Source organism: Triplophysa rosa, linkage group LG12 (genome assembly GCF_024868665.1).
Source record: "Triplophysa rosa linkage group LG12, Trosa_1v2, whole genome shotgun sequence".
NCBI classification, from domain to species: domain Eukaryota; kingdom Metazoa; phylum Chordata; class Actinopteri; order Cypriniformes; family Nemacheilidae; genus Triplophysa; species Triplophysa rosa.
Window position 1 is genome coordinate 17167212 of NC_079901.1, and position 65903 is coordinate 17233114.

At 38.8% G+C, this 65903-nt stretch overlaps 4 protein-coding genes across 5 annotated transcripts; 1 reads left to right on the forward strand and 3 right to left on the reverse strand.

Annotated features, from left to right (window-relative positions):
- Window positions 1–6110: 6110 nt before the first annotated feature.
- Window positions 6111–7570, reverse strand: lg12h15orf61 (linkage group 12 C15orf61 homolog). Its single transcript, XM_057347908.1, has 2 exons — window positions 6811–7570; window positions 6111–6701 (listed from the first exon to the last, which is right to left on the reverse strand). Exons 1-2 carry the CDS (start codon window positions 7175–7177, stop codon window positions 6574–6576), a joined length of 495 nt encoding a protein of 164 aa, XP_057203891.1. The 5' UTR covers window positions 7178–7570; the 3' UTR covers window positions 6111–6573.
- Window positions 7571–7714: 144 nt separating this feature from the next.
- On the reverse strand, window positions 7715–33707 carry iqch (IQ motif containing H). The gene is made up of 21 exons (XM_057347898.1): window positions 33440–33707; window positions 33148–33270; window positions 32947–33050; window positions 32762–32831; window positions 32562–32681; window positions 28712–28829; window positions 28432–28539; window positions 27747–27934; window positions 25671–26198; window positions 24605–24671; window positions 23776–23859; window positions 23501–23679; window positions 21866–22138; window positions 21191–21385; window positions 16506–16626; window positions 16106–16392; window positions 11771–11935; window positions 10127–10252; window positions 9974–10035; window positions 9450–9558; window positions 7715–8268 (listed from the first exon to the last, which is right to left on the reverse strand). The coding sequence occupies exons 1-21, from the start codon at window positions 33488–33490 to the stop codon at window positions 8116–8118; spliced, it is 3231 nt and encodes a 1076-aa protein (XP_057203881.1). The 5' UTR covers window positions 33491–33707; the 3' UTR covers window positions 7715–8115.
- Window positions 33708–33760: 53 nt separating this feature from the next.
- On the forward strand, window positions 33761–37280 carry aagab (alpha and gamma adaptin binding protein). Of its 2 annotated transcripts, none has more exons than XM_057347906.1 (10): window positions 33761–33964; window positions 34941–35131; window positions 35210–35306; window positions 35546–35635; window positions 35735–35818; window positions 35903–35982; window positions 36097–36181; window positions 36367–36471; window positions 36550–36599; window positions 36750–37279. In XM_057347906.1, exons 1-10 carry the CDS (start codon window positions 33871–33873, stop codon window positions 36825–36827), a joined length of 954 nt encoding a protein of 317 aa, XP_057203889.1. In that variant the 5' UTR covers window positions 33761–33870; the 3' UTR covers window positions 36828–37279. The 2 variants fall into 2 exon arrangements, with proteins under 2 accessions (XP_057203889.1, XP_057203890.1); XM_057347907.1 differs by having other exon boundaries at window positions 33901–33964; window positions 35214–35306; window positions 36750–37280.
- Window positions 37281–37401: 121 nt separating this feature from the next.
- smad3b (SMAD family member 3b) lies at window positions 37402–52312 on the reverse strand. The gene is made up of 9 exons (XM_057347904.1): window positions 51925–52312; window positions 43416–43609; window positions 43194–43322; window positions 42438–42512; window positions 42292–42342; window positions 41075–41287; window positions 40850–40987; window positions 40566–40710; window positions 37402–39504 (listed from the first exon to the last, which is right to left on the reverse strand). The coding sequence occupies exons 1-9, from the start codon at window positions 52125–52127 to the stop codon at window positions 39381–39383; spliced, it is 1272 nt and encodes a 423-aa protein (XP_057203887.1). The 5' UTR covers window positions 52128–52312; the 3' UTR covers window positions 37402–39380.
- Between the last annotated feature and the right edge of the window lie 13591 nt (window positions 52313–65903).

The window sequence follows — 65903 nt, forward strand, 5'->3', positions numbered from 1 at the left end:
GCAGCCACCAGACTCCACCCCTCAATTATTTTATCCTAGCAAAGAAAGCTTAAAAACATGCATGTGGGTTTCCAGGTCACACGTTCACTCTGGTTTGACACTGGTTATCCAAACTAAAGAATAAAAATTACAGAGTAGAAGCAGATCTGTAGGCCTACTATCAAACATTTTTGTGATGATATGTTAATAAAGTTGTCTCTGCCATCATTTACTCACCCTCGTGTTGTTTCTGATCCATATGATGTTCTTCTGTGAATGTTCAAGTTCCTGTTGACTGTATGGAAAAAAGCATCATCAATATCCTTCAAAATGTTCTCTCGATGCAAATACTCATACTTCAAATATATAACATCTTTGTGCTGTTTCACTGACATGTACTGACCTTTGCTCTTCTCTGAGCAATTCTGAAACACTTGTCAGGATCCTGGACTTCTGTCGAATCAGAGCAAAACAATCTTTGTAACATTTTAAATAAATAAATCTAAAGCTTGAAAAACAATCAGTGATGAGTGTACGTATTAGTATCATATGTAGTACAGGTATTCATTATTTTAGACAAGTTTATGTTAAAGGAGCATGCCTTATTTTATATATCTATTCATATAGTAAAGGAATAGGCCCAGTTCACCCCCAAAAATAAAAATTCTGTCTTTATTTACTTACCCTCAAGTTCTTTCAAATCTGTATAAATTTCTTTGTTCTGACACAGAGAAAAATATTAAGAAGAATGCTTGTAACCAAACAGTTCTTGGCCACCATTGCCTACCATAGCAGGAAAGATTTCTTTGTTCTGTTGAACACAAAAGAAGATATTTTGAAGAATGTAGGAAAGCAAACATTTTTAGGGCACTTTTGACAACCATTGTCATTTTTCCTACTATGGTTGTCAATGGTGGCCAAGAACTGTTTCATTACAAGCATTCTTCCAAATATGTCGCTCTGTGTTACTCAGAACAAAGAAATGTATACAAATTAGGAACAACTCAAGGGTGAGTAAATGATGACAGAATTTTCATTTTTTGGGTGAACTGTCCCTTTAAGTAATTCTTAGAGATGCCTCTTGTTTTTTGCAGTATGTTGTCTGGTCCATCCGTTTACTGTCTACATGTCAAACTGAAACACATTTTCCCCATTGGGATGAATAAAGGTGTTACTGGCAACCAAGAATGAATCACTTTTACTCTGGTTTTCCGTATTTGTTAGTCTCTTTAGAATAAAGGTGAAAAAGAGACATGAAAAATGAAATGTAGCTGTCATTTCTAGATGAATAGGTTAAATGAAGTAATATTGTGCAAGATTTCTATTTTTGTCCAGCATAGTCGCTGCCAGCTTTGCATTCATTCATAAAGCCAGTGGACTGTGTAAAGCCTCTATCACCGGCCAGCTTAATCAAGTGCTTGCTTATCCAACTCAGTCCTCCTTAATTCCTATTAATTTGGCATAATAGCAATCCTCTCATCTGGAATTAGCGACAGCCCAGCAGAAACCTTCGGGTCTCCGTGGAGCAGCAAACAGTCCAGCCAGCACATTCAGATCCAATTCGATATGTACGTACATAAAAGTGTGTAGAGGAAAATGGTTAAAATTCAGAACCCTTGCATAAGACCCCCATCAAGCCTGCTTTACACCTGTATTACATTTTCCTCTTCAATCAGCAGCTTTTGGGTCGGGCGCACGACTCCCACTTCCCATGAGAAGCAGAAAGCCATTACAGAGAGCCAGGGCTCATTTGCAGAAAGATTGGAGATCTAACATCACATCTGGAAAAAAAAAGAGAATGAGTATCAAAGTGGATAACAGGAATGATTTATTTCACTTTCTTTCCTTCTGCTTTTTTACTTTGCTCTTTACTGCTTGCTCTCTGATAAAATATATTTAAGGTGGATGGCAATTTCACCGTATCATGTGATGTATAAAACAAAGACATGGAAAGTTCTAAGAGGAAAAAAACGCCGTGACTCATATACCTTTTGGGAGATGCCATTGACATCCAGAGGAAACCAGCCGTTGTGTGAACTTCACCCTTAAGGGCTGGCAATACACATTTTTGAGAGCTGAATCATGTTAGTATTATCTAAGTCTGAGAACATGGCAAAAAGTGGAACTTCTGGCAAAACTCGGACTGAATTAACTGAATTAAGGTAAACACAAAAAGTAGTGCAGCAATCAAACCCGCACCAACTCACGTCAACAGTAATAGCGAGCGACATGCACAAAGTAACAAAAACAAAGCATTATTTCAGAATATATACTTATAATGCTTTTCTGAAGAACAGATAAAATCTAGCCTGTGGCAACAAGGGCATCACTGCACACTGGCAGGGGGTAAAAGACAAACTTGGGGCGGGGGAAAGGGGGCGGAGGCAGAGAGTGCTGTCTGGTTTTTAATGACCCAAAACTTTAAATACTGCATAATATATAATAAAATGGAGAGTTCATTTAACTCTCACAATAATTCATGGAGATGCCATTAGTATCTATTATTCTTAATGTCAACACTGTAAACAGTAAATATAAGCGAGACGAACGTCTTACAAGCTCCAAGGGAGAGGCAAAAGCGAATTTGTAATCAGCTCGAAAGAAATCCAAAAAACAATGCATTAAGCTAAATGTTGAAGACTATCAAAACAGATAACATGCATTCAGACGCATCGCGTTAGTGATGGATTTACATGAACGTGTCAGTCAGATGATGAAACAGTCAGGAAACCATTAGCATAAAGCCTGTATTCACGTGCATTAATAAATAACATCAGCATTACGCACTTCAAGTGAACAACTTTTTAATGAACTTCTGCATTAATTAAGGCTGTATTTATTTAAACACAAGCTAAATGAGAGAGATGGCAATTTAGAGGTGTGGCCTTGAGGAATTGTTGTGTACAAATCTCGCCTGCTTCCAGACGTGAAAGGGTCAGTGCGTCTGTGTGACTGACAGCCACGGGGGCCACCTGCAGCCCGTAGCTGTACTGATTGGCACAGTGGGCATGCTGTCTTTCAGCTGGCCTTTTCAGAAAGAAAATGATGAGGAGAGAAAAAAAAGAAGGAAATAAAATAAAATAGAAATATAGAGCCACTTGTCATCCCTTCCAATCTGCTTAGTAATGAGAAGGCTTTTCCCTCTGGGTAAAAAGATCTGCTTTAATAGATTTTTAATGGCTTTTTCCCTCTTCATAAGAACCACTCTCAGCACCCAATAGCATGTGAAAAAAATCAAGTAATTCCATCCTCAGTGGTGTGAGGTCAGCAATTATAATACACAGAAATCACTAAGGCTTTAACAATTGCACTAAATCTTGCTTCGTTTTTGTCTGTTAACGCAATGATGCAATAAGGAAAATCTCCTTTGAAATATACTCAAAGTGATGAAAATTCTGTCATCATTTACTCGCCCTCTTGTCATTTCAAACCAAATCTGTATGACTTTCTTTCTTCCACAGAACACTAAAGAAGATATTTTGAAGAATGTTGGTAACCGAACAGCACTGGCCCCCTTTCACTTCTATTGTAGGACACAAAACCAATGAAAGTGAATGGGGCCAGTTAACAACATTCTTCAAAATATCTTGTCATACAGATTTGAAATGACAAGAGGGTGAGTAAATGAAAACAAAATGATTATTTTTGGGTGAACTATCAATGTAATAACAATTGAAGGCAATATCAGAAGGGAGGAATCCGAAAAAGGTATCTGTGCATTAGTGAAAACCAAAATTGTGGGTTCATGTTATGAGAGTAAATCTACTGGCAACAATTTCAAGGACAGTGCAGCAAAGAAAGACAAGATTCTTGAAACACCTTCAATTCTGATTTCAAAGAGTAACGCTCATAAATGTACATTTATGCATTTAGCAGACTCTTTTATCCAAAGCGACTTTTCCTCTTTATATTATTTATTTCACTAAATAAAACTGAAGTTGCCATTCTACTCCATTTAAAATTGTTCGCTAAAAGAGATGCCCTGTTGTACCATATAAAAATTACTGCGCCGAGATAATAATACTCCCTTAATACTGATTCAACAAGGAATATTTGATTCAGTCCTCAAATAAATTTAATCAGAATCCAGGACTGCAGCCAAAACTGTAATATCACGAGACACAAATGCAATTAATACACTTGGCAGATTTGTGACATTCTTGAAGATGTCCTCATGAATGTGATTCCATGAGCTATAATTGCTTAACTTGGTCTGTCACCATCATTTAATGACTTATGACAACAGAAGTTCAATTCCAAACCTATTTGTCTCAGCACCTCTGTTGACACGGAGATCACAGCGTACCTGGAACAGATGACACAAACTGACATCTCGCTGCTGTCGGAGAAGCCCGTGGTTGGTCTGAGAACTGGATGATAACCTTCACAAAATTAGCTGCAGGGGTTATTCATACAATAATTGTTTCTGCCAAACCCATACATCTCTATGTCAAGCAAAAATTAATGTGATTTTTCCTGCTAAATAATAGATTACACGCCACCAAGACGGACCAACAGCGTGTGGCTCTGAAAATGTTTCCCCTCATATGGCAATCAAATCTGCCTTTTACATTCCCATTAGTTACCTAAGATGTAAATAGTGTTTGTATTTAAAGATTTCAACTTGGTCGTCGTTATTTGCATGTAATTGAACTTGTTAATACAAGTGCTTAATCCTTTGTTGATTAGCACCTTATATTCAGAGAGGGTAATTTAGACCTCCAATTACAGACACAAGTCTTGATTGCATGGGCCTTAAAACGAAAGGCACTGATCTCTTAACATGGCGCCGTTATGTTTTTTCTTTACTTTACAGTAGACAATTTACTGCTCCGTTATCCTAGACTGCTGACCGAGGTGAAGTGTAACGGCAAGCGCCCGCTCCAGCTAATGTCGTCTCCCGTGGCTTGGCACCGCACATGGGGGGCACGACCAAAAACAGACTGTGAAGATGGCAACATCGGCTTGAGTTTCATGGCTCACATCACCCTCTCAGGCATGGCCTGCCATACTTGTCCTCGTGACCTGCTACAGTATCAATGAGGAGGAAAGGGTCAAAGGGTCAATGAAGTGGAATTAAGATATGGTTCCCTGAGCATTTCTAAGCTCACAGAACTCAGAAACCGCCGTTCTGGATAATAGTGCCGATCAGATTACACTGGGTGTATAAATGATTTCCATTAGGGCCAATTAGTGTTGATGAAATACAGGGTCTTCTGCTTGCTTCCATATAGGGGAAAAGCAAAACAGGTATGCAATGCTTTCAAAGAAACTGTAAAAGACAGGCCACATCATGAGAGAATTGTATCCATTCGCACATGTTCTCACAATAATTAAATGCCTTAACAAGGATTATTGATTTGAGTTGTACTCATTATAACACTAATGGCTTGAAATAGACACCATTCCTACAAAACCAAGATTGCACACACTAGATTTAGTCATCATACAATGATCCAATCAAATCCACCCTGTCGCTCTAAATTACGGTGTGCAAAAGAAAGGGCCAGAGGTCCATTGATTTGCATGTAATACCTGAAATTATTACTGTGGGATGTTTGCTAGAAAAAAGAAGGCGACATGGCAAGAAAATTAAGGCCTCTGATAAATGTGCTTAGCAGAATGCTTTGAGACTTGTAGAGGATCAATATGGTAGTTTGTCAAACCCAACCTCACAAAGGATTCTCCAGAATAGAGCCCGAGCAACGCCAAGTCAGCAAAGCACATTATCAGAAATCAAAGCATCTGAGAATGACAGCGGTGGGGAGGGCTCTGAACGAAGGCCACACTTTCTCTATTGTAATTAAAAACCATTTTATCAGACCTGTCCTTTAAACAATCCCTCTTGCTTCCTATTGACAATACGCCAGGCAGGGAGTGAGCTCTAATTTGACTTTAAATAAATGAGCTGAAGGTATTTAAAATTCTGCATTAGCTTTAGGGAGGAAAACAAGTGGGAAAACAAGGAGTTGTGTAGCTTGTAAACTTCAATGAACACGTATGAGGCATGACAAATGCGGATGACTATTCAAGATTATGCTTTAATTACAACTGTGTTTTTGACGGATGTTAAAAAAAAAAAAAAAACGGGTACGATTTTGAGAATAAAGTGATTACAAACAAGTTATTACACGTATTAATGAGACTAAAGTCATGAAGTATCAAGAACAATTAAGTTATAATACTTACAAGGTAGCATTTTTTTTCAGAATTACGCAAAACATTCGAGAAAAATAATTGCATTTTATTACAATCAATTTTAATAATGTTAAAATTTTACTTATAAAATTTTATTCATTGATTTTCATTTTGTGATACTAGAAATGTGTTGTACATGATAATCTGATCATTTTTCATACAATCGTCTGAAAAACGTACAATACTGTAAAAAAATCTACTTTCAAAAAACCTTTACTTGCCAACATTTTCAATAAATAATTGTATTATGTGTGGGGGAAAAGTGCCATTTTACATTTACACAGACTGCAGGCCACCTGCAAACATTTCCAAAGACTAAAAAGTAAATGACAATTATTTGCAGGTGCAAATAAGTCCTTTAAACAGAATGCATGGAGTGTCAGATTGTCTCTGATATTAGTACTGAGCACCTTCCACCTCCTTGTATGCAAAGTAAACAGTGACAGGACCTGCAGAGGTCTGTACTTCCTCCGTCACTCTAGCAACCATCGAAGAGCCCAAGCCATAAGCCATACAGGGAATACCTGAAAGAACAAAAAGTACATATTAGTACGTATTAGAAATCAGCTTTATGTGCAAATGAAAACATTAAAAGTAAACAATTTTGTCAATAAAGGAATTATTCACACTGACCTAGATTGATGACTTTCAGTGCACCAAAAAAAGCATTCTCAAACCGCAGGTCGTGCAAAGGTGCTTTGGTGCAATGGTATTTAATGAAAGGAAAAGCGCCCGTCCTGAGGATGTGGTAGTTTGCTCCCTGCACCTGCCAGTTGAAATGGGAAAGCCCGAACTGGTCATTGATAACAGAACTGTAGCGCACACAGAATGAGGTCCAGGGCGGGAGTTTGCGCTGTGTTAGGTGTCGTGTTAACACTTCAGAAGCTGCGGGACGACGCGCTTTATTCCCAAACGTGCTGGGAAACAGCACAACCTTCAGAAAGAGACTGTGAATCCTCCGGAGAACTTCTGTCATTTTACAACAAACTCTGAAGAGCATGATGTCAAGTGGTCACCAGAAATGGTTTTGACAGCAGCTGGAGCTACGTCGCGTCATTCGTCACAACACAGAAACTAACCAACGTGATGAGAAACAAAGCGAACCTTTGCGTTACTTAACAGCCTACTGCATTAGTACAAAAATACTACTAGAGTCTTTATCTTGGTCATAAAAGCCTGGAACCCCTGAGGACAGTTTGCTTGTCAGTGCAGTGGAGGTTAAGCAACTTACCAGAGCGCCTTTTATACTCGATAGACAAACACTTACATTACAATAATTCGTTACGCCTGCTCTTTCTACTAAAAAAGGCAAAATTACGATGTGTGTGCTCTTTGCCCGAAAAATACACTTGTTTTTAACATACCCCTCTCTAGTACGATAGATATTTTCTCCGGGAAGAAACAACCATGCGCGTTTTTGTTCCTATGAGCTACATGAGATAAAGAAGACAATTCACATTCCGTTATGACTTAAATGTGTAAAACATTGATTCAATGTAATGGGTAAACTAAATACCATTTAAATGAAGATATTTTTTTATCTTTCCATTTATTTAGTTATTGGCATTTTAAAAAGAAATATATAGGCTACCATATTTTAGATTAATACAAAATGTAAAAAAAGAAACTTCCATTAAAAAAGAGATTAATTCATATAAGTGTCTCCTTTTAATGTAAACTGGTCCAGCAGCACTTCCGGTTTCATTTTTATTTAATTTTTAAAATCTTTATATATATATGTGTACATACATTTCAAAGATATTTGTTTAACATTTTGATTCGGTTATAAATGTTTAGCTGTTTTTATTTTGTTTAAACGTTTGTGCAGTGTTAAAAACTGAAACAGGAAGTTCTTCTGGACCAGTGTTCTGTACGTTTTCCGAAGTGGTCTATAGAAATATTTTGGGGCATTATAACAAATGTGTAGGGGCTTTTGTGTTACAAGTGTGTTAATTCATTTAAGGCTGATTTGTGAAGTATATGAGATGATAACTGGTCTGGTCCAGCTGCAGTTATCGCCTCCTCTTCTTGAGATTCGGTTTGGTTTTGTTTGGTCATGCTTATGACCTCCTCGATGTCATTGATTATGTCCTAAACACACAACAGGAGAACCTTAGAATGTTTATGCCAAGTGATCTTGACTCTTACAACCTCTAGCCACTACACACTGAATCAGAATTCCTAATTCCTTTGAAATACATTAAGTAGTGTTTTAAATACAATAATTTTGGATATGTCACTAAACAATGTACACAGTGTTTTATTATAATGGCTACTCTTCAGATACTATGGCAAGAGATTAAGCCTTGAGTAGTATTAAATGAACACGTTTTGTATTGTATAGGGCTCTATTAAGACACACAATTGACACATTTTCTACAAAATGTGCTTGAAGAAAAATATGCCCATACCACATGTGACCAAAAGCAGCAGAAAAAATAATTTAGCAGAATAGGAGCTTCAAGTATCTTACAATTTATTGTCTCTTAAGCACAACGAAACTACATATACAATGCTAGTAATAATAAAAATATTTATATACAATGCTAGGAATAATGCCCTTTTAGATACGACAGTGACAAATAGTTTATTGTGCTATACATCTTAGTCTGTTTATATCTCATGTCAAATTAAAGTAAAATTTGAACTAAACAATGACTAATGTATGGAATGACCAGACCAGTTATAGTATCTCATCAATTAACTAAGCACATATAAATATGTTCTGATATATAAATATGATGTAAGTCCATTCAAGAAGTCTATTAAATGTGTGAAAATACTGATTAGGTGTTTTTATGTCCCTGTAATTATAAATTTTGTATATGTAAATCTACATTTCTGATCAGATTTGGAAAGCACAGAAGCGTGTGAATGTTATATGTGAAATTACATTTTATTTTAACAATAATAAATCTAATGATTTTTTCAGCAAGTCATTAACTGTACATTTAAATGTAAATAACAATTAAGAAACCTGTTGCTATTTATTTATTGCTATTTTCGTATGACTATTTAAAATGTAATGTTAAAAACCTTGACAAGGTGACTTGGTGTAAAAGATCTGGTCACCCCACACACACATAAAAAAATCCTCTTTAAATGGATAAAACTTTCAATACCAAACCAATTAACCAAATAAAAACATCTAATGCTTTACTTACAAAGACACAAATATGAAACATGTCTGATGGACAACAACAATAGCACAACATCTCATTCAAGACTAAATTAAGAAATAAACTGAGTCACTTCTTATTTCAACAGGATACCTTGAAATTATTTGTTCCTTGCATATTTGGGGCTGATATTTCCTGATGAATGACTGACAGGTTCCGAGCAAAGGTCAGCAGCGCTCCCGGGAGATGCTCCGAGATTGTTCTGTTAACGACACGCACGGAAACAAACGAGTTTACTAATGATCCCCCAGAACCATCATCAGAGAAAAACAAAAAAACAATCACCTTGTTTGGCTGCTGGGGCTGTAAGGATCTTAATGAGAACTTTCAGCCTTAAAGACTGTGCTATTCTTCAGGGAGAAATGAGGAAGGAATGCGGGGCTTCAATGGGATAGCTATAGGATTTATGTGATAAATGCCTTTAATTCTACTTGGCTGTATTTTTGTGTACTGACACATTTCAGTTGAGGTATTCACTACACAATGTTTAACCTGCTCTTGGGAGTGTGCTCAAGGTCTAGATATACCTCTAATGGTAATGGGAAGAGAAAAAGAGAAAATAAAACCCATTTAAGATGAGCCTAAAAAGCTTTTGCCTTCTTTTTATGGGGACTCACAGCATGCCAAGGCTCCTTCTATCTTTGCTGTCATGGAGGACGAACACGGTGCCTTTTCTTTCCTGAAACATTAGTAGAAGCTGCATATAAATACACCTGTTCTGAATTCAAAGAACTTTAGTTGTATTTATGGGAGGAAAGCAGAGGTTTTACCTTGACATCGTAGCCTATGCCCTGCGCTTTGCACATCAGAAAAAATGTGCTATAATACACCAAAGAAAGATTGGTGTGCGTGAGTCGTGTGGCCATCACAGCAAAGCGACTGGTCACTGAGGTTTGCTGTGGAGACCAAAGGCAGCGCAGAGAGAGTTGAGAAAGAAAATTGCATGCGATTCTGTTTAAAAAAAATTACCAGCACATCTAAATGATAAATTGACCTCAGGGGTGTAGAGATAACAGCCGCACTAAAAACAAATAGAAGAGTTTCAAAAGCCCACATGGAGAAAGGGGCATTCGTTTCGCAGTCATATGGGGCACTGGGGAGACCGAGTCGTGTGTTATTAGGTTATACCGCATAAAAGAACAGAGAGGTTTCCTCTAAAACACAACAATGCTCGCAGACAGGGGAGATAAAGGATGTGCCTGAGAGAATGTCACGGGAGCTGGTTAGTTAAGAGTGGCAGACTCACAGGACACATAGCGGGCATGAGGCATATTCTCAGTGACAAATACGAAACAGAGGGTAAAGCCCTCTCGCTGTCGGCAGGGGATGAGTAATTCTCTTCTGTGGAACTGCGTTTTCTGCTGTCAAACCCGCTATCCTCAAACAACAATAAAAAGACATTCCTGCAGGGATTTAATTGTGTTTGCAATATTCTCTGCTTAAATGATGGCCAAAGCCAGAGCCATTACGATGGGCAGGCAGGAGCTGGGTGACACCGCCACATACAAACTAAATGAATGTTTGATAAAATAATACAAGTCGCAGATTAACAAGCGTAAACTCCGGTTTGCCGCTAATAAAGGAACTCTTTTGTTTGGGGGCTGGCATCAGGTTGATGAGGTGCTCAGGCATGCATACACATGCATAATAAATATGGTATGCATTATTTATGGGTTGATTATTTAGGCTCATCTATCAAAATGATAATGAATTCAGCATCTAAACACCAATCAATTCGGAAGCGTAATTACAGAGTTTAGTTGTATTTAACAAAAATAAAACAACAAAGCTTAGCTAGGATCAATCTTTATGGATGCTGTGATTTATCGGGATAATATCCAGTGGAGGACCCTTATTGCTCTCCGGTCCAGTCTCAGGGAACACATTCTAGATAATGGCATACCAAAACATTCAAGAGCATTAACTTTTAAAGGAATTACTTCTGTCATCGTTTGATCACCTTTATGTCTTTTTGAAACCTTGAAAGTTTTTTCTGCTGTGGAACACAAAAGGAGTCATTTAAAGTGTCCAAGTTGCTATTTGTCATAAAAGAAAAGTAAATGGTGACTACAACTCTGGATTATAACTTCAATTTTCAGAGCACAAGAAATTGGGACAGCTTTTCTACAATGCATTTATAATGTTTTGAAACTTGACATAAGGGCCTCCATCCACATGGGTTCACATTCACTTCCACATTCATTGCATAGAAGAGAACAGTTCAACTCCAAAATGAAAGAAAGCCTTGCAGGACTGCAACGAAATAGATAAGAAAATGATGACGATTCTTAATTTTGGTTGAACTGTCCCTTTGAGAGGGTCACTGTACTATCCAAAATAACATTAAAATACTTTAAATATACATTTCAAATCCAGACAATGAGTGCATATTTTAGTTTAAAAAAGATTCTCACAGCTTTGTTCTTTACTCTGGCCTGTTGCACAGATGTCTTCATATCTCTGACCGGGACTTCCAGTTTACTGGTGCGGCAGTCCATTGTTCCTCCTGTCATCATGAGCATCAGCTGTGTCATGGCCAACTGGTTACTGTAGCCCAGGTCTAGATCAAAAGCCCATACCTACAGTAAACACAGCACACAAAAAAAAGAGTTAGGAGAACTAACAAATAAATTATATATAACCATCAAACTATTTTTAGTCTGTAAAAGACACCAAAAGTCTTTTGTTGGTCATTTGAAAAGGAAAGATCCCATGCAAAACATGACACAGACACTGTGACACTTTGTGTGTGTGTGTGTGTGTGTGTGTGTGTGTGCGTGTGTGTGCGTGTGTGTGCGTGTGTGTGTGTGTGCGTGTGTGTGCGTGCGTGTGTGTGTGTGTGTGTGAGAGAGACAGAGAGAGAGAGAGAGAGAGAGAGAGAGAGAAACACACTGTGTCTAAAGCCCAACTGGAGACTCGCTTCACATCTGTATGGTTAATGGCATCATTATAAGGATATTAAGGGGTCAGACCCAGTCGTGGCCTTATGCTTAAACCGGGCTAATTTTCCCTGATAATAATCTAATAGCTATGCACTCTTTTCAAAAACTGGCAAATAAATCACCAGTGAAGGAGTTGTTAATAACTAAGTGGCAGTTGGCTGACTCTCCTGTCATCCCTATTTGTCAACCTAAACGCTCCTGCCAGCAAATGCAAATGGTGGCCGGCTGCTGAAATCCCTTTCTGATCGTGGCATCAAAGTCTAACCAACATTCACTCACCTGAGATACAATCAACTCACACAAATCACGTATTACTTGAAGTCTACAAAATAAAGTATAAAAGGGTTTTTATAACCCGATATTTTATAATTGTCTGGTTCTGTCTTTTCCAATTCAGAAAGGAAACTATTTGATGATGCACAGTATGTATGTACAGCAGCCTTCATTTTTCCCATTTTATTTATCTCGACATAACAAAAGCATATTTGATTTTCTCATGAAAATGACTATTTTCTCTTTGGGCTTCCATCCCAAATATAATTTTAATACCGCATTTCATTTTCTGCCAGCATCCAGCAGCAAAAAATAACTAATACAAAATGTGACTCTCCAAATAACCACTCTTTAAAACCTAAGCAACAGAAAATAAATAAACCCATGTCAGAAATAAGCCCCTGTGAGTCAAGCGATGACCTCTGGAAACAGGACTCAGAGGTGTCCTGCCTCACAGAACGACCTCATTATAGAGCTGAATTTATCCCACCGTGCCTTCTGTCCATAGTTAATACCTGTGCTTGTGGGAGAGGTGGGACCATTTAGCCAGTCCGAAGAATCAGCCAAGCCGGCTTCATTGTCAACCTTAACAAAAGCGCTTGATATATACGCCCAGATTGTACCTGTCTTCTATAGCCCTTCACTTTCATTAAAAACTGCAATCTTGCAGCTGAGCCTCCCTCCGCACACAATGTGAGACAAGCCTGCAAGGGCAAACACATGCGACCCACATCTCCCCCTCACATACGAAAAAATACAGCCTGCTTTTAGCAACAGGTTTGAATGTAAATTGATGTTTAATAGAGACAGGTTAGCACCGGTCGGGTTGAGCGGCCTGCCTCTGATGGGACAGCCATGTTTGGATTTATCTCTCTGAATTCCTTTTGTCGCTTTTAATTGTGTGTGCAGTTTGTTCTCGATGAGACACGCCGAATCAAATTCATCCTGTGAATTCTCAATATACAGATTCCTGGTGCTATTCAATCAGAAGCATATACGAATTACTTTCATTTGCAAGAGTAAAAACTATTCTGTCTGTAGATTATGTGAGAATCAAGTGTGAAATTTTCTGTACACGAGAAGATTCCTCCTTAATTTATCTCAAAACGCTGCCGTTCTCTGCCTACCAAAGTCAATCATCTATTTTAAAATCACAGCATGCCAGCCGAGCTGATGATTAAAACAGAAGTATGTGACATTCATTTGAAAATATATCTCTACTAGTAGCATGTTGTACTATGTGGAAATACAATTTCCATTTCAGAGTGATAAACAGACAGATAATTTGAACTGTGTTGAATGCTTTATGTTATTTTACCACCACAATGTGCATAATTCAGAGCTACATGTGTAAAGAAGTTGCGCACTGCCTCACAAAGGTGGGGTACATTGCACTTTGCTTTATTTTCCAAGTACTAACACCTAATGCTGTCCATCTCCATCCATCCATCAGGATCCATCTCCATCCATCTCAACAAATGCATTGAGAGGCACTTTTTGCACAAGATGAGTATAATGTAGTGCAAGTGTGTTCTGTCACCCTCTAGTGGTAAAGGGTATTGGACCACTAAAAACACAAGAAGAGATTTTCATCTCCCAGCAGGGATCAATGATAAACATCAAAGCACCTTAATTAATTATGCATCATGTTGAATAGTTTTATAATCATTTCTGGGCTCACTTATCATTTGTGGTATGTGCAACATTTCCACAGGGGATACTGTCATAACTCAATCTAAATTTAGAGAGACATGTTTTGAAAAATGGCTAAATCAATATCTAAAACAGTAAGGTCAGTGAAGGTCAGATCCATGCTATTTTTCCACATTAGACTATTTATTTCAATGTATATCCCCCTCCCTTTTTCTACAACTGAGATTTTTCAGTTGTCAGGTATATTCTGGAACAGATGCAAGGAAAACCAAACATTGAAATGTATGGCATGCTAGTAGACACATTCATTTTCAAAGTGTTCAATCCCTGATTCTATCCTCAATGTACCTTCCAACTAAAGTATATGTAGACAAAGAATAGCAAAATATGACAAAGCCCAAATGTACAGTAGGCATTTTATTGACCTTACAACAATAACATGGACTGAAAAAACACCATAATCTCCCATCTCCCATCACGGCACACGACAGTGACCAACCGATGTCTGTGGACAAGACACACCAGCCTGACCTTCTATCTGACACCAGTACATAGCAGGGGTGTTGTAAGGTCAGAGGCCAAAGCCTTAAAATGGGAATTAGTTTATTGACACAATAAAACCTGACAGTTTATTAGATAGCCTTTTGGCACATTAGCCGCTCTCTCCCCTGGTCATTCTCTCATCTGTACGGCTCCTAAGGGGATCTTATAGGAGCGATCCTTTAACATATCAATAAGAGCTAGGACCAGAAGATTGAGCGCTCATACTTGCGGGGTGAGAGCGGTGTTAAAAGACCTGACAGAGGAGCACCACATGTCAGATCTCATCTAAACAACGTTTTAACGACAGACTCTGTTTCATACAGCTGTAAACCACACCATTGACATTTAAGGGTCAGTTTCTTTCTGACAGGGCTTGTATGATGATACACAGAGCTGGGATTTTTATTCTTTAGGTAGCTGACATGGTGGTATATGGTGCTAACAACACCAGGGTCATGGGTTCGAATACTAGGGAAATACACACATTGATAAAACGTATACTTTGTATGCTCAGTTGCTTTGTATTTTGCAAATGCATGAATGTGAATGTAATGTTCCTGAGGTTTATTTGATTTAGCTTATATATGATCATATTCATATGTGAATGTCGGTCTTACACTCTTAAAAATAAAGGTGCTTAAAAGGTTCTTCACAGCGATGCCATAGAAGAACCATTTTTGGTTCAACAAAGAACCATTCAGCCAAAGGTTCTTTAAAGAACCATCTCTTTCTTACTTTTTTATAATCTAAAGAACCTTTTTTCGCCACAATGAACCTTTTGTGAAACAGAAAGATTCTGCAGATGTTAAAGGTTCTTTGTGGAACCAAGAGGTTCTTCTATGGCATCGAAGAACCTTTCGAAGCACCTTTTTTTTTAAGAGTGTACCTGAAAGTACAATCTATCAACACTACTGTACATTAGATGATGCTGTCATGTGTCTTAATGGAGCAATGTGGAGATTTTAGAGGCATCTAGTGGTGAGGTTGAGAATAGCAACCAACGGCTCACTCCAACCCTCCCAGCACTACGGCAACTGACACAGGACAAACATGTCGGCACATTTTTGCTACTTTGCCAAAGGAGATAACATGTTTACGTAGCGTGCTCTGTAGAGCAGTTTGTCCGTTTAGGGCTACTGTAGAAACAACATGGCGAATTCCAAGCAAGGGGACCCGTATGTAGATAGAAATAACTCATTCCAAGGTAATAACACTTCATTATGTAAGGTCTTTATACACCTCGAAAGACATAGTTACGTATATTATATAGCATTTCTGTCAATAGATCCTCCAAAACATTACACACTGGACCTTTAAAGACTCGGTTGGCTCTCTAACCTGCTGCTCAAGGTTGGTGGGCTCCAGGAAGGTGACTAGATCCAGCGAATGGTGGCCCATGATGGACCGCTGCTGGCATGCCTGGGCCACACGAATGCAGATGGAGTGCAGGACATCAGAACAGATGGAGGTCTGGGGCATGGTGCAGCCCACCACTTCCAACGCGCTGGGGCCACGCAGTTGATCTCCACAAGACAGCAAGCGTACATCTCCCCCTGGCTCCACCAACATATCCACAGTCAGACATGTCACACTGTCTGAGGGAGGATAGGCTTCTATTACTCCTCCTGGAGAAGATGATGGATACAAAAAAGGGTAGCACACATGAAGCACGATCCGAAAATCAGATGAACCGATTACATTGAGATATGAGTATTTGGTTCAAATGAGATCTAACTACCTTCCTTGAGGAAGTGTTCCAAGAAACAGGCCCAGGTGGGATAGCAGGACGTGTTGACAGGGCATGCATGGGAGGCCAGAAGATGAGGAACCTCCTGCAAGAACTTCATCATCACCGGCTCCTGCATCAAATGAGAAGAAAAACATAGTGAATCTGTGCTAAACCCAATAAACAGAATTACACTGAAAAAGACACAAATAACCAAAGTATCGACCCACATGCTATAAAGCAATTTCTGAGCCTGATGTATAAAACATACAGCATAGAGTGTCAATACTCCTGATGAAGCAGTAACTAGTGAAGTGTGTCTTTATTTGACAAGCCACACAAAAGCGCAGACAGCAGTCGCGTGTGTGTGTGTGTGTGGGGGGGGGGTGATTGACAGCCCGTTACCACAGTACACTAATAGCTTTAACTGAAGGCAATAGTAAGTGCACCTGTCCCTATAAGACCAGACACATTCTGGGAGATAAATACCTATGCATGCCAATCGATCAAGAGATCAATCGGGGGTTGTTTCTGATCGATACAGCCCTTGTTGCTGTAACTAGAAAACACCATAATGGCTTTGACACTTAATTATGTTGTAAATTGCAATGTTTGACTTTCTGTGAGTGTCTCTTAAAACCTGTTAGTTAATATAAAAAAGGAATTTCACCTCGTATGACCTCTTACAAATGAAGAGTGTGTAGAGGGCTACAAGTCCACAAGTACATACTGAAATTACTGTACTTTAAACAGAAATGGCACATACTGTATATTAAAAGCGTTTCTAACAAAACCACCACAAAGAAGAGAGAAAACCTGGTCAGGTTGAAAACTATTTACTAAAGGATTACTTTTAATTAAACAATTGTGTAAGTCAAAGGTTCTCTCTTTGAAAAAGGCCATTTATGTTCTATGAGCTGGTTAGAATTAATCAATAATATATGAAAAACACAATTTTTAACAGCTTTCACAAACCATGTTTTTTATCATGTTATCATGTTTTTATTGTGTTAGTTAGTTAGATGTTTTTTTTTTACAAAATCGAAACAACCCCACTGCCGTTTGATTGATATTAATTATGCAGAATCAAAAAACCTGATTTTTGAAATTTTTGAAATGTAGAGTTATCTGTTTTTGCAAAAATTAACTCTTCATATCTTTATAAAAAAAATTCCGTTCAATTTATAATCCTAAAAAAATGTCACCACTGGCATCAGTGCAGAAGCCGTGTGACATTGGGAGAGAGAAGATGCTGTTGATATTCCAGTCATGAAACAGCCATCATCATATTCAACTACTATAAGAACCAGGGTCAATCGCTGCGCTGTGATTTCACCCCGACACAAGCCATAAAGCACACAATGGCGCGGCAAAAAGTGTAGGGAAACGGCCCGCGTTCCCCCCCAAAAGAGCAGGCGCTCAGAGAATTTGCCAATGCAGTTCACACGAACAGCGGGGAGGAAAGAAAAGCGAGAGGGAATTATTTTTGTCATTCTTTATTTGGACTTAAACTGCGAACTGTACTGTGAGGAGAGGATTCAAGCCTTGCTTGGCTTCCACATAAAGATGAGCTATTTGACAATAGAAAAATAAAACAGACATCTCCCGTGTGCTGTGATTGCTGTTTGATCTCTGTGATTGGAAGTGCAATGTATCGGGGCACATTTCAGTTCCGTGCATTTTCAACATTTCTCCAGATATGAGGCTTGTTCGTTAACTCTTTAAAGATTTAACCCTTATCATGCCTACTAACATACAAATTATATGTAATCAAAAGTCACTCCTAGCCTGGATAATTTCCCCCAATTTTTCAAAGATTCAGGAAAACTATACGTGTATATTTACTATATACAACCATGGACAAAATTAAGAGACCATGTCAAAGGCCATTTTCAGTTTATCTGAATTTACTATTTTGTATGTGTTTTTGTTTCATTCTGTGAACTACTAACAATATTTCTCCCAAATTTTAAATAAAAATGTTGTTTCTATTTGCATTTATTTACAGAAAATGAAAACTGGTCAGGTCAAAATAACAAAAAAGATGCTACAACAGTACAACAGTAATATTTGTAAATGTATTTATGAAAAGTTCAAAAATATTTTGATGTGATTACCTCAATTTTTTCACAGTTTTCATGTGTCTTGTCATGCTTTATATTGGATGACTTTGTCATTCCTGAGGTTTGATTTAGTTAAAATTCAACAGACACTGGACTGGAATGGCCACAAAACATCTAGAAATGCTGATTAAATGAAAATTTGAAATGGTCTCTTAATTTTTTCACGGCTGTATAATATGTGATATAACCTTCCCATAAATCCCATGTTAGGCATCATCAGCCTTGTGAAAATAACTCAAGTTGCTTTATCGTAGGTAATACTAATCTACATTCTGAAATGGATGAAACAAAGCTCAGATTTCCAAAATGCAACATTAACCAAAGTGGAATATAGAAAACGTGTTACATTCAAAATCTAATAAAATAATACGGTACAACATGTAATCCCACATGCATTGAATAAAATAAGTAGGAGACAATCTGTCTATCTGTTGATGCTATTAGTATAATGCTGCCTCGTGTCTAATGACCCATGTCCGGGCAGAATGTGCATGTTCGTAATGTGAAAAGTGTGCGAGTCCACCCCATCTTCTGTGAATAGCTTCGAGGCTCGCCCAAGGCTGAAACACCCCTCAGGGTATGGCCCCCCATACACACTTCAATCCATGCATCACACACTCTTTCTTTACACCGCCTCTAGGTCTGTTTTCACACTTCTCTCTAGCTGTCTACGGCTGGCTGTCCCCTTATGGGGCCACATGGGTTTGGTATTCTTCCCTTTGCATTAGAAGAGTCTCCTTACACAATCAATTATTAAACAATATGCATGCGGCAAATAGGGTAAATAGAGGGGGGAGGGGGCTAAACATAGTGCTCTGTTGCTGGGTCTGACAGGAGAAATTAAAGGATGCATTATCCTGAAAGACAGCTCCCTGGAGAGACAAAACAGCATTTAAAACCATATGACTTATAACTACAGCAAAAGCCAAACACACAACTTAAGTGAAGTCACCCAGCACTGATAATTGCAGTCTGATAATGATTAAATCGTGATAATAATTCCCTGTGTATTTACGCTGAGTGTGGCCATCGTATGTGCATTTTGAAATTTATGCATTACACATACTACTTAAAGAACAAAAGGCAATATTTACCCTTTATTACCCCTGCAATTAAAAACATCAGACTGATAAATCTACTCTACAATATCTCACCATTTGCTGCTGAAATAAAGGTTTGAGTAATAAAGATAAAACGTAATGAGCATAACAAACAACAAAAGTACATAAATCAAAGGAATGGTATTCACATATGCGACCATAAACACAACTGTGAGCATTTAGCGAAATTCAGGCTACTGGCGCAAGGGGCCCTTCACAACTGCAAAATTGCCACTAAAGAGTGAATACAGATCTGTAGAAAATGAATGACACGCTGAAATAACCTCTGTGGTCTCCATTCTGTTAGCAGAGCTTGCCATTGATTAAAAAGGTTGAAGAGGCTGAATAAAGGCCGTTTCTGGCTTCCATATGGCCCAGAAGCCCTAAGGGTGCAGGCCAGCTCATCAGGCCCCAGCTCTCTCTTCTCTCACTGGGACCCCAGCTGGTGAAGAGCCCCCCATTTAAAGCTCCTTCGCTGCCGTTATCATAATGGGGCTTGGCTGGGCCTCAACCGCTTACCTCTGTAATTAACAGTGCCAATGCCACCACAATTACAGCCCCAGATTCCTCACTCGGCCTCATTGTGAATTAGGGACTGAGCTAATAGCTTGGGGGTAGGACACGTGGCCCGTTCTTTCGCCCCAAATATGAAAAGACACAATAAGAGGCTGGACTAGAAAGGTATATATGATGATAACCCTGCAAGTAGCTTACACAAAGCTGACGGTCTAATGGCAAAACACGTTTTTTAGGCGGATTAAACCAATGTGATATTAACGCGCAGAACAAATGCTGGGTGTGGAGGAAATTACACTTGAATTTGAATACATAAATATGCTAAAATTCAAATGACTCATTATTAATTTTCCATAACTCTAATACATAAGCACTCTCTAGATGAATAATGAACAAGGCATCAAAGTTTGGCCTTGGTCGATAATGACAGGCTTGTCATTGAGTGCGTTTTGTACAAAGCATAAATAATAAAACCAGGCAAAGCAGAAATTATTATGAATAGGGCTTGTGAATGAAGTGTAGCTGCATAAGCAAAAGAAATGAAATGGCACATTTCATTTCACATTTAAAAACAAGCCACTTGATACTTCTGCATTGCTAGTGTTGCACAATACACACGTACTTATGCAGACTGTGCATTTGCATAGCGTAACTGCGCTCAAATGATATCAAATTTTTCTCAACTGCCTTTAATGCACAGACATTTTTTTCTGCTCTAATAAGTTCTCTGATTTTGCTAAATGTTTGGTAGTTTTTAACATTGCTATTATGAAAAGATGAAAGGAAAACATCTGATGCCCTAAAAAAGGTGATCCCAATTCATTTAATGTAACAGTTCAATAAGGATAAAATAATGGATTTTTTCATCTTTATTTTCTCGCAAAAATAAAATTCAACATGATAACTGAATGTTATATTTATATCAACTAATTAAAACAAAAAAGTACAACAGTCTTACCCTGACTTCAGCCATCAACATTGTCCACTTTACTGGTCCATGCTGTTTGTATTGTTTTTGTGCCCAAGGGTGGCATTTTAGGTGGCAGACGTCACAATAAGCTGTTCCTCGTCCACCCATTTCACTGTCTATCTTGAAGAGCCATCGCTGCACTTCCATGTGTTCAGTCATCAACTGGGCCAGACTTTCATAAAGCTGAGAGTGAGGCAGGACACATAAGTAAATACTAATATTAAAGGGTTGCATAGTACACCCCAAAATAACAATTCTATTGTTATTTATTTACCGTCATGTCATTTAAAACCTGTACAAGCTATAAAAGACTGTTTTTTTCTGTGGAACACAAAAGAAGATATTTTGAGAAATGTCTCAGTGGTTTTGTGTTCATACAATGGAAGTCAATGGGGGCCAATATTGTTCGGTTACCAACATTCTTAAAAATATTTTCTTTTGTGTTCTGCAAGAGACAGAAAGTCATAAAGGTTTTAAAGGACATACTGTAAGGGTGAGTAAATGATGACAGAATTTTCAATTTCGGGTGAACTATCATTTAGAGGTATAACATTCATGGATTATTTAGAGTGTTATTTAGAGCGCTTGAATGCACCGTCAATTGGTTGGAATAAAAGCACATGCCAAATGCATGAACTGGAATGGTACAGCAGAAACACTGACCTGTTCTAGGGTGTATATGTCCCACTTTCCCGGAGGCATGTTAACTCCTGCACTGCTGAAGATGCGTCTTCCTCCAGATTTACTCCCATATAGTTGGACCACTGCAGGCTCGGTGCCCAAAAGTGGAACTCCCAGCTCATCCGCCACAGCCAGCTCATCAATATGAGTGACACCACCGATCATGTAGGCCTGCTTCCCCTGGATCAAATTCTTGATGCGCTTTAGTGCTCGTGGACTGTACTTCAGGACAGAAGCCAAACACATGTTTTTGGTCTGAAACACATTGTGGGATAATGGTCATATCAAACCGCTGCTGTATATTCTCTATAAACAGTGGTGTAAGCATAAATATAGACATATAACACGTCTAAAGAAATATATGCTTGCTATGTACATTTTCATCCCAGAAGGTGAAATCTCAAAGGTCTTTGTGTACATAAATAACTGTCCTTTCCACTCTAGCTCTAAGGTCCTACCCCTCCCTTTGTCCATAGTTGTAATTTATGAGCGCTTGCACGCACATTGGGCCCATTACGTACAGCCAGAGGGTTCGTGACCTCTCCTGTACACCAACACGTTAAATTGATAAAAGAGAACTGAGGGCCCTACACCTCCGTCCCCTCTTGTCTTTACTGTGTGCTTAGCGATGGGCTCTGTGGGGATAGCACTAATTACTTCACATCTGTATGTTTGATCCAAACGGAATTGTCCCGTCTGTCATTGGCACGCCACGCTGGCAGTAATGGCTAACAGAGATTTATCCAGCTGACACGTCTACTGGCAGTTTACACACGGAGAGAAATCGAAAGGCAAGCGTGCTGCTAAGCGGCAATAAATAACACAAGAGTCAGACCTACGGCGCATATAGTACATGCAGTGAATCAAATATATTGTGCTGCACATTTTGACTTTCAGAATTCATATTTGCCATTATTTATTTATTGAATAAACAATGTCGCTTATTTAATTTTGCACATAATCTTCATCATACTGCTTAATATATATAAACGCTGGAAATAAACTTGTATAATCAGGGTCTTTGGTAGACATGAGGGAGAGATCATTGCATTCATGCTAATTCATTTAAGGGTGAACTGCAGAACGTAAATAAACAGGTCGCCTTTGACGCCCTCTACAGGACAAAAATAGACCACCACATTTTCCAAGACCAACCTTAGTGTAAACTCTCTTGTTAATATTAACTATTACATTTCAGAAGGGAGATAAATAGCGTTTAAACACTTAGCCTGTTAGACAGATTTTAATGACGTGGGGACCAACAGTGTTAAAGTGCTTGAAGAATAGTTTACCTTCAAAATGAAAATTCTGACATCATTTACTCACCCTGTTGTCATTTAAAAGTTTTGTGATTTTCTTTCTTCTGCAAAACACAAAAGAAGATATTTCGAAAAATGTTGGTAACTAAAAACCGGCTCCCATTGAATTCTATTGTATGGACACAAAACTAATGCAAGTCAATGGTCAACGGTTTTCATTTACCAACATTCATCAGAATGTCTTCTTTTGTGCTCTGCAGAAGAAAGAAAGTCATACAGGTTTGAAAGGTGTGAGGGTTATAAAGGCAATAGAAAGTCCCCACCACGACAGAAGAATAAATGTGTGTGTACACCATACCGAGAAATAGTCCAGTGCTTCTGGCATGAAGATGGTAAAGCGTTTGGCACAGTTGGCCTGAGGGGCAGACGCATCACCCAGCTCAATCGCTGCCTGCAGGCCCATCAAATGAGTGTAGTACTGGAGCACATCCTCACCCAGGGCCACGGGAGACACATAGATCACCTCAACCTTCTCATCTGTACATGACACCGACAATAATGTGTTTGCTTTTATGCATCTGTTACCAATCAGCTTTCATTACACAATAACACATTGTGTCGCTCCCGCTATACCTCTGATGTCACACAGTCTGCCCATCTGGGTATTCTGCAGTATATCAAATCCCTTCAGACTGAGACGCTGGGCCTGGGAATATCCTGTCAAACAATTTAAAATGATTTCAAATGAACTTTAAAACGGTAATATTATAAGAGTAAGTGAAGAATGCATCTACATCTTTTTTTCTCAGACGAAACATTTGAGGAGCAGGAGAGATAAAGGGATGGTTCATCCTAAAATCTAAATTTTGTCATCATTTATTCACCCTCATGTCATTCAAAATCTGTGTGATCTGTGGAGCACAAAATATATATTTTTTAAACATGTGGTTTTGTGTCCATACAACTGAAGTTAATAAAGCCCCAATGTTATTCTTCAAAATATCTTTTTTTGTGTTCTGCAGAGGAAAGAAAGTCATACAAGTTTGGAATGACATGAGGGTGAGTAAATAACGTGAAAAGTGGCTGCCAAAAGCGTAAATGTAAGAAGTGTATTCTCTTTGTTGTCTATAAAAATCAATAACAGGTCAGGGCACACCAAATTCTCGAAAAGGATGCTTTTCTAAAGACTTATCTCTATATTCAAATGATTAAATGTATCCAAACTAACAGAGCGAAGCAATAAAAACAATAGGGTTCAACTTCTTAATTATCTGAGCTCACACAGGCCTCTCCTCAGCCACCCCCAGTGCAAAATCACACTCCATCTGCCTGTGATTACAGTCAAACTCTCCATCATCTCCAATAACCAGTGCAGGTCTGAGTGACATAAACCAAGCAATATTACCTGCTTATTCACCTCAGATTGATTCTTTTATGTGACCAAGACATGTAAAGAAATTACCCAATGATGGGACGTGGATGATGGTCCTTTTCGAGCAGGTGATGTGTTTCCAGTTGGCTGCCAAATACTGTGAATCAAAGACAGGAGATTATAGAATAAAAGTGATCGTGACAGACAGCACCCAGTAGCACATGGATTTATCATGTTGTCGGCACACCAGTGGCAGCAAAGAGAGGAAATTATGCTCGTCTTTCTCTCTGGGTCTCATGGAGACAAACCAAGCATAAATCACATTAATTAAATCAGCTAAGTGCATACTTAGAAACATCTTCCCTCTATTAATTCAATTAGCAGACTACATGAAGCTTTCTGCCAGGGGAAGATTAAGGCTTAATTAAAAGGATGTGAATGTTTAAAGGGTGGAAACATACACAAGCTTGTGTCTTTTCTCACAGTGAGTGACAGCGAGAATGAATGAACATGTGGGCACTAATTAAGAGACATTGTAGATCCATAAAGATGTTACAGGAATGACAATACAGACGAAACATCTGTTCTGACAAATGTAACATAAATGTGGGTCTGTGCAAAAAGTTGAGATTACATGTATGTGTTAGTATCTCAAAGCAAAGCTGAGATTGATTTTTTAACTGAACAATATCTTCGGTAATATGAGTAACTACCCATACGAAACAAAAATTATAAAATATAATGCTGTATATTAAATAATGTATTTCCATATATTGGAACTAAGTGCTTACATTTTTCAATATATGTAAAGCAGCAATTCCTTATATTATTCAATATAATTGTAATAAATAGAATATATTTTCAATATTCATTTTCCAAATGAAAATATAGGTTTTATTTACATTTACTTGCAGAAAACTGAAATGGGCCAAACTGGTCAAAATAACAAAAAAGATTCAAATAGGTAAATAGGTTTATAGTCAGTATGTGAACTTTACTTACCCCGTAAATCTAATTTCTGTGCTTAAAATTGCGTGCCTTATATAAAACGTTAAACTAAAATTATCCAGTATAATTTATACAACATAAAATTAACCCTTTAACCCCATGTAATTCGCCCCCAATACACACTCATTAACATATGTATATGGCTCACCTTTGCCCTGATGTGATAATTCTCCAGGTGGCGGAGACGCGAGGCCTCCAGGCTCTTCCTCAAACGCTTGAGTTTGGCACGCTTCAGCAGGGACATGGCAATAGTTTGTGCCGCCCACTTGGGAAGAAGTTTGAGCAGGTAGGCGGCCCGGGCAGAGTAACGCCTCCAGCAGGTTTGGATGCGCACAGCCGCTGCCTGATGGCCCCCTTTGCCTTTGTAACGCTGGCCGGGCTGACACATCAGGTTCCATACCTCATCCCGGTTCTCCAGCACTGACAGGAGCTTCTCCACACCGGAGTTGCGGGCAAGATCACTGCCTTGCACGCAAGATGCAAGACGTTCCCCGCAAACCCGTGCCAGTGGCACAGCAAAGTTCAACAGCATACGCTGCAGTTGATCCAAAGTCTCCACAATTGCACCCCAGCACAAACAGTACTGCTTTTTAAACCTACGGTAGTCTGGAGCACTGGGATTTATTTGTCCCTCAACTATGGTGAAAGGGTATTTGCTGACAGGCATTGGATTATTCTATAAAGAGAGATATGGGTATTAAATAAAAACACTGAGGAAGTCGAGAAAACTGTTACACCACAAAAACAACTGGAAACAGCTGTAAATTAAGGTTTTGATGTTTAAAAAGTCATCATTATAAAAGGTCCCTGGCAGTAGAGGTAGAACATTTGAAATCATGAAATGTCATAAATAACATTACATTTACATTTTCATTTAGCAGACACTTTTATCCAAAGCGACTTACAAATGAGGTAAACAATAGAAGCAAATGGAACAACAAAAAGCATACAGTAAGTGCAGTAAAACCGGTCTCAAATAGCCTACCACAATATACAAAGCTAAGGTTAAGGTTAAGGATAGAAACAATAGAAAAGAAATAATAAGGCAGAACTAATCGGTCAGGTGTTGACGGAAGAGATGTGTTTTCAGCCGATTCTTAAAGATGGCTACAAAATCTGCTGATCTTGTAGCAGCGGGCAGATCATTCCAAATGTGGAACAGATCCAGAGAAGGTACGTGAGAGTGATTTTTTCCCTTTTTGGGATGGTGAAGATATGGGGGTGTCGAACCAATGGTGGTCTTGTAGGCCAAGAGCAGAGCTTTGAATTTGATGCGAGCAAATATGAGCCAATGTAACCTAATGAAGAAAGGAGTGACGTGTGCTCTCTTCGGCTCATTGAAGACCACTCTTGCCACTGCATTCTGGATCATCTGTAGAGGTTTGGTTGTGCAAGCTGGGAGTCCGGCCAGTAGCGCATTGCAAAAGTCCAGTCTGGACAGGACAAGAGCCTGGACTAGGACTTGCTCGGACAGGAAAGGTCTAATTTTCCTAATGTTGTAGAGGATGAATCAACAGGACCGGGTGGTGCTGGCAACATGATCCGTGAAGTTTAGCTAATCATCGACTACCACTCCCAGGTTTCTGGCCATTCTGGAAGGTTCAGCTGCAGGTGATGGTCATTCATCCAGAGCGAAATGTCACTCAGGCATGCTGAAATGCGTGCAGAAACAGTCGGATCGTCAGGCTGAAATGACAGGTGGAGTTGTGTATCATCTGCATAGCAGTGATAGGAAAAGAAATGTACCAGTGGTGAGAGACGAGTTGATAACGTGGGGCAGAGCAGGAACAACCACTGGAGAGATGGCCTGGAGGAGATGGGTGGGGATGGGATCTAGCGGGCAGGTAGTCGGGTGGTTAAAAGAAATTACCTTGGAAACGTCATCTTCAGATAAGAGAGAGAAAGAGGGGAGCGAGCATGTGTCAGGCATTGGGTGTGTTCAAGAGGCGGTGGCGCTGAGAACTGATTGCTGATGGTGGTCGTTTTCTTTACAAAGAAAGATGCAAAATCATCAGCTGTTAAGTCCGATGCAGGTGAAGGGGCAGGCGGGCAAAGAAGAGCAGAGAAGGTTTTAAAGAGAGTACGAGAGACAGGCGAGTTGTTGATTTTAGAGTGTTAGTACTGAGTTTTCGCAGCGGAGACATCAGCAGAGAAGGAAGAGAGACTGATAGAGAAAGAGGTTATTATTTATTTAAATTATTTACCTCAATAGTAAAGATAATACCTGTGGGTTGAGCGGGATGAGTCGGGCTAACCCGTGAGCTAGGACTCTGTTTTCAGAGCTTATGGAGGCAGCTGTTGGAGGTGGAGTCCGCATGGTGCTGGATGTTGGACCCTCTGCTGACCTTCCAAGGGCCATTCCATCCTCTCTGTTCACATCTATCTGCCATTTACATGCCTTTTCTGGCTCATCTATTATCACATTTAAAGTACATTATATTCAAAGGTTGTCTTAAGGGATACTTTACCCAAAAATGAAAATTCTGTCATCATTTACTCACCCTCTTGTCATTTCAACCTGTATGACTTTCTTTGTAGAACACAAAAGAAGACATTTTGAAGAATGTTGGTAACTGAACAACAGCGCTACCAATGCGTTTTTATTGTATGGACACAAAACCAATGCAAGTCAATGGGTACCGCCCTTTTTTGGTTTCCAACATTCCTTAAAATATCTTCTTTTGTGTTCTGAAGAAGAAACAAAGTCATACAGGTTGAAAATGACAAGACGGTGAGTAAATGATGAAAGAATTTTCATTTTGGGGTGAACTATCCCTTCAAACTTAAAGCTTGTTTCGTTACGCTAAAATTGTCCAAAGTAAAAGCATTTGGAAATATATAAATTCATAACTTTGTAACTTTGAAATGTAGGCCGCAAGTTTGTAATGACATTGCGAAAATAGACTGACCCATCTTAGTTTGGCCACTGTCCTCTCTCTTGAGCAAATGGACAGCTTTGCTCTGTGCTGGGGTTTGAACTGATGAGAGGTCAGCTGCTGAGGGCAGCACTGCATCGCCTGAAAAACCAAGCAGGTAATGTTACACTCTCTGGAGAAAATCTGTACACACAATATATTTTAGAACTCTAAGTTATCACATCTGAACACATAAAAGAATCCACAAACAAACTATGAATAAATGAGATGAGTGCAATGCATAATTTTATGAGAGGTTCACGTGGGTTCATACCTGCATTTCTGTCCTCTTCAGAGGCTGGGGGTTTGGGGTAGAGATGTTTAGACGGGCCTCCTTGTACTGCGGCTAAATTTCCAACAGTGGATCCAGTGATCACTCTTTGTGCTCCTATCTAGAAAGGCAAAACAGTATGTTTTAATTACTAATTTACGTATTTATGTACTCCATCCCTTATGCAAAGAAAATATATTTTGCTATATATTTACTGTCAATTAAATCATTTAAAAAAATTGAAATCATTTATATATACAAATATTGAATAATACATTGTTTATACAATAAATTCAGTAAAAGTAGGAAATGGGCGCTTTACATACTTTCATATACTGAAAAATATAAGCACTTGGTTCCAATATATAGAAATGTATCATTATTTTATTTTTTCCAGTATATTCTCTTATGTTTTTGTAATGGACTCCATATAGTCCTAGGGATGTCATGACTTATTTGAAACAAGATGTGATCATGTATCAACATTTTTCGTTGGGCCTGGAATAACTGTCAAAGAAACACAGTCCAAATCTCTAACCAACCCCTTAAACCTAACACTATCAACGTCAAGCCCTAAACTCTATTTGATTTTTGATTTTTATTTAAACATGATGTTGATCCAGGAACATTATCTGAAAATCACACACACAAGCAAACATCCGTGACACACCTGAGCTGTAATATAGCCAGTTTGAACTTGTACAACTAAGTAATGGGCATGTCTTCAAAAGGCAATAAAACACTGTCCAAACATGGAGGAATTACTGAATGATAGCCCTGTGGTCTAAGGTCAGCATTGTATTGAAAGTGACAGAACAAAGGGTATTAACCTACTGCCCTGTCTCAACGGGGCAAATAGACCTGCCTGCAGGCTCTAAAGCCTCCATTCACCCAATACTAGAAGAAAAGAGGGAACATATTTCGTTCAATAACTCGCTCATGGAGAATGCTATTAGCTTCGGGTCACTGACCAGAGTTTTCCCACCAAACAAAACTTTGTTGTAAAAGGCTAGGAGACGACCATCCATTAATCAGACTGGTGGCAGCTTGTAGATGTCAAGAAATATTGTTTCTCTTACTCTCCGTTCGACTGGCTGTTGCGAATCGCAAGCGAGCGCAGGTTTGTTAGAAGAAAGACCGGTGATGTTGTGTGATTACAACCAACAGATTTTCCGCATTCATTAAAATAAAGCTGGAGCTAAAATACAGGCAGTTAATGACATTGTAAACTGGCCAATAATCCCCCTTCCCTGAAGCAATCAATCACATGCTGGCAATGCGTTCTGGATACTTTGAGCATGGCTCCGTTTATTTTCCTTGTACCTTCTCTCATGTGAACAGCTGTTTGAAATCCCCCAGAATTAAATTCCATCAGAGCAACGCCTAAAATGGTCGTACCTTCTCATTATCATATAACAATGCATAAATCAGATGAAAGGCTTGTCCACATTAATCTCTCAACAAAAATAATGCAATAATTAGGATTTCGTAATAGTCATTTGGCAACTCGTATAATTCACCATTAATTTTAACAATACAACCAGCGAAATGTTAACATCTGAATCAGATAAAACCTCACTTATTGTGCTTTTATGAGTATAGACAATTAGACATTACCCGAGGAAAGACAATGTCACTTCAGAAGACAAAGAGGTTTATGAAAATGTGTTATCTACAGAAAATTTACAGCCTATTAAAACCAAGTCATGAAATTCTCTGGAGTAGAACAGGACTACTCTTTTCTAAAAAGTTAAGGGTGCCTCAAATTAGTTTTTATACTAGTTCACCTAAAAATAAAAATTCTGTCATCATTTACTCACCCTCTTGACATTTAAAACCATATGACTTTCTTTCTTTCGCAGAACACAAAAGAAGATATTTTGAAGAATGTTGTTAACTGGCCCCAATTCACTTGCATTGGTTTTGTTTCCATACAATAGAAGTAAATGGGGGCCAGTGCTGTTCGGCTACTAACTTTCTTCAAATTATCTTCTTTTGTGTTCTGCAGAAGAAAGAATGTCATAAAGAAATGACAAGAGGGTGATGACATGATGACAGAATTTCCATTTTTGGGTGAACTATGAACTAAATGGAGGTGAGTAGACGCTATTTTGAGAAAGCTATCTTAAGAGAATGCTGCATTTATGTTACATTAATATTCCTCTGTTTGTCCATGATTCTCAGCAACCGAGCAATTTTATACAAACAGGAGTAGCCAAAAGTGATGTCCAACCAAATTGATATTTTAGCCTTTTATTTGAATACATAATTAAAGATATAATAAAAATTGTGTATGCGGGTTGCGCAGATGCATATGGAGTGTAAAATAAAGCTCAGCATTAGGAAAGTTTTGATTCAACAAATATTAATAAATGATCAAATTCTCAATGCATGCTTTATTTCTTGTGAGCTTTTAGTTTTTTCAAATACTGTAAATATCATACAGCTCATATTTTGATAGTTTCATTGAACCTGATGAAGCATTAAAAGCAAATACTACATACAAATATGCACTCCGGACATCACTTTTGGCCACTACTGTACCTCAGTATACAGACACCTTACAATTCACATATTTAATGTTTATACATTTTTACTCTTGTATGTTTCTGTATATTTTTTGATAATGAAACCTTAACACAGGCCTCAAATAGACAGTTTGAGGGCTGTATGCTGAAAAGCACTGGTGTAGAAAACACCGATATTATGGGATTAGTAGGTTATGCATTAATCATAGCAATGCGCACAGCATCATCACAGAGGTAATTCAGCCATTTTACTGAAAATATATAAATGAAAGCACTGTTAGTTTGCCAAGCTGTGGACACGTGCCAGACAGAGCCCTTCTGTCATCTCCTCATCCTGCTGTTCCCCCTCTCGTCCCCCTGACGTTCTCTGGCCTGCCTGTTGTCACACTACTGAGCTCGCTGACAGACCACCAGCACCAGCCAGGTGTTCAAAGTGGTTTGGAGGCTCACAGCTGTTTAAGTGGTACAGGGGGACATCTACAAAAAAAACTCCAGAGACTAGAAGTTCCTTTGAAGGCACACCGAAGAACTAGCCGACAGCATAGACGTAGCGACGCAGCAGGCAGAGCGCCAGCGTGTGCCAGTTGGATAAGCCACGGCTGTCTTATTGGCATGCAGGAACAGGTACCAATGCCTGTCCTGAGACAGCTGTAAAGCAGCAGCCCATACAACCGCAATCAGGCGGTGGCCGTCCTCTGAAGAATGCTGATGTGCAGCAATCTGCGTTTGTCCGCTTTCACCAGCCAAGTCTCATACCTTCCTCTCAACAACGTGACAGCTTCCACGCGAGTGACAGACAGAGGATGCAGGAGATAGAGGAAGAACGGCGGCAGAAAGCAGAAGGGGGGAACAGAGCACCAAAACAAATGGTGACCTTTGGAAAGATTAATTTGTTTACCAACAAACAGATTCAGCTGTCACTGCCAAACCAGGTGACCTTCAAATCCGCATCTCCCATTTGTAAGAAAAGTGACTGGAGTCATCTATTAATACACGCCGATCCCATCATTCCTTCTTATGGGGTTCGTGAGACAGATGCTGGCGTTGCGCTAACACTCAGTCCTGGGCAACATATAATCAACACTATCAATAAACATTAAGCATAAAAGCTGATTTCAAAAGCAACCACAAATATATAACCAGGACCAGCATTTCTTGGTCAACTTCACGCAGGGTTCATCTATTCTTTCTGTAGGAAACACAGCAACAAAAGAACTATAAAGATCGGACAATTCTAACTTGCATGTTAGAGGTGAAACAACCTATTGACAATCACACCATCATATGTTCATCCCTCAGATAAAATCATTTATTTGGGAACTCACAGTGGCACCAGATCTTTTGTGCAAGTGAGGTAGCTCGATCCCGTAACGTTGCTGCACAATCTCTTTGTTCTTTGGGTGATATGGGTTATTCAGCAGACGCATGGTAAACGCTGACTTGTGCTGTTGAAGAGATGGAAACAGGTTACAGAATCTGCTAAAAATAACAAAACCCAAAAAGTGTTATATAAGGTGAAGAATACCTTTTCCCCTGGTGAAGCACCAGTAATCTGGATTTTATGAGGACGTGGTATTGTGTCATATGGTGGCTGCCTACAAAAGTGTTTAAAAAGTGTAAGGTTACATATGATTTTATATCCATATGAAATATTGCTAAAATATTATTATATAACTATACACACACGCACACACACACACACACACACACCATGTAACAAGCTTGGCAGTAGCAGTCTTCTTTTCAGGCTCTTGGATACACGGTAGAGTCAGCACCTGACTATTAATGGTTTTCAGATGCTCTTCTGCATGTCTCTATAAGCAAAGGATTTATAAAGAATCTGTGATGCTTAGCATTCCATAAAATCTTGTATATTTAGAAAGGTTATTAAGAAAAAAAGAGTTGATATACCCGTATGCCATGTTCTGTCCGGCTAATGGCTGCATCCAGAGCTTGAATGTCCAAAATCTCTCCATTTTCTTGCACAGTAAGTCGAACAAGATTTTTTTTTAGCTGCCTCAAATCATCCTGCACCTAACACAAAAACTCTTCAAAACTCTTTTCATAAAACGTATCATTATATAATGTGTAGGTTAATGTGCCCGGCATACTTAACAATTAAGCTTCGTATAGTTCACATTTCAACAACTGATATACTGATATTTTTGTTCATTAACGTTTTTCTTTAGTAACTACAAATTACCTGTACTAAAATATGTCCAACATCATCCTTATTTTTGAGGACATCCGCCATTTCAACTAAATGAGTTTTCAGGTCACATAAACATTTTCTAATTGTCCTGTCGCTGTTTGTATCAAGTGCCTACTATTTTTCTCAACAATAGTCTGGCCGTAGCTATGGCAACACAACGCGTCATTCTCCATGGGGAAAAAGGTTAGGAATATTTTGCTTTTTAACTATTTTGTCCTATTTCGTGTATCACTCAACGACCAGTTCTGCTAGAAATAGTCTACGCTTTAAATTATATCTCAAATTGAAGGGTTTCTAACACGCAGACACGGAAGTATATCGCAACCTGACGTCAGAGGTGAAAGGTTTCTTGCAAGGTTGACAGCTGTTGCTAACGTGCTAATTCGTATTAGAAGCTATTTTAAGTGTCCTAAAGCTTAAAAATGTCAGACGATCAAGAAGATGAAGTACCCACCTTGCCTTGTATCTTAGTCACAAGTTGCGATTCCAGCTTTAAAGAAGAAGAGCTCATCAGACGTGAGTAAACAACACTTTAATCTCCCAGTCACATTAGCCTTTCGGCTAAATTAACGCTAGCTGTCAACGAGAAACATCCGCCGTGGTGTCTTCTTATTCAATGTCTGCAAGTCTGAAAAACATTACGCCTTTTTATTATTAGGTTAGGAGTATATGAATGTATTTATGAAACGGTAGCATAAAGCTATACTTTCTGCAGTGTACGTGCAATTGTTGTCTTTTAAGTGTAGCCTACTGACTATTTTTACACTGTTGCTTCTTGTTTTTGACAAGCGTGATGCCAGGTGTCCAGTGACCGCAACATCTTACTCGTGAATGATTGACATGATAACTGTGTAACGTTAACTTATAGGTGAATTTATTGCCATTTAGTTTTTCACCATTTTAACCGTATTCCAGAGAAAGCGTCGTGATGATTGGTTTGCATTAATAAGAATGCAAGTATCTTTCTCCCTAACGTTTGTTAGCGTTAAGCTTTTAAATGGTATGTAATCGATATGTTGGTGTTATTACCCCTATTTTTCCAGCAGGCGGCAGTGTTAAGCTTCAGGATGACTTGCTGTATGAATGCAAATGTTATTCTGCAATCATATAAGTGAAAGTGAAAGTGACCTATTAGTCAGATATGGTGACCCATACCCGAAATGTGACCTCTGCATTTAACCCATCCAGAGAATAGTGAACACACGCACAGCAAGTGGTGAACACACGTACACCCGGAGCAGTGGGCAGCTATCACTGCAGCGCCCGGGGAGCAAGTACCCCTACTTACCCCTACTTCAGTCGTTACCCGCCGGCCCTGGGAATCGAACTCTGTTTCTTTCAGAGATCTTGGGCTTAGAATCACTACCACAAGCTAATAAAATTGAAGACGGAGTTGCTTGGTCACGAGTCCGACTCTCTAACCATTGGGCCACCATAGACTGCCCCTATATACACTCCTTGGCTAAGTTTGCATTTGGTCTGTTTCTTTCAGAGATCTTGGGCTTAGAATCACTACCACAAGCTAATAAAATTGAAGACGGAGTTGCTTGGTATCCATGGACAATCAACAACAAGTACTACACAGCAAACGTCAGTCTATGTGTTGTTCCAAATACATTCACCATGAATGTAGAGGTTGCCCGGTCTATGCAAGCCTTCATTGTATACTTCAACAGCAAAACTGTAAGTGATTGACATACTGATCATTTTGTATTGACCCTAAAATGCACACCCCTCCATTTATCTATCCCTATATTTCAGAAAGATGGTCTAAGTAATGTCAATCCCTGGTTAGCAGTAGTGGAGGAACTGGCTCCAGAAGTGCTCATCCTAGTGTGTGACCATGTGTGTGACAGTGGTGAGTGACTTGTGACATGCACCCTGGTGTTTATGGTACTTCCTTTTTTGGTTATAATATCTGATCTAAAGGATGCAGAGTATTTATTACCTTAGGTCAGATATTTTAAGCGTAAACCACCTCTTTGTGATGACAGATTTATGGGTGTGGTTTGAGGCACATGATGGATTAATGACATACGGTTTGGGGTAGAATGTATACATATCTTTACTGAGCTTGCTGTGAATTTACTTTTGCAGGTATTAGCAGACAAGAGGCCCAGCAATGGTGTCTGTCTCATGCATTTGAATTAGTGGAGCTCAATCCTCAAGATGTACCTGATGAGGACGGTAAGAGAGAAGACATCATGTTTTGATCACAATAATAGATTAGTTCACATTCATAGTCTTTTAACTACATTGTAGGCTTATATTTTTCTGCACCCACAGATGACTTTCCAGAGTCCACTGGAGTAAAAAGAATAGTGCAAGCTCTCAACGCTAATGTGTGGTCCAGTGTCGAGATGAAAGATGGTGAGATGTTATGCCCTATTTTGTAACGCACAAAGCTTTTCAGCATAATTAACATTCACTTTGAATATCATATATTCTTGTCAGAACACAGTCAGGGATTTGGTCTAATGAGCAGTCTGGTGGCCTCTCGTCACAACAACCCACGGTCGAGTCAAGAGACCCAGGTTAACCTTTCTATTTAAAATAGAAATCTGTATATTTGTATCATTTAGTGAATGTAAGAGAACAGGATATTTTATTATCATTTCTTTAAAATACAATGTCTTTCTTGTTTTTAGTCCTCTCCGTCCAACAGCACAGATGAAAGCAGTGAGGGCCAGAGAGCAGAAGATAACCAGACTAATACAGGAGAGGTAGCAGTTGGTAAGTGCCTTTGTTTGCAATATATTTCATTTTTAGGGGTAAACAAATGATAATGTGATAATATACATTTCCATTTAAAGTAGTCAGTAGTGAAAGTTTTTCAGTTTTTTTGGATTCCAATTGAAAGGTAGCAGGCCAACTTCTCTTAAGTGTGAACTGTAATTTATTGCCGATTTGTTGCAAAGATCCCATGATTGACATAGACATCCAGGAACTGGCCAATCTTACAGCTGGAGATGCAGATGTTGAGAATTTTGAACGGCTCTTTACAAAATTAAAAGAGATGAAAGGTAACAATACACTTTGTTCTATTCTATGGTCAATGTGTGTTTTTTTATTTATTTTTATTAAAAGTCCTTCTTTTCTAGACAAAGCCTCTTCATTACCACATGAGCAGAGAAAAGTACATGCAGAGAAGGTAATGTATCCAGAACAACCTTAAAATTCCTCATGTGGGAAGGGGACATGCCACTCCCATTTATAGTGGTTTCCATACCCCTGTATTATATCTTGTCAACGCTAATATTTGTAATTCCTCAATACTGACACATGATTTATTCTCTAACAGGTTGCTAAAGCATTCTGGATGGCCATTGGTGGAGACCAAGATGAGATTGATGGCTTGTCATCAGGAGAGGAAAGTTAAGGCCACAGTATTAACCAGCTTCCACTGGTAATACTCAGCCCACCTCTTGAACCCCCAGTCATTCCAATTTCAACCCGCCCAGCCCCACTCAAGAATCCAAGATCTGGAATGTGCAAGGATGCCTGAAATAACAGCAGTTACTAAGATTTCAACATCCAACACGACATTTAGGTTCTGCAGGGTGATTATGGGCATTTGACTTTTAAACCGTAAAATCCCAGAGGAATAGAAGGGGGTCGCAGTGGGCAAGATTGTAGTCACGTCTCCCCTCTCGTGGTCTTGTATCGGGATAAAGCATATTCTGTCAAGAGTGCTGCAACAAGCGGTAAATAAGAGAGATGAGTTAAAAGTGGATTGTTTGAAAACAAATCAGGATGTAAATCTCAATTAAGGACTGTGCTTGAGCATGTCATTAGATCATGTCAATTAAAAAATGATCTGTTGAAATTCGCTTGTCATGTTTTGATCTTCTAGGTCAACCTCTCTTCACAGGTTCTGCAGAGTTTCAAGACCAATTCACTTGTTTTTGTATGCATGAAAGGTAATATAGCACAAATGAAGTCAGTGTTAAAAAGCTTTAACAAAGATCTTGTTTCAAACACATTTTATTATTAAATTATTAAAGGCAATACAACAGCGGATGCAAGGAAATGTGAGTATACAGAAATGGTATTTCAGGGCTAACAGCACCAGTTAAAGAATATTAATGTACTGAAACTAAGATGGGTCATTTCACCAAATCAAGAGTGCGTGACAAAAACATGACACTTTAATATCAATATTCCAAGAAAAGGAAAGGCATCTAAATAACCGCAATAGTTCACCTTGTGCTTTGAGCCTGTTGAGTTATAGAGGAGGTGTCAGCATAAGATATACAGCAACATAAGGTCAGCCAGTGGGGATAAAACATTACAAGAATTGTTCCATAAAATATGCATTTGATCAGGTTCCAGACAATACAACCGATTTTTAAAAGCAAGCAGAGAGCTTTGATATTTCCATGAGCAATGTACTCCTTCCAGAGTCCAGCAACTGTTTATCTGCTAAGAATTCATCTTCAATCCATGCAATGAATCAATAGCTAAACTCTGAAATCCAGCCATGGAAAACAACGTTCAAAGCCAATACAAAAATAAGCCATTTGGCTCGAAACAAGAAAATCCAGCTATTACATATTAAGTATCCTTTGTATAACAGCACAAGCATTCCAAGAGCTGCCAGCAGTACTTGCCCCCGCTTTTCCACAAAAAAAAACATGTTGTAAAATACAAGTGTCAATTTTGTCCTAACCATGCTCAAAGTACTGATAGTAAAATATTGTAGTACATAGAAATATGAAATGTTTGTTGTTGCGTGAGCTCTGTGGACGGGTGGTCCTGAGTTTAAAACATCCTTTTAATGTGCCAACATTAAGACAAAAATGGATAGATTTCTAGTAAACAATGTGAGGAGTATGGCTGAGCAATCCTGAAGAGAACAAAAATATAATTCACTCTGTATAACCGGTATTCATTGTTGTTCTACGTGTGTCCATTGTGCATTTTTACTTTATAGAACTGGTGCTGTGTCTCCTATGACAGTGATGGACACCTGTTGATGCAACCACACCATCTTATGTCAATACTCTATTTAGGAGCACAGTAAAAATATACTTCACAATTTCCATTCAGTTTATGCAAAAATACTCAATACGAAATTGTCTTGATTTGCCTTACCGAGCAAAATTCAAACAGAAACCATCTTTAAATTAAGAAATACAATGGCACTATCGACTACTACGTTTGTCACTGACAAAATTCCAATGCTAATGTCTTGTTCACTTCATCATCAAGTGCTTTTTATCATCATGCCTGTGCTACCCTAAACTAGGTACCTGTTTTAAAAATAGATTCCCCGATAGACGTTTACAAAGCTTGTCGAATGTGCAAGCGAGACCGACACGGGTCGCAGACACAATGTACGGACCAATTCGGTGCTGTGCAACAGGAAGCACAACCACAGCTAGACAAAGCAGCTTAAACAAGCAGCTAGCTGACAGCTAGCCACCAGGCTAACAAGTTCATACAAGGGCCCTTCACTGAAGGTCATGGAAACAGAGCACTCTTTAAAAGGCTTATCTGGTCGTACGTCAAGAAATGTGTACTAGGCCCCCATGAGGATGACTATGATTATAAGCAATCATATTACGAGCCTAACTCACACCTTCAGACCAAGCCAGGTATTTCACTGAATGCGTGATAATTTGTTGATCAAAACAAAAATTGACAACATTGCAGTTTCATAAACACACGTAATATTTAAGTTCACAATGAAGCGAGTGCCTCATCACTGTTCGCACTGTGGAAATATCATTCATGATCCATGAGTGTCATTAAAAGTGCATAAACTAAGATCTGTCTGATACGAGCGACAATCTAGAAAGTCCTGCAGGTGTTCATCATCCTGTCCTTGGTTTTGCTCCGTTTGTTTACTGTGCTGCTTTTGGTGTACAGCAGCACAGAGGGGTGTCATCTGGGTGTCATTTGTTGGGTATTGGGTACTCGAGGGTTCGTCCTATGACACGCTGGAGCACCGGAGGTTTGGAGAGCCCATCTGAGTGAGCACCCTGTCCAGCCACTGCAGGGGGCCGTTGAGATGCAGCTCTATCCAGCAGGGTGTGCTGGTCACTGTTTGCCGCCTGCAGGAAGGAGAATCTGGGTCAGTAATGTGCTTCCCTGCCGCAATTTCAGCAGACTGTAAGCGGGCCAGGAATAGCTCTTTTATATAATCAAGGGTACGGATTAGATTTTTGTTTGGGGCTGTCACAGAAAAGCGATTAAATACTGTTTGGCCTGTTTATTTTGTCCCCGAGCATTTACATGTATAGAACCTCTTTTTTTTAAAGTGATTCAGATATGAAAACATCTGAGGGGCATTAAAACAGAATCTCTATGCAGTGATGATGTCCTACATGAGCAACAAATCGTATTTTATAAATAAATTGTTTTAAAGGGTTTATTTTTTCACACTTTTATGCAAAACGGTAAGCCTGTACTGCAACAGTCTCATTCTTCCAATCTCTGTACACCTACTTATTTTGGCACATTTCCTCGCCAAGAATTCCCACCTATCTACCACATTCCTCCTGATATGTTTCATGCAGACTCAAAATAAGATCTTGCTATTTTTAATTGTTTGTTGTAAACCTTAGCGCTTTTAAAATAAAGTGCGGGCCCTCCAGCAAAACATTCCCCTGGTTCCATTAACAGTACCCGGTGCCATGCACAGAATTGCTTAGGCACAGCGCGTTTCATCTACTCATCTACCACCAGAATGTACTAAAATCACAACCCTCTCCTGTTTAAACTGTGGGAAGGCCTCATATTTACAGCACTATGGGAGATGTGCTTTTGTCTGACTCGGAGAAAATAAAGAGAGACTGCAGACAGGAATTATTACACATTTGATTTCAGGTTAAAATCACAATTTGATAACAGGACAAAGCAAACTATGTATACAGCACTAAAGTAATTTAGTGCATTGAATCCCATGTAGCTCATATAATTAAGATCCCTTATGATACTAACAAAGTATATATAGAAAATCTGAGGGGAGGGGACGTATAAAAGATCAATATTAGTGTCCAATATTGTTTGTATGGATACGTACAAATATCAAATTTGAATACAGAGTGGAAAAGGAGAGTTTGGCCGTCTTTATATGTACAGTACATATGCTTCAAGACGTGTCTTGGCTCACCTGTACTCCGCCCCCCAACCTTTGACGAAACTCATGCGGATGGTGCACATGCGGGTGAGCTGGTACACCGCTTCAAACCCCTGATTCACTGATTGAGCCAACAGAGCGGCAAACTCCTGATTATTGAAAATCTTCAGATTACAGCCTGAGAGAAAATGAGAGGCCCACACATATATGCTTGAATGGTTCTATAGAACATAATGAGGAAGTCTAGAACATGCACGAGTGACTCACAGGATGTATATACACACGCAGCCAATCAAAACGTTGACGAACTGACTCACCGGGAGGAATCTTACACACTGTGGCAGGGTGCCAGCCGTAACGCTGGTTACAGTTTGGACTCTGGACGAAAATAGCGCTGTCGCTCAGACACTCTGCAAACACTTCGCCTCCGATGTAATACAAGCGCACACCTCGGCCTGGGGAACGTGGGGGTCGAGGTTTAGCAACACAGAACTAGCATACATGTTTTCATTTCTACATTCAGTAGTTTTCTATAAATGTACCGATGTGCCTGCGCGTGAGCTCCACAGCAGCGTTGCGGTTCACGTTGGACAACAGGCCCAGGCAGAATCGCTCTGCGTTAGAGGGGTCCGTAAAGCCGTCTACTGTCAGAGATGGTTGAGAGGCGTGAAAGGTCTCGCCCACACGCTGGTTCAGCTCGTAGTAGGAGATGGAACACCAGAACGCAGATTCACAGTATGTTACCGGTTCCAGGTCTGACACATATGCACAAGAGCACAGAGAGAGGAAGCAGAGAGACAAGAAAAACAAGTACAGAACAAAGATAAAGAGACAAGAAAATAAACACTAATGAATGCAGAACAGGAAAAGCACACTGGACTTCAGACTTTGGTGTGAAGTCTGTGAGTAGTGATCACATTCTGACAGAATGTAACCCTCTCTTGCCCTTTGAAAACAGCAGGCTGCCTGTGTTATGTGTTATTTCTTCTGCATGATCCCTGGAGTCTCTCTGCAGAGTTAGAAAAACCCAGCAACTTGATATTATTATTATTACATTAGACTGAGCTGGCTGAGAACACAGAGAGGACAAAAAACAAAGGCTTCTTTTATATGAGGTTTCCCCTGACACACTCACAGAAACTCCTTAACTATTATAAACAAGTTTCACATCTTAAAGTGAGAGTTCACCCAAAAATACAAATTCTGGCATTATTTATTCATCCTCAGTTCATTCAAAACCTGTATGACTTACTTTTTGAAAAAATTCTCAGTGGTCTTATGTCCTTAGGGCCCAAATTTGTAGCATTGAGTTTTTTAGCACAGATGCTAAGTTGTGCATGTACATAAATCCAATAGTTGTATGGCTATACATCCAAACTAAAAATCCAATTATTTGGTAAAAAATGAAAACAATTGTCGTCTACTGTTTCGCAACCATACATTCCCATCCGATGCCCTGAGCAACTGTCTGTAACAAGGACAGTATGGGATGCTGGTGGCATTACTCATCATGCATTACTGGCAGTGACTCGCACTAGTGTTTTCTCATTGGTTCAGTGAGGCTGACTTTCACTCTCACTAATCACAGAAAACAGGGTCAGACAGGCAGGTCCGTGTTATGGAGATAACATGCCAGAGATAATCCAGCCAGGCCTCACAGCAGGGTGGAGAGCCCCCATCATGATGTACTTAGAGCAATCACGTCTTATAGGTTCAGATCAAAAACCATCTGATGGAGATGATGCAAGTGTGATCTTACCTAAGTTGTTGTTTGTGGGTGAGACAGGGTTGGGTGAAAGGCTCGGGGAACCTGAGAAATAAAAATATGAATATGAGATATGTCTGAAATCAGTTTTGATGTCTGACATCAGTCTTTTGAATAAAAGGAAAGTTCAGCTCTGTCACCTGTGTCCATACTGTGGTTCATTTGATGGTCACTGGTTTCCCCATCCTCGCTCAGATACCCTGGAGGAGGTGTCTCTGAAACACAAATCAGACATTTACTAGCAAGAAAAGGCTTGAAAGGTAAATGAAAGGTTTTTAAGGTGCAAATAGAAGAGTGCATCCCATTTTGAATAGCCGTTTGACATTTTCACAGCAATGAACCATAATTTGCTACTTGCTAGTAAGTGGCAGTTAGTATTAGGCTGAAGGACATTTTCACTCTGGGATAGCATTTCATTAGACAAAAATCAACATTAGTCATCAATACTTTTAGATTTTTTGTAGTTAAATGTACATTTACTAAAAATAAAAAAATATATTAAATTGTACGCCAACACAGACACTCAAAGGAAGCACACATGACTTTATAACTTTTAAAATGTTTCCTTTGGTGAGAAAATCTACCCAGAAAAACAATTTGTATCTTTTGCATAAATCATGTTAAATCTCTCTGATGTTACCAGTGAAGAATTGGATCTGTCCTCATCTTAGCCTAATTGTTTTTGCCAACTTTATTGAAAGACCAGACTGAACATTCTTGACAAAACAGCTTATACAAACTGAGACACCACTAAGCCCAGCAGCTGTGTGCCTGTGATCCAGCATGTGTGTGTTAGAGTGAGTAATGTCTACACTATTGTGTAGTCCTGAGGGCATGTCTGGGTGAAAGTTAATGTGTGATGATTTTCAGAGAGAAAACAGAAAACATGTTTGTACCCGGAATATAGTTGCTCGGAGGCTCAATGTCGGCAGGGAATATGGTGTTCTCAGGAATGGAGTAATCATCCAGCGGAGGGAATTCTGTGGGGATGTCAGTGTGCCGAGGAACCAGGACTGGAGGCAGAACTAAACACAATTTCCTAATAAATCACTTATATCCATACTCAAATTTGATTGTGAAACTGTGAAAGTACTTCAGAATAGTCCTGCCGGTCTCACCTGGTGTCTCCACACGCTGGTAGTGGTAAGGGTTTACACACACTTCGTCCTTCTTCATGTGGAAGGCAAACTCACACAGGTCTATGGCACGCAGCTCATGGTGGGACTGCAGGTCAGGCCAGCGCCACAGTCGGCAGTAGATCACATGAGGGAGGCCTTTTCTATGAGATACCTGCAGACGGCCATCCAGAGACCTGCACAGAGAGTTCAGGAGGAAATGAAACAACTGACCCCATACTAGTTGTTTCTAATACTTGAGCCTGAATGCAACAAATGGAAAGCATAATAAATCTTGCCCTGATAAGATCTATAAAAGGCCTGTGCTGGGTCAATCCCAGGGGTCAACGTTTGGCAAGTTTGCCTGGCCCAGTCAGCCCCTGTTAGATGTCGTAACTAATCTTGTTGCACAAAGCATCTTTCTCCACTGACAGCCATTCAGCCATTCAGACAAGCTGAGATAAATGTAAATGCTAACAAAAAGGCTTCTTCACATATAATAGTAATCCTTTGCTCAATTCTTTATATTCTACAGAACCCAAGAAATTCAAAAAGTACAAGAACCTCATTTAGTGGAAAATGAATCTGGTCTTATTTTCACACACTAGGAGTAGAAGAGCCTGCCGTTGGCTGAGGTCAGAGAAACCAGCGGTGAAAGCATGAATCATTCTCATGCTATTGTGGCGTGGATACAATGAAATGCATTGCTAATGCATTTTATCGCATTAATGCATTTTCACCCCAGTTCAAGGTTCTCTTAATTCTTTAAAAGGCTCAGGCACAGAGGACTGACAGAAGATGAGGAGAGAGCATGTGAGTTTAGAATAGATGAAGTATCTGGCAGGAGTGGAGGAAAGACAGCGTGGCAGAGCAGACTAAGACCAGAATATGAACTTTCCATGTTTACCTATTCATTCAGCTATGCACCAATTGTGTGAATGCCAGTATTCTGCACCCTAAACTATATGTGATTTATTCACCAGACAGACGAAATATAAGCCCAGAAATGATGCTGAGCATCGTCATTGACATAATATGTTTGTAAATGTAACTTTAACCCAATCCTGTACCTCAGAAATGACGTATTTATGTAGGATAACCCGGAAGTAAACACCGCGCTGGTTCCCTCGACCGAAAGCCTATGCACTTTTCCAATAGACTTTTGGAAGATCACAAAAAATAAGCTCTGTGATTAACAAAGGTTTATGATGTACACACGTTTTGTCTATCAAGATAATCTTTACAAATGAACACCACATTTGTTACTTTAGAAGCCGAAATACAATCACAGAAGTAAAAAGCTAACATGATACTATAAACAGACTATACTTAAGGCTGCTCAATATCGAAGTCACCACCACCAAGCCTCCGACAACTCTTTCAATCTTTATTAAAAATGTGTTCCCTGGTAAGTAATTACTCCGTGAATGAATCCGCATCTACGTTTTAAGAGATTTGTGCCCATGTTGCATTATTTGGGAGCTTTATATGCGCGATGGCGTCTAACATCCCCACCAAAGGAAATAGTCGCTTTTAGCAACTTCTTAGCAACCATTTTTAAGACACAATAAGGCTTTAAAAATCCCAAGCGGGTTATAATTGGTGTGTCCTAGAAGTCATAAAATAAAACGTGAAAATATTTAGAGGTTTGTTTACCACTGACCTTATTTCGGGAGATTTACCAAAAACCCATTCAAAAAACCCATAGACTTTGGAGCGATGGAACCGGAAGTCAAATAAAGTAAAATGCTAACTCGCTTCAGGGGTTTGCATACAAAAATACGTCATCTCTGAGCCTCCCTATTGTATACAAAATTAGTGGTTAGCCTTATAGCCTGGGATTTTAATGGACAATCTTGATTTCTGGATATCACATGCACAATAAAATGTAATGAGGGCATACGAGATACAATGTTACAATGAACAAATATTTACATATTTTCGTGAACTTTTTTCATTCATTTTTTGAAAACTAAAGAAATGCACTCTAATATAAAAATTTTGTTATTCAGTAAATATGAATGATTATTTAATTCTCTCATTTATTGTATATACCAAAGGAATAAGTCAGCATTTGGCATACGCACTGACAAAACACAAAGAGCTCTTGACCAGCCCCTCTGCGGTTTGCAACCTGACAAAGAAAAGCCAGAGCGATCTATTGTCTGAGTCAGTCCGCACAGACAAAGCTAAGTCCTGAATCTCCCACAGCCCCTGCCACAGCTCTGCTCAAGACAGACATACGACTACTTTCCCTTCTGTTCGAGTCAAACCGACCTCCAGACTGACCTGACGGTCACACACAGCAGAACCCGTTCACCCTTCAGTGACAGTCATTGCCAAGAGCATCTGTCTATCCTCCACTGCCACATACACAGGCTGTCATTTTAATTGAATAACAGAGTAAAAATAACTGCTGAGAAATTAAAACCAGAGGTCAACGTGTTCAATAAAATTGGTATTTCAAGGAACCATAGAGAGTTGAGATTATTTACAGTGTGCAGCCGGCATGCCAGTAACCTCATAACTTCCTGACTGTGTGAGCAATGTTGCCACATATCTCACACAATTCACATGTGTGAAGTCACGTTGAATCCATAAGTGATTGGTTCATAATCCTAAATCCTAATTCATTTATTTTTTATAACACAAACGGAAAGCTTGTTTTAGAAAACCAAAAAATTACAGAAAAATTGTCATTGATCCTAGTAATTTTAGCCACGCACTAATTAAATATATTTACTTGTTGTTTATATATTCTGAGCTAAGTCTATTATTCTCAAATCATTTGTAATATCATATTAATTTTACACCTGACACACTCAATGAGGCAACTTTAGACAACAGATATTAAAATACATTTTCAGTTCTTAGCATGGGTTTGGTCTCATTTACATTAGACGCTTTCACAATAAGTATGCTCTTTGTTTAAAAGGCAAGTGTGAGCGGAGCAGGAAGTAGCATGACCTCAAAAACCCAGAGCAGCTTGTGAGCAGGTGACGGTTTCCTGCTCTTGTTTTGTTGCATACATGTGCCGTCCTCTAAACCCTGTAACCCCGCTGGCCACTAATGCACAGAGCATTTCATCCAGAAGGCCAAAGAGCAAACCGGGACATCACTGACTGTATGCCAAAGCCACTGCGCGTGTCTCGGAGCGTGAACTCTCAACGCCAACCTCTTACAATTAACCACAAACCAAACAACAACCCACACCTTCCTCGAGCTCTAGCAATCTTGATTTCTGAATATGCATGTCACATACTCTAATGAATACATGCACTATTAGCTGTGTTTAAAGTCTGTCTGAAGATCCACACCCATTACAATTTACACATCAAGGTGTCTGACTTGATAGCTTTTGCTTGTTTGCTAAACACATGTGATGTTTTAAAGAACACGTGACAGACAGAGTTGACACATTGGTTGAGGCTTGCTTGCTAGGGTGGTAAAGCGATAGATGCAGCAGAGAAGCAAGCACATATTTACTTCCTGTTAAAAGGGAGCAGGGTGCATGTGTTTAAACTGCAGAAAGAAAGAATTTAACGTCAATATGGGACGGGTGATCAGTTTCAGCACAGCACAATATCACATATACAAGATCATAGAAACTAAAGACACAAGACACTAAAGATGAAGGGTGTAATATTAGAATATGATGTAAATGCAGGTTGGCAAAGGAAGAGGTTTTTAGTTATGCAAATCTCAAGGGCGAATATATTGGGCTGGTGAGAGCAGGAGGGTGACCATTTGAGGGGCAGGAGCAAGCTGAGCAATGTTGTCCAAAACTGCTGTATTTCTTGGAAAACATAACAATTTTGTGACGACAATGGAGAGGTGAAGTGTGTGGTGAAGTATAGTCTCCCAAAAACTGAGCTTGATGTCTGAGGAGATAATCCACACGTCGGATTTCAGAGGTGGAAATGGGGATGGAACATACCAGTGATGTGAGATGCCATGAAACTGGATACCAGTACTGAGTGATCTACTGTAAATGTAGATGCATCGGAGACCAATTACACAGCCCTGCATGACACCAGCAGTTAACATGTAGTGAAAAACATGCAGTGAAATGATTAAACCATTCCATCTGATTTGACATAATCTGCAATCTATATATACTGTATAGAAAAAAAAAACGATTTACCAGCCAAAATCTAAACTTTTCAACAAGTTCTCCCCTTGCAGTTACACAGATGGTAAGGTATGCACTTACATGCTCAAGTATGTAACCCCAGGCTCAAATGCCACTTGATGATATCACCTCTATTTATTAACACTATTAACATGTGAGTCACCAGGGGATTCCCACTGAGATTTCTCCATGTGATTTGCACCCATTTTTTAGTCTAAACAGTCTCCTCTTCCCTCGGAGTAATCGCTCACTCAAACAAACAAACCTGTATAGACATTGCGTAGACCTATTCTTTATGGAAATACTTTTTGACATTACTAGTCATGTTAATGAAATTCAGCATGTGTAAACCATGTGTCAGCTAGTTCTTTGATGGGCAGTAACAAAGTAAATTTACCTGAGTACTTAAGTACACTTTTGAGTATCAGTACTTTACTTGAGTATTATTTTTTCTGAGTACTTGTGACTTTAACTTCACTACATTTGAAAGACAAATATTATACTTTTTACTCCACTACATTTATAAAAAGATCCACAAGTAGAAAGTCGCTTCTATGTAGCGGGTTTTCCTGTGTGCGCAATTTTTCTGGCTTGCGTTCTGCCAGGATCTATCACTGTTGCCAAGTATTTCAGTTTTTCTAAGATAGCTTTGAATGGCCATTTGGCTGATTTTTTACACAAATCTGGCGACCCTGGGATCTTCCCCGCAAAACAACGTAAACGTCGGCGCTACTACACAGCAGAAAGCACTCTAAAAAGGCAAATAGAACTATAAAAGACGAAAATGTTAAAGTGTGGTGTAATCATCTGTGGGTTCAACTATGTTTGATGCATTGCTTAGAACAAATGCTACGATCAGTCAAAGATCATACAAGACTTGATCGGCATAACAGCTAAACGGTAAATAAACATCACATACACCTTGAGCTACATGACAGAGAAAATGGAAAATGTAAAGTTTTCATTCGAAATTTCATGAGATCGCATAGCGATAGTGTGATAGTGTGCGTGCGTGTTAACATCTGATCTGCTGCTATATCATTTAAAGCCGTTTGGAAAATGAATGATGTTTTTACTGTAGGCTAGTAGCTATATTTTAAATATTCCTGCTGAAATAAAAAAATAGAACCCTGCCCAGAATACAACAGAAAATGTAATGGATTTAATGGTTATAATGGCAATTGTATTGTATGGATACTTGTTGTCTACTTGTATGTGATGGATTCTATTGGTGGGATGGTAAATCCTATTGGAATAAAACCCAAAACACAATACAAAGAGGAATTTAATAGAAAAACCTAATTTTAATAAACATTTTTTTTTCAGCAGGGATGGTATTTGCAGTAAAACTAGGGATGCACGATAAATTATCGGCCATATTGGTATCGGCCGATAAATGGACATTTTTAATGTTATCGGTATCGGCCAATTATAAAATGTAGGCCAATATATTGTAGACGATAAATCATAAATAATTTCCTCTGGTTATACTTCTTCAGCTGCATGCTGCTCACAGTTAAATTACAGTACAGTACTGTCTTTCTGTCGTGATCATTCACTTACTGCTATTAGCAAAATGTTGTTGATGTAGATACAGTATTTATGCATGAACAAAAGCATATTGCTTGAACCAGACTGCTGTCTGAATGCTTTATGTCTTGAGACCTGTTAGACTTGTGACTAGTAAGAACATTTTTCTGGGTTGCTCTTGAAAAACATCTATAGTTTGTTTATTAAATAAAAAATACACCGGAAAAGTTTAAAGGTTAAAGAACCATTAACTAGTGTAAAGTAGGCTTGGTACAGGATTTTCAGGGGGAAAAAGAGAACTAATGGTTACCTTGTTTTCGGCAGTGAATGTTTTCAAATAAAAGCAGTTGCCCACTTTTTGCCTTTTGTTTTAGTCTTATATTAAAACGTAGATACTGCATATCGGCCAATATATCGGTTATCGGCTTCTACGGTTCTAAGGATTATCGGTTATCGGCTAAAATGTAAAACCACCGTATCCACAAATTTAGTAACCATACTCCAATTAAGTTTTTTTAGTAAAACCACAGTAACTAAAAATTTACCATAGTTTCATTATAGTAGCTATAGTTTATGTCTGTAGTTAAACTATAGTAATAAATCCAACAAGCATATGGCTTCTACACTTTACTACATACAAGGACCTTACTACTTACTGGTAAATTGCTGTTAAAAGGGAATATACAAAAAAAAAACACTGCTGATAAATACATATAGGTTAAAGGTGAAGTGTGTTAAAGGTGAACATGTCCATGTTACTTGCTCCCACCATGACAGATTTTACAAAAATTAAATCTATAAACCGTCAAAAGAAAAAAACTACAAAAACAAAACTACTTAAAATCTTATTCTGAGTCACCAGGATGATAATGAGATGATGACCATATTTTTTATTTAGCGGTCTCAATACTAACGTTGGATCTAAATTATTAGATTTAGCTCTCCACAACAACTATGTGGTATTTGATATTCCATTTAAAAGTGTTTGCCCATATTACTAGCTTTGTGTTTTCATTCAGGGTCACTAATTCTCTAAATCCCTTAACCAAATGTCCTGTCCTGGGCAGATCCCAACAACTGGACATGCCACTACTACTGGGGTTACGATATACAGTAACAAGCTTTACTCATCATGATAACCAGCTAGGGACCTGAGGCAATGATTTACTGACAATCTCAACACTAGGGCTGTGCAAAAATATAGATACATGTAACTATCGCAATATATTTTTTTCAATAGTGTATCGATAGTGATACCTCTACTATCGATTTTTTTAAAATCATGTCATATACATATGGCCAAAAGTGAGTGAAAGCGAGCATTGCGAAAAATATAAGAACGCTTCGAGATCTCAGAGCTGATGTGTGGGTGTGCTTTGGTTTTCAAAATAAGTAATGGAGTAATGAGTTATATAAATTATGCTGTTTGTAGGCTTCGCAACTCATGACACAAGTCACTTGGCTACTGCAGTGCATTAGACAAAAAGTTTATTAAGAAAAGTAACAATGACATTTATTGTGCTTTCACGGATGTGACACCAGCACATTTACAGCAAGGATGAAACAGGGGTTTTAAACTGCCCATGTTCATTGTTTTAACTGTAATGCAACACAACAGCCAAGTGACTTGCGTGAGCCACCTTATTCCCCTGTGCTACCCACTTGAGGGGCGCAATCCACAGTTTGAGAACCCAAACCTCTGATCTAAAGGTCCATGCATCGCACATAATGGCCACTCTGCAGAGGTAAGGGATGTTTTTACACTTATCATTACAGAAAACCCCCGGTGGTGCACAGCATGTTTTTCTAGCTGTACTTTTTACATTTTCTATTTAAAGTATTGCAGTATATCGCAAATGTGTATCGTATCAAAATACATAGCAATATATTGTATCGTGACCCATCTATCGTGATATGTATCGTATCGGGAGGCACTTGCCAATACACAGCCCTACTCAACACCAGATGTAACTCACGATAAAAGATACAAAACTTTCTAAATCAAATCAACAGAACTGACAAACTTCAAAGCCGTGTAATGAACAGTTTAACATCATTGGCTAAATTTCTGAATGACATTATCTATACTAAAAGTACACCTTCATTAAAGATGTTAACGGGATATGAACTGTGAACAGTGAATAAATGTGCAAAACTGTGAAAACAGCTTCAGCCTGTCCCACATATCAAACGGTTATATAACAACTTGCTGGCACATAGTGATTTTATTCAATTGTACAATCTCAAATATTTAACCGTATGGCAACACTTCTGTCAAAACTGTCAAATATGGTCAATTATCAACATTTTACAAACTAGACTAGAACTATATAAGACTAATTTACAGTCAGCAATTTTGGCTAGTAAGCTAATATAAATGCTGAAAATAGCAAAAACACCAAAGATTGTGTTTTCTATTACACTGTTTTAAACAAGGCGACCCGGCCAGGAAAAAAGCAGCTCTCAGTAAAATCTGTAACTTACCTTAGCGAGCTAACGTTAAATCAACTAATCTAACAACTCATTTCTCGTTTTATTAATTTCAGATGGCTTACCGAGCAATAAAACGACAGCATTGTCTGACAAAAGAACTCCACTTTAATAACAACTTCACCAAATCTGAGAATTTAGTGTTAAATTATAAATATCCGACGTCTTTTGCTAGTTAGCAGAGCTAGCCGTCCACTATACGAATGTCTCAATAACTAACGTTATCGAGCTAACGTTACCCATCTAGACATCGTTTTTCGGTTATAGTAGTTGCATTCAGGAAGTTCGCAATGCGCCAATGATGCCGAAAATGCTTTCTAGATAGGCAGCTGTCAATGTTTTGAAGCACAGCTTGTGTACCTTAGTATAGTGATGCACTTCGTGTTGATACTCTGGGTGGTAATGGCCTTCTCCAGCTCGTCCAGCTGTCCCGTCTTCTTCAACTTCTTCACCAGACTCTTTACTGCCTTCTCACACCATTTCTCCTCCTGTCCGTTCTGCTCGCCCTTCTTCCAGCCCAACAGTCTCTTCACGACAGGAGGCGTGAAAGGTAATATGGACATTTTTAATAATCAACAATACGTCTAATTTCTCCGCTGTTTGTGAATAATCCGATGCTGTGGTGGTACGAGGACCATGTGCTTTAAAAAGGCGTCGAATGATTTGTTAACAAAAAGTTTGTTTTATTCCCATTACAGTCACATTGGCGGATGATGAGAACGGGTCTCGCAGGTAGCCTATGTTGAATGTGAACGGGAGTCAGCTGAAAGAAACCCGGCGAGACACTGCGCTGTCTGGACCCGCCCATCTCCTACTCCTTCCCCATAGTTTACACTGGCAATAAAAGTACTAATTTCTGAAACAATACGTGTTTAAAGTTAAAAATAAGTATGTTTGAATAATGAGTATACCTTTTTCTTAATTTGATATTAATTTTCATTTTAAATTATTGAAGTTATATTATATTATTATGTTAGAGTATATATAGCTTAATAATTAGTACATTATACAGTTATCTTTCATTTAGAGAAGAAACTTCTTTAGCATGCAATTTAACGTGTTCCTCAAAAATTGACTGAAAACAACTTTCCGTGTTTGATTTATACTTTACTCCATATGGATATTACAGAGATGAAAACGTAGTCATTTTATTATACTTTAAACTACTACTATTAATATCAATGTACACAAAATAGTATACAAACATTCATTTAAACATGAATATGCTATCTTAACTTCTGTAACATTACAATTTGTTAGCATTAGTTGTTTGTTAGCATAATTCATTAGCTAACATTAACAATGAAAATATTAAGATTTTAGTATTTATATGCTTTTTTTAAATCAGACATACCTGTTAAAGGAATAGTTCACCTTCAAAATGAAAATTCTGTCATCATCATTTACTTGATGTCAACCCTGTTGTCATTCTTAAACTTGTGTGATTTTCTTTCTTCTGCAAAACACAAAAGAATATATTTAGAAAAATGTTGGTATACACAAACCATTGGTCCCCATTGACTTCTATTGTATAGACACAAAACCAGTGAAAATGAAGGGGGACCAGTGGTTTTCTGTTATCAACGTTTTCAGAATATCTTCTTCTGTGTTCTGCAGAAAAAAAGACAATCATAAATGACCCTAACGCGTAAATAATGACAGAATTTTAAGAATTGATGAAGGTGAACTATCCCCTTAACATTAGTTAATGTATAATAAACTAAAATAAACAATTGTATTTAACTAACATCAACAAAAATTAATAAATGCTGTAAAACTATATTGCTCCGTGTTAGTTTGTCTTAACTACTGCATTATTAATGTTATCAAATCTAACCTTATTTTAAAGTGTTACATTCAATTCCAACAACTAAGTTTGAGCAAATGTGTGTGATGCTGGAAAACTGTGTTTGAGTGTTTTGGGCTATACATTATTGTTTAGGTTTGAAGCCCTGGTTTAGGTTGCATTGGTTCTAGATTCCAGACATGGATGGGAGGGGGCAGGGGCTGAGACAGCAGCAGATCTGCATACATATTCAGGCCTGTCCCAGCTTGCCTTCTGCAAGCACATACTGGGAATGTCCCAAATCAGTTAATTCAGTATGGCCGGTCAATTCATGCCAGCTGGAAGGAACACAAGGCCTCCTCCGTAGAAATCAATCTCTATCACAGACTGTCTGTCATGCATTTATATTTTTTTCTGATTCAACTTCCCAAAATCGACACAAGAAGACAAGAAAAAGATAACTGCACCCAAATGTCACGTAACATTTATACAGTATAAACCAAATATTATGCAAGCCCTGCGAACTTTATCACCCAGTCAAGCAAATATGTCTGTGACTAATTTCTAAAGTCACGTCCTCTGAAAGAAATGTACAACCTGACATGGTAAAGAGAGATGGCTTGTTGGCTGGCTCAGCATGTGAAATGTTGACACATTCCTATTTTACAACCCACAACGCAAGGCCCTAAAATAGAGGACCACTAAACCCTTTGATCCCACACCCAATAAAAAGGATTTAATTTCACCTTGAATATATCCTGTGGAAATAGTTAAGGTGACTGCGGTGTGTGTATTTTGATCTGTTTGTGGGTTGTTATTCATACTGGACACCACCCCTTCCCCCTCAAATGATTTGTGCTTATGATATTAATAGCTCTACCCAGAGACCCTACCCATATTGATAGTGTTCATTTCTCTTATCTATTTACATTAGGATCAAATCATTTTACAGTGACCCCTGGCAAAATTTCATATAGTTTCAATAAGATCTAAAGAGGAATTCTGAGGTCAAATGAATGTCATGCTGTGTGAAAATAAATATTATTCAGTATCTGTTAAATTGATTTGCAGTTCTCTATGAGCAGTTAGCTCATATTATCAATTTAACTCATTATAACAGAGGCTATTTTGTTGTATCTGAATAGGATATCTCTTGGTATCATTAAGTTATATGTTTTTTAGGGGAGGGTGAGTAGGCAGCACGTGCTGACGTCTTCATAGACCCGCACACGCTCACCACCTGTTTTCACCCTGGGGACTTTACTGGGACAGCTGGTATGGAGTGTGGACGGAGTTTGTGTGTATGTCTGTTTGTGGGATGGGGGCAGATGGGCCAAGGAAGTGTAGGATGGAAGAGAAGCAGCACTCAGGTCCATTGCCAGATAGCTGTGGACAAAAGGCAAAGGGGATAGTCGAATGAGTAATGACCGCGGACAATCCGATGGATAACAATGTCATTGTGCTGGACTCCATGCAGGATACATGGGAAGCAGCCTGGATTTGAGAGGGAATGAGAGGATCAGCTGGACTTTACACAATGGTGTGAACGGGAGGGGGCAAATGATTATGTGGCTTTTGTGCAAACCACAATAAAACTTAATGTCATTAATGGAAACCTAAAAGAGATTGTGTGCTTTACAACGAGCAGTTATAACAAAGGTTTTGCTTGACTGCGATCCATACTGTAGTGTAGATATTCTTATAATAGAGAAAAGTGTTTAAAACCAACCAAGAACATTTGTACCATATTTTGTGTTTTGGGAAAATTAAATGGTATGAAAGCTGTAAATCAACAGAAAATCTTCTCTAAACTGCCCCACATGTACCCCCTTCTCAATTCGTTTTCCATGACCCCATAAAGAAAAAAAATACACTACATTATACACTCCACAGTCTGTATCCTCAAATTCCCTATATTTATTTACAGACTAGGATTAGGCCTGTGACTTAAAGGGCTGACTTTGCATTTACATTTGCAATATGAAAATGATTTTCACTTTGCTATTGTAAGAAACAACACGTTTATATGAAACCTTCATTTAGTTAAGCAAAGTATGGTTACGGATGGACACAGATGTGCAAATAGCCTACTCGTTTTTTGACATTTGTCATGTGTAGTACAAAAAGTATCATAACAAGGATATTAAGAGGTGGTAATACTGGAAACGTACTCTAAATATTTAAAAGTAGCACTTGCAGCTTGAAAAATCTGTCAACCTGATACGATGCGATAGTATTCCAGTGACGGTCTATAGCCTTACGTCGCCATCTAGTGGTCATTTCAAGTGTCGCAAATTTTCATTTTACAGTAGCTAATTGAAATAATACGCGACTTAATATTATAAGTTGTATTTCAAATTATGTCTAGTTATTTGGTAAGTAATAATAGCCACAATTGCTTTCAGGTTAAAACATGTTGTGACATTTTGTATACCTGCATCAGCTGCACGCTAAACACAATCTTAAGCAATTTCTCATAAACATATGATACACACTCCCTAATATTACATGTACTAATTAATACAGTCCTGGTAGAAGCCTGTAACCTTGGATGTTTTTCAGTCAACAATTAAATCCCTATTTTTAACTCATCCTTTGATTCCGTTCTAGATGCTACTTTGAATTATGTCAATAGGAAGAAACATACCCCATAGCTACTCATGATCTACATTTACAGAGTGTTTCTAGTGGTGAACCTCATTTAATTCGAGAGTCGGTGTGTGTGTCTCTCTGGGGACATTTTAAACCTAACACCACTATTCAGATGTTAATTGTCAATGATCATGTCCATCCATCTCCAGAACAGGCCTCCCCATCCTGTAATATCCCAGGAGAAGCGTTCAAATGGATAAGAATCGTGTGAATCTGCGCATCAGCTTTTGTTGCATGGTTAATGAGTGCATGACAGTGCATTTAGCTTCAGGCATGAGTGTAAATGTCATGGACCATCATTAAGCTCTCAAAACACACCAAACAACGTAATGCAATATAGCCTACTGGCACACATACACACACAATTACCAAGCTAACCTAATCATTGTGAAATTACTTTCAGTGCAATCAACCCCCCACGCTAGGAGCCACTGTTTCCATATGCATGAAATTGCCAACGTTAAAGTGGGTTATGAAATGGGGGTAATGCTGTGGATAATTCCACTGCACACCCAGTAATGCTTTTTTCCATTAAATTAGGGCCTGTCTCCGCACTGAAGTGGCAGTGCCTTACAGCAAGATACTTGTAAATTGCCATTTACGGATAATTAAGCATTCCTCATGAACATTAAAACATGTTTATTTTGGAGGGGCAGTGGCTGGGGATGACTCCTCACACGGTGACTAATGTCTCTGGAGTGAGTACGTTCGGCTTCGTAGATCATAGTTGCCGGAGGGATGTAATACATTTTTTGCTTACAAACCAACTTGATTTAGTTGTGTTGGGGACTCTTTTTGTTCTGCCTTTTGACGTTGTGATCATTGGGGTTAGGTTAAGACTCAAAAGTGACAAAACAAGTGTCATCTTTTGTAAAATATAAAGACTTTGAGAAACAGAAACAAACTGCAGCAATATCCTGCGATTTTCTTTTCTTTCCGAATGATACTGTCAGCACAAATAAAACACATAAACAGTTCTTAAACAGCCCCTTAAGCGATCTCTACTCCCTTTAGTTCTCACAGAAGCTTTTTTCGAAATCACCGGCTTGTAAAGAGATATAATCTAGCATCGATGCAGCAGTGCATCAATAATCATTGCTTTTTAAAAATGAATTGATATGTAAATTGGTCAGCCACAATAAGGCCCATTAACAGTCGATTACTTTATAAAAGAACCACAAACGCATTGTTTCCTTCATCTGATTAATTTCTACAGCTTCAGGCAATGCGATAAACATGTAAATACTACAGCAATAAAAGGGCCGGTACTGTTTTATGGTTTAATAAACACAATGGATGTCAATTATCTTGCATTTGTCCTATTCCTTCCATATCTCAATGGTGTCTGTACATTACAGAGAAGACTAATTATGTTTTGTTCATTCTGTAGTCATGAGTCATGGGTTTAATCAGTCTTAAAATAAATAATATCTGCTCTTTTCTTAACTGAAAAATGATTTGGAGACTCGTTTTAAAAAAATATAGATTTTACCCACATATTTACATTCTTCTTCTAATGCTGTCTGAGGAGCTACACTTAAAGTACAGTAATTGACTTTTTATGAGAGCATTTGTTCCTCTTTCCTGCTGGGAGGGGGGTGACCTTTTGATGTCTGGCGACCTTTTGATGCATGGCCCACCACCGTTAGCCTTTTAACACTCCCGTACCGCCCGTTCTCTATTGCCTTCAACTTTCTCTTCTGGCAGTCATTACAATGAAAATTGTAAAAGCGCTATATAAATAAAGTTGAGTTGAGAGTAGAGTTGAGTCATTGGCATTTCCTGATATATCATGATATGTGCCTGTGAGCCTGTTACACGAGAGCCTGTGTGTGTGAGAGCATGTGTGTTTGCGTGTATAGGGGTCAGAGGTTGAACTGCCATGCTTGGGGGAACGCAGCTCGAGACCCACAGTGAGCACTTTAACCGGCTGTTGCAACTGTCCTGTTTATTTTAGAGAGAGGCCTGTAAAACTTGGATGGTTTGGACTATGATGTATGTGGATATAGCAGTGTGGTGTGAGATGTTACAATAGAGGGAGAATCAGTCGCATGACCAAAATAGATAAAAAACAGGCTAAAAGATTTATATTTTTTCTGTTTCTATTTTTCATTCTCTATTTTGTCTTCCTGTTTTCTTTGCATAAAAGTAACAGAGAAATTATGTGTAAGCTGAGAGTCTCTCTCTCACTCACACACGCACACATTGCATAGCTGTGATGGCAGTATACTCTCAGTTCCATATGTAAACCATTTCCCCCTTCCCAAAAGCCGGGCCTCATTAGTGCAGTCTTTATGACATGGCTGCTCTACCTAAATGCCACAGATTTTTCCATTCCCGGATGCACACTGGCGAAACAAAAACTCACAATACTTAACCACACAGAAGCAAGATATTCAAGTACAAGTAGTGCCTTGAAAACAATTAGACTTAACCCAACTCATAAAATCATTATTGCATTTTTTAAGTCTTTATACGTTACATAGGAGCCCCTGCATCATGTAGATTAACTGTAAAAGTGCATTTTACTACAGTACATGATTCATTATGTGGACAAAAGGAGAAGGGTTTATTTTCATACCGAGAAGACTGCATGAATTGTGCTAAACCACCAGAAGGTGGGGATGAAATCTTCTTCGAAAGTTTCCGAGCATAAACACAAGTTCATATTTGTCGTCTCTCAAAAGAGGGAGCTGTGGTTCTCCTGTCAGAAATGAAATGTCTTTGATATGTGACTTGGGTTAAATACTCAATGAAGTGCCACCTCAGCACTGTTTATTGTTAACTGGTTTGTATTATCTAGATATTTGTACACTCCTAAAAATAAAAGTGCTACACAATCCATTAGAAGAACCATTTAACATCCGAAGAGCCTTTCTGTTTTACTCTTTTTATAAGGTTTTTTGGATTACAAAAAGAAAGAAATGGGTCTTTTAAGAACCTGTGACAAAATGGTTCTTTGATGGTTCTTGGATGACGTGCGCCTTCTTTTAAAGAGTTTATATAACAACGATTGCTTTCTATACAATAAATATGTTTTGCCAGGTAACCTAAAATGTTCTTCATATTGTAAATTGTAAATAAACTTTTCTTAAATGATATGAATAAAAGTGAGACTTCAGCAAACTGAACGTGGTCCATTTTGAGAGGCTTATCCTCTTTCTTTCTCCAGCCGCCCTTGAACTCCACACATATGTTTCTGATAGACCTCAGCACTCCGCTGCTCTCCGGCTCAGGCTCTCATTCAGAAAGAAAAGAGGGAGGGGAGAAAAAAGTTTCCACTGAAACACTAAACAGTTTATTTTCTCTGTCGTTCTCTGGAGCGCGTTTTAAAGAGCTCAATCACACGCGGATGTGCTCTCTCGGTCACGCTGAGAACCAAACGCATGATTTAGGCCTCCTCAAGGTCTCTCCATTCACATTTAGCTCCTCTCCTCCCCTTTTCCTTATCAAGACAGAACGAAAACAATATCTTTCAATATACCAAAACACTGCAACAATAAATCTGAAATCTCTTTTTTATTGTCAGCATATGTCACATATGCATGTTCGCATTCCAAGAAACATGAGAAGGGCATTCAATACTGAACATAAATATACACTACCAGAATCACATTATACATATGTTTTAATATACAATCCGAAAGCTTTCGCACATAAATGTGCCAAATGGCACAGCACTGGCACATCTACATCACACACGCCGCAAGCCCTGCTAGTATCTCATGCACAATGTAATCCTTCATGCTTAATTTCCCTTTATCCTCTATAAAACACTATTAGACCTGTGTGGACAGATAGGGAAGTGTAAACACCTGTTGTGGTGCGTGTCAGAATTCAAACAGGCAGGAGAGGTGCGTGTGTGGGAGGAAGGACGTGACAGGAGGGGGGTGATAAAATCAGAACCATACTTGCTAGCAGGCTCAGTTGGAAGAACTCTCTCTAAAAATTTCCTCTATCTCTCCTGAGCGTGAGCAGATCTGGCCATCACAAAACCCAGAAGGCTCCGGTAACCCCTTAAAACTGTGGCCGCGGAGCCGTGCTGATTTTCATGACATGTATGAATAAAAAATACACACAGCAAGTCTTGAATATCAGCACCTCGGTTCATCCAAACGTTCCGCGTCTCCCTCCTGAATAAGTCATCAATTATGAGCTGTCACTGGAGTTGTTATTAGTTTAAATGGCTTCTCTGTTATAGCTCGGATTACAGTAAACATTATCGTGGTCTTAAAAACAGTTTGAATAAGGGATCTCACCCGATACAGTGCTTAGTCTGGATAAAAAAAACATATTTACATACAATGTATCAAATAGATGCAGATATGAATGGCTTGTAGTTTGGTTGATACAATAGTAAAAGTGTAATCTGTGGCTGAGTTGCTGTGTGGTTGTCTGTTATTTGGACTCAGTCCAGCACTTCAGGAATATGGGTGTCAGTACATGACCCCTGGTTGGACTTTCAATATGTTTCACAGATTTCAAATAGACCCGAACTCAATGTTTATAAGAGAGAGAGAGAGCTCTTCTCTAATATGGAATATTTAATATATTATGTAGCTTTTCAAACACTTGTACAATGCAAAAAAGAAATCAGTTGTATACAGTTGAGCTCAATTTCAATGACTCACATCTGAACTACTTAATAAAGCAAGACAGAGATATATTAAATAGACAAGAAACATAAAAAAGTAAAGCATATATGCATATGTAAAGCATATAAAGTCATAGAATTTGTGGGATAGAATAAAGGTGTAAGCAAGAGCCCATTTACTCGAGCTTCCAAGAACGCAAAGAACGGACTTGTGTTCTCGTGAAGACGGGCCTTGCGAGGCACCCGCAATGACTTATGAGACTTCAAGCAGGTTCGATAAGCACAAGTCTGCATTCAATGCATCCTTGATATCAAGAACACATAAGGGTACAATCATGCGTTCTCTGTTCTTGTGTTCTTGAGTATTGGTACCGGACTTTGATGGTTATTGATGACGTAGAGCGAGAACACAAGGACACAAGACCTCTGAAGAACGACATTGAGAAATGTAAAGGTTTTCTTTAATATACCAACATATATTTAATATATCATGTTTTACTTGTCTTTTTTAAAGGCACACTACAGAATGTTGGCCTCTCTATCGCCATCCGTGGTTAAAAAAACAAAGTTACATTGGGAGTTGTCATTTACATCATTTGAGCTTCTGCCCCTACAGATCTTATTGTTAGAGCTACGCTTGCCTGTGATCACCTCAAAAGATCAGATTATTTACTTACGGACATGATGTAAACAAGCAAAGATGAACGACGTAACGTTGACATTTCCCACCAAATCCAATGCAGCAACTAAAAAAAATTGGTTCACTACATTAAATGAGCAGAGTTTTAAACAGATTTGATCTCTTCTAAACATTTATTTTTAACAAAAATCTTCCATACTCTTCCTTTAAAAGCAATTAGCTGAGTTACAAAATGCCAAATACCGCGTCACCATCAACCGAGGACAAACAACAGCACAAAAACGGATTTTTATTTTTTATGACTATCTCTGTCTGTCAACAAAACAGATTCTAAAGGAAACAGTGGTGAAGCTGTTTGGTTACTCACCAGTGCCATTGGCCAATGATTTAAAACATAACAAATCTACCATTTCAAATATGCTAAATGCAAAGCTGTTTATGACATTGTGTACTAGTGTGTGCGTGTGTGTGTGTGTGTGTGTGTGTGTGTGTGTGTGTGTGTGTGTGTGTGTGTGTGTGTGTGTCTACGTTTGTGTTATACCCCGCAGGCTGGTTTAGCTGACCTCAGTGAAAGCGAGCCTCATGACAGAAGGTCTGGCATTGTCTCTGTGCCCAGGCTGCTGTGGAGCCAGCCGGTCTGCCGGCCGCCAGCTTTGCTTGCTTATAACTGCTGAGAACATCCGATCCCCTTGGGGAGGCCAGAGAGAGAGAGAGAGAGAGAGATGAAGAGAGGGAGTAAGACTCCACAGCACTCTACATTCTTTCTTCAACCATTATCTCTTCTCTTTAGAAAAGCGACATGCATTACCCATGTATGTACATGCACAATGTGTGTTTATGTATCTCAGGGGCCAAGAGAGGATTCAAGAGAACTTATTTTGAAAGGAGAGCAGAGTGGGACGAGGGAAAAGCCGACACAAGCAGAAAATAATGTATATATTTACGCATGGAAAATATATATAATTTTGATACATTGTCATTGTAAAATGGTCAGTTTTCACTCAACTTTAAAAATAACTTGGATACTTATTGAAGTGCTTTACATCCACATTCGAACGTGCAAAAATGACACGCTTCACAAGTGCAGTGCATTGAGTCTTATGGACGAGAACCAACATTTCATTATTTTGTCAGTGTGAATCTCATCTTTAGTTTGAGGGCTTTCTCCAAGAGCCTTGTTCAGTTACGCTAATTCATCTATCACAGGACAAACAAAAAGCCCCACACTCTGACAGAAACCAATGAGCTCTAATCGTGACCAGACGCCCCTGTTAGAGCATGAAAGCGCTCTCCACTCGCCTCAGCTACTAAGTGCGCAGTTGTCAGCGACTGAGGCGCTTCCAGGACAGTAAAGATCGCATCTTTCATCCAGCCTCAAGCTTATAAAAACCCATCCTTAAACAGACTTACATGAATGAAAGTATTCACAAAACATGGAGAGAGCAAGCGAAGTGGAAAAATATACAAACCTGTGTTTTGGAATTGCATAACCCTTTTCAGCTGTATTTGCTAGAAATAGTAAGCGCTCATTCTTGGAGTATGCTGTAAGGTGGCTATACTTGGGAGTGGTGCTAATATAGGAAAGTAAACACGTGGGGAGAGCAGCACCTTTGCTCAGTTCTGTGCGGGGTCTTCTGTGGGAAAGGGCGGCAGTGGCACTTTTCTGAGAGTATGGAAAACACTTTGGCCAAGGAGTTAGGTGGGACACATAATGTTTCTTGAGGAGATGGAGGGGGGAGAGGTTGGAAAGAGAGATGGACTAGGAAGTGGGAAGCTAAGGGGTATGACAACATGACTTAAAGCGAACTCGGCCAAAAGTCACCACAGATGAGGCACAACTATTTATTTCTGTGTTTGTTTGTCTAGAGCTTCTACTATTTTTTGAACACAGTGTATGGAAAGGGTGTAGCATAGGAAATGTTGAGAAGTAGATTTAGAAAGACATACAGTACAAATTAAACTCTCATATAGGAAGGGGAGGCGATTATTTCCAGAATTTTTTTGTTATACTGGTTGAAAGTCTCTTCACATCCTAGCAATCACTAAACTAAATATATTAAATATTAATATCTTCTGTGGAAGCCACAGGACCCTAATATGTTTATCCAATCATTGCATTCGGTCCGTTTTTTTCTACTCTTTTAGAACTTTTTGCCCATATTTGTAACAAATCTCTAAAAACCATATTAGGAAATATTATTTAAAAATATAATTAGAACAAAAACATCTAAATACAAATAATCACGCTGAGATAAATAATAAATCTTTTGCCATCAACTATAAAGTGAAACAAAATAATATTCTGTCATGAATTACTCAACCTCAAGTAGTTCCAAACCTGTATAAATGTCTTTGTTCTGTTGAACACAGAGAAAGATATTTAGAAGAATGTTAACATTTCGTCCAGGCGGATCTGACATCTTGGGAGCCTGAATCCGCTATTCCAGAGTGGATAAATCTGAAAACGAAACCCTTGCGTTTTCGCGTGTACAGCCCGTTTATTTTCTGAAACCGTGATGTCGTCACCCCAGCGCGCAAGGTTTATGCGCATGCTCCAAGTCTTCTTCGTTTTTAGTGTATCTCTGTGGCAGAATTACAGCGCCACATACTAATTTGGCATGTGTACTACATCGTTTTGAGTCACAGCGGTTTCGTGTGAGACAACGTGTGTTTACGGAATTAAAGAAAAATGATCACATAGGGAAAGCTCTGGCTTCATGTGGACGTGGTCTCAGCTGCTAACATTCGTCCACATATGTGTTCAACTAAACAAAGAAATGTATACAGGTTTGGAACAACTTGAGGGTCAGTAATTCATGACAGAATTTTCATTTTGGGGTGGACTGTCCCTTAAAAATTTAGTTCTACAATAAAACCTTTTCTTGACTATCTGAGAACTCACAGGCTGTCATATGCTTCCCAGACAGACAGGGTCATATTGTAAGAACATGATTCCACCGGCAGACATGACCCCAAACAGAGCTGCACATCTGGGGTATCAGCTGGCCAGCAGCTTCCTAAAGCTCTCGCCTGTTCCCCCTTCATGCTCAGTCAGGTCTAATGCTTCTGGATCTATAGCTCACACCAGAGGTCAGCGGAGAGACTGGTGACTGATAGCTCCTATCCATATCAAAGGGAGTTTAAAGCTCTGCCTTGCCAAAAACACAGCGACATTCAATCAAACTAAACCTACAGTAGAACTGCTTCAAAGTGTGGTTTTATTTCTAAGAATATAATGTTACAAAGATTTTCTTTATGTTCTAGAATTGATTAGAAAATACAGCTATACCTGCTTTGATAAATACTAGACTCAGTGGGCGGAGCTTGGCCAGAATAAGATGCAATGAGAACCAGCTGCAAGTCAGGTTATATTGAGACTACTGTATAGATACTGTCTGGAAAGCAAGCATTGAGTTTGATCGGTTTAAAACCAATGAATCTCAAAGGTATAGTAACAGACAATCTATTCTGATGATCTGTTCTCATTCATCCCATTCTAATACTTAATAGGAATGGCAGAATGGCTTCATTGAGCATGTGCCCATTAGATGTTCTGAACAGATCTAAACAGACAGGCGCTTCAAAGCAGATCTGATCGTAAATCATCACAGTACTCCATCTATCAATGTTTTTTCTCTAGAGCTGATGGAAATATCTCATCGGCAACATTTTGAGTGAGAAATACCTAGAGCAATGGATCCAACTTACATTCTGTTTATTAGGATATCAATCAACACTGCAGCCATATTGCCAAAACTACATGTGGAGTGATGAAACATGGCTTTATTGTGTGCAGCTCAACAGGTTTGGGTCCCTTTATAAGTTAGTCCCTTTTGTATTAATATAATACAAATGAGTAATTTATATTTAAATCAAAATGAAACTTTCTTTACTTAAGTCATCATATTTGTTGTACAGCTCTTTTACCAGTATATATTTTAATGTAAAACTTACATTTATTATTATTATTTTATTCAAATGAATTATTCATTGCTAAAATGTACCATTTGTTTTTTAATTTAAAGGAAAATACTCCTGCTTGGTAATGTAGTCTAACTTACAGGTCCAGTGAACAAAAACTAGCAGTATCTAGCGGTGAGGTTGAGAATTGCAACCAAGGGCTCACTCCACCCCTCCCTTTCAAAGCACTACAGTGGCTGACACCGAACTAAGATGTCATCACGTTTTTACTTCTTTGTCAAAAGAGATAAAGTATTCACGAAACGCGCTCTGTAGAGAAGATTGTCCGTTTAGGGCTACTGTAGAAACAACACGGCGAAATCCATGCAAGGGGACCCGCGGTGTACTATGTAGATAGAAATAACTCATTCTAAGGTAATAAAAACATAACGCTTCATTATGGAAGGTCTTTATACATCTTATGTAATTTATATTGCATTTCTGTCAATAGATCTTCCAAAAAATGACACATTGGACCTTGTTTTTGTATATTTTTCTCCAGAATACTGCCTGCTTTGTGTCAATAAAATAAACTGTGAAGTTGTTTGACTTAAATTTGACGGAGATTTAGTTTCAGACATCACTGGCAGACACGAATCTTACTGCTCCTTTTCTCTAAATCCCAGCTCAATACAGCTGACGTGACATGAGATTTCACAACTTAATTGCAGACAATAAATAACACAATAGTGTGGCTCATACATACG

Coding starts and splice junctions, on each gene's coding strand:
- iqch (XM_057347898.1), bottom strand. CDS start 33,490: ATGGCGGATGTCCTCAAAAATAAGGATGATGTTGGACATATTTTAGTA. Junction 24,672..25,670: donor ATTATCACATCAGGGCAAAG/GTGAGCCATATA, acceptor TTTGATTCACAG/TATTTGGCAGCCAACTGGAA. Junction 16,393..16,505: donor GGAACACTTCCTCAAGGAAG/GTAGTTAGATCT, acceptor CATCTTCTCCAG/GAGGAGTAATAGAAGCCTAT.
- aagab (XM_057347906.1), top strand. CDS start 33,871: ATGTCAGACGATCAAGAAGATGAAGTACCCACCTTGCCTTGTATCTTA. Junction 36,182..36,366: donor TACAGGAGAGGTAGCAGTTG/GTAAGTGCCTTT, acceptor TTTGTTGCAAAG/ATCCCATGATTGACATAGAC. Junction 36,600..36,749: donor GAAAAGTACATGCAGAGAAG/GTAATGTATCCA, acceptor ATTCTCTAACAG/GTTGCTAAAGCATTCTGGAT.
- smad3b (XM_057347904.1), bottom strand. CDS start 52,127: ATGTCCATATTACCTTTCACGCCTCCTGTCGTGAAGAGACTGTTGGGC. Junction 42,343..42,437: donor GAACCACAGTATGGACACAG/GTGACAGAGCTG, acceptor TTTATTTCTCAG/GTTCCCCGAGCCTTTCACCC. Junction 41,288..42,291: donor ACCCACAAACAACAACTTAG/GTAAGATCACAC, acceptor CATATGTGTCAG/ACCTGGAACCGGTAACATAC.
- lg12h15orf61 (XM_057347908.1), bottom strand. CDS start 7,177: ATGCTCTTCAGAGTTTGTTGTAAAATGACAGAAGTTCTCCGGAGGATT. Junction 6,702..6,810: donor ACTGAAAGTCATCAATCTAG/GTCAGTGTGAAT, acceptor TTGTTCTTTCAG/GTATTCCCTGTATGGCTTAT.